This window comes from Equus asinus, chromosome 16 (assembly GCF_041296235.1).
Source record: "Equus asinus isolate D_3611 breed Donkey chromosome 16, EquAss-T2T_v2, whole genome shotgun sequence".
NCBI lineage: Eukaryota > Metazoa > Chordata > Mammalia > Perissodactyla > Equidae > Equus > Equus asinus.
In genome coordinates, this window is record NC_091805.1 from 22,524,626 (window position 1) to 22,596,714 (window position 72,089).

The 72,089-nt window shown below is 38.1% G+C and overlaps 1 protein-coding gene across 4 annotated transcripts; it reads left to right on the forward strand.

Annotated features, from left to right (window-relative positions):
* The first annotated feature begins 7,505 nt into the window (after positions 1-7,505).
* Positions 7,506-53,942, forward strand: SH3GLB1 (SH3 domain containing GRB2 like, endophilin B1). Of its 4 annotated transcripts, none has more exons than XM_014827555.3 (11): positions 7,506-12,147; positions 23,616-23,757; positions 26,432-26,560; positions 28,925-29,058; positions 30,972-31,064; positions 34,757-34,843; positions 36,491-36,514; positions 40,752-40,841; positions 41,241-41,341; positions 48,062-48,290; positions 48,675-53,942. In XM_014827555.3, exons 1-11 carry the CDS (start codon positions 12,076-12,078, stop codon positions 48,780-48,782), a joined length of 1,209 nt encoding a protein of 402 aa, XP_014683041.1. In that variant the 5' UTR covers positions 7,506-12,075; the 3' UTR covers positions 48,783-53,942. The 4 variants fall into 4 exon arrangements, with proteins under 4 accessions (XP_014683041.1, XP_014683044.1, XP_044605348.1 ...); XM_014827558.3 differs by having other exon boundaries at positions 34,757-34,795; XM_044749413.2 differs by lacking the exon at positions 34,757-34,843.
* Positions 53,943-72,089: the final 18,147 nt, after the last annotated feature.

Sequence of the window (72,089 nt, forward strand, 5' to 3'; positions counted from 1 at the left end):
TCTTAAACAGCTACTACTCCCAGGGCACAGCAAGGGGCAACAGACCCAGGAGCTCAGTCTCTCTGTGAAAGAAGCCTATTAGCTTATCATCACAGATGCAATCTGAGAGGCAGGCTTCTAATTAAACACATCTGAGGGCTGACTGAAAGCCTTTCCACAGACCTCAGAGGACAGGTGCTATCTTAGCACTCAGAGTGCCAGTATCTCCTGAAGGGGAACTCTTACACATGTCTGGGACCCTGGCATTTATGTCTGGTGCCTAGATTTTGCAGCTGCAGCCCAGGGGACACCCCTTGACCACCAGGCTCTAGTGGTTTGGGGGGCTTGCATTCCTGGATCCCATAGGACTCTAACTACCAGAGAAATAGTTCTTGGCGGGCTACCACCCCCACGGCACTGAACTGCACAGACCACAGCCTGAAATACACCCCCAGTCTCTCTATGAAAAAGGCCTATTTCCTTGTCCTAGACCTTCAGCCTGAGGGGCAGGCTGCAGGTTTGGCACACACATAAGGGCATATGGAGTTCCTCTCAGGGAACATAGGCCAGTGGGTGCCATCTTTATGCTCTCCCTCTGCCTCACTACAGCTCACAGGTATCTCCCAGAAAAGAGCTTATACATTCCTCTGGAGCCCGATTTCTGTGACTGCCACCCAGGGGACACCTCCAGATCACCTGGCTCTGGTGGCCAGCAGGACTGATGCTTGCAGTCTCACAGGACTGTATATATTTGCCTGCTTTAAACGTTGCTGCCTGAGGGTCTGGCTTCCAATCAGCCTGAATCTGGGTGCTGATAAGATCCTTCCCTTTGGGACACCAGCAGGTCTTGGCAAACCTTCAACTACTGGGAGGTATTAAAAATATAATACACTGTTTGGACAATCACAAAGGTTTGAGAGACCACCAAGAGCTAGAGCAGGGTTGAACAACAAGGTTTATCTCCTACATAAGGCCACTACTTCAAGACTGGGAGACATAGTTGTTTCAACAAATGCATAGAAACCAACAAAAAGAGTCAAGCAAAATGAAAAAACAAAGAAGTATGTTCCAAGTGAAAGAACAAGACAAAACCTCAAAAAAAAAAGTAATGAAACAGGAATAAGTAATTTACCTGATAAGAAGTTCAAAGTAATGGTCATAAAGATGCTTACCAAACTCAGAAGAAGAAAGGATGAAAACAGTGAGAACTTCAACAAAGACATAGAAAATATAAGAAAGTACCAAACAGATATCACAGAGCTGAAGAATACAATAACTAGGGGCTGGCCCCGTGGCTGAGCAGTTAAGTTCGCGCGCTCTGCTGCAGGCAGCCCAGTGTCTCGTTGGTTCAAATCCTGGGCGCGGACATGGCACTGCTCATCAAACCACGCTGAGGCGGCATCCCACATGCCACAACTAGAAGGACCCACAATGAAGAATATACAACTATGTACTGGGGGGCTTTGGGGAGAAAAAAAAAAAAAGAATACAATAACTAAACTGAAACAAATACACCAGAGGGATTCAACAGCAGACGAGATGAAGCAGAAGAAAGGATCAGTGAACTCAAAGACAAGGCAGTGGAACCCACCCACTCAGGGCAGCAAAAACAAAAAAAAATTTTAAAGTGAACACAGCTTAAAGGACTCATGGGACAAGATCAAGTGGACTAAATTTGCATTATAGGGGTTCCAAAAGGAGAATAGGGAGAGAGAAAGGCAGGAAAGTTATTTGAAGGAACATTGGCTGAAAATTTCCCTAACCTGGGGAAGAAAACAGACATCTAGATCCAGGAAGCCCAGAGAGTTCCAAAGAAGATGAACCCAAAGAGACCCATATCAAGATACATTATAATTAAAATGTTAAAAGTTAAAGATAAGGAGAGAATCTTAAAAGCAACAGGAAAAAAACAATTTGTTACATACAAGGAAATCCCCTCAAGACCATCAGCAGACTTTTCAGTAGAAACTTTGCAGGCCAGAAGAGAGTGGCATGATAATTTAAAGTGCTCAAAGAAAAAAACTTCCAACCAAGAACACTCTACGCAGCAAAGTTATCATTCAGAATTGACAGAGAGATAAAAGAGTTTTCCAGATAAGCAAAAGCTAAAGGAGTTCATCATCACTAAACCAGCCTCACATGAAATGTTAAAGGGACTTCTTTAAGCTGAAAAGAAAGGGCACTAATTAGTAACAAGAAAACATACAAAAGAATAAATCTCACTGGAAAGGTAAACATATAGTAAAGGTAGTGAATTAATCACTTATAAAACTAGTATGAAGGTTAAAGACAAAAGTAGTAAATATAACTATAACTACAATAATTAGTTAAGGGATACAGAAAACAAAAAGATGTAAAACCTGACATCAAAAATATAAAATGTGGGAGGGGTGGAGTAAAAATGTAAAGCTTTAGAATGTGATCAAAGTTAAGTTGTTATATGTAAGCCTCATGGTAAACACAAAGCAAAATCCTATAGTAGATACACAAAAGAGAAAGATAAAGGAATCTAAGCATACTACTAAAGAAAGTCATCAAACCACAAAGGAAGAGAGCAAGAGAAGAAGAAAGAAACAGATAGGAACTACAGAACAGCCAGAAAACAATTAACAAAATAGCAATAAGTATGTACATATCAATAATCACTTTTGTAAATGGACTAAATTCTCCATTCAAAAGACGTAGAATAGTGGAAGTGATGAAAAAACAAACAAGACCTATCCATATGCTGCCTAGAAGAGACTTATTTCAGATGTAAGGATACCCACAGACTAAAAGTGAAGATATGGAAAAAGATACTCTACACAAATGGAAACCAAAAGAAAGCTGGGATAGAAATACATATATCAGACAAAATAGACTTTAAAACAAAGACTGTAATACATGACAAAGAAGGACCTTACATGATGATAAAGGGGTCAATCCAACAAGAGGATATAACATTTGTAAATATTTATGCACCCAACATAGGAGCACCTGAATATATAAAGCAAATATTAATAAACTAACAAGGAAAAAGAAACACCAATACAATAATAGCAGGGGACTGTCATACCCTACTTACATCAATGGATAGATCATTTACACAGAAAATCAACAAGGAAACATTGGTCTTAAACAACACATTAAACCAGATGGACTTAGATATATACAGAACATTCCATTCAAAAGCAACAGAATACACATTCTTCTCAAGTACACATGCAACATTCTCCAGGATAGATCATATGATAGGCCACAAATCAAGTCTTAATAAATTTAAGAGGACTGATATCATACCAAGCATGATTTCCAACCACAATGATATGAAACTAGAAATCAATTACAAGAAGAAAACTGGAAAATTCACAAATATGTGGAGACTAAATAACATGCTACCAAAGGACCAATGGGTCAAAGAAGAAATGAAAAGAGAAATAAAAAATACCTTGAGACAAATGAAAACGGAAATACAACATGCCAAAATTTATGGGATGCAGCAAAAGCAGTTCTAAGACGGACTTTCATAGCAATAAATGAACACCTCAAGAAAGAAGAAATATCTCAAACAACCAACCTAACTTTATACCTCTAGGAACTAGAAACAGAAGAACAAATGAAGCCCAAAGTTAGTGGAAGGAAGGAAATAACAAAGATAAGAGCAGAAATAAATGAAACAGAAACTAAAAAGACAATAGAAAAGATCAATGAAACTAGCTGGTTCTTTCAAAAGATAAACAAAATTGACAAACCTTTAGCCAGATTCACCAAGAAAAAAAGAGAGAGCACTCAAATAACAAAAATCAGAAATGAAAGAGGACACATTACAACTGATACCACAGAAATACAAAAGATCATAAGACAATCTTGAACAATGATACACCAACAAATTGGACAAGTTAGAAGAAATGATAAGTTCCTAGAAACAAACAACCTACCAAGACAAACAACCTATCAAGACCTGAAACAAAAAATCTGAACAGATTGATTACTACTAAGGAGACTGAATCAGTAATTAAACACTTCCTGACAAACAAAAGTCCAGGACCAGATGGCTTCCCTAGTGAATTCTACCAAACATTCAAGAAATAATAAAATCTTTCTAAAACTCTTCAAAAAAACAGAAGAAGTAATACTTCCAAACTCATTTTACAAGGCCAGCATTACCCTGATACCAAAACCAGACAAGGATGTCAAAAGAACAGAAAATTACAGGCCAAAATCTCTAATGAACATAGATGCAAAAATCCTCAACAAAATATTAGCAAACTAAATTCAACAATATATTAAAAGGATCATATATCATGATCAAGTGGGATTCATTATAGGGATGCAAAGATGGTTCAACATCTGCAAATCAATCAACATGATACACCACACTAACAAAATGAAGGATAAAAATCATATGATCATCTCATCAGATGCAGAAAAAGCATTTGACAAAATTCAACATCCATTTATGATAAAAACTCTCAACAAAGTGGGTACAGAGAAAACATACATGATAAAGGCTATTATGACAAGCTCATAGCTAACGTCACACTCATTGGTGAAAAGCTGAAAACTTTTCCTTTAAGATCAAGAACAAGACAAGGATGCCCACTCTCACCACTTCTATTCAACATAGTATTTGAAGTCCTAGATAGAGCAATTAAGTAAGAAAAAGAAATAAGAATCATCCAAGTTGTAAAGAAAGAAGTAAAACTGTCACTATTTGCAGATGACACAATCGTATATATAGAAAACCCTGAAGACTCCACAAAAAAACTATTAGAACTAATAGAAGAATTCAGTAAAATTGCAGGATCTGAAATCAATATACAAAAATCTGTTGTGTTTCTATACACTAAAAATGAACAATCAGAAAGAGAAATTAAGGAAACAATCCCATTTACAATGGCAGCAAAAAGAATAAAACACCAGGGCTGGCCCAGTGGTGAAGCAGGTAAGTTTGCATGCTCCACTTTAGTGGCCCAGGGTTCACAGGTTTGGCTCCTGGGCACGGACCTACACACCACTCATCAAGCCATGCTGAGACAACATCTCACATACAAAATAGAGGAAGATTGGCATAGATGTCAGCTCAGCAACAGTCTTCCTCAAGTGAAAAAAAAAAGAGGAAGATTGCCAACAGATGTTAGCTCAGGGCCAGTCTTCCTCACCAAAACAAAAACAAAAACAAAAAAAAGAATAAAATATCTAGGAATAAATTTAACCAAGGAAGTAAAAGACTCATACACTGAAAACTACAAGACATCAATGAAAGAAATTGAAGAAGATACAAATATATGGAAAGATATTTCATGCTCATAGATTGAAAGAATTAATATTGTTAAAATATCCATACTACCCAAAGAAATCTACAAATTTAATGCAATCCCTATCAAAACTCCAATGGCATTTTTCACAGAAATAGAACAAACAATTCCAAAATCTGTATGGAACCACAAAAAAGCATGAATAGCCAAAGTAATCTTGAGAAAGAAGAACAAAGCTGGAGGCATCACCTTTGCTGATTTCAAACTATAGTAATGAAAACACTATGGTATTGGCATAAAAACAGACACATAGATTAACAGAACAAAATAGAGACCAGAAATAAATCGACACATATATTATCAACTACTTTATGGCAAAGAAGCCAAGAATATGCAATGGGGAAAGGACAATCTCTTCAATAAATGGTGTTTGGAAAACTGGACAGCCACATGCAAAAGAATGAACTGGATCACTATCTTACACCAAACACAAAAAATTAACTCAAAATGGATTAAAGACTTGAACATGAGACCTGAAACCATAAAACTCCTACAAGAAAGCACAGGCACTATGCTCCTTGACACAGGTCTTGGTGATGATTTTTTTAATCTGACACCAAGAACAAAAGCAACAAAAGCAAAAATAAGCAACTAGGACAACATCAAACTAAAAATCTTCTGCACAGGAAAAGGAAACCTACTGAATGGGAGACAATATTTGAAAATCATATATCTGATAAGCAGCAAATATCCAGAATATATAAAGAACTCATGTAACCCAATAGCAAAAAAATATATATATACATATGATTTTAAAAATGGGCAGATCTGAATAGACATTTTTTCCAAAGAAAACATACAGGTACATGAAAAGATGCTCAACAACACTAATCATCAGAGAAATACAAGTCAAACCCACAAGAGATATCACTTCACACCTGTTAGAACGACTATTGTCCAAAAGACAGGAAATAAGACAAGAAATAAGAAATAAGGATGTGGAAAAAAGGGAATCCTTGTGCACTGTTGGTGGGAATGTAAATTGGTGCAGCCACTATGGAAAACAGTATGGAGGTTCCTCAAAAAATTAAAAATAGAACTACCATATGATCCAGAAATTCCACTTTTGGCTATTTATCTGAAAAAATGAAAACTAACTCAAAAATATATCTGCACTCCCCCATGTTCATTGCAGCATTATTTACAATAGCCAAGATATGGAAACAACCTAAGTGTCTATTAGTAGATGAATGGATAAAGAAAATGTGATTTATATACAAATGGAATATTATTCAGCCATAAAAAGAATGAAATCTTGCTATTTGTGACAACATGGGTGGACCTTAAGGACATTATGTTAAGTGAAATAAATCGGACAGAGAAAGACAAATGCCATACAATCTCACTTATATGTGGAATCTAATAAAAACAAAAACAAACCAACATCACAGATAGAGAGAACCAACTGGTGATTGCCAGAGATGAGGGGGGATAATAAAAGAAATGATGAAAGCGGTCAAAAGGTATAAATTTCTACTTATAAAATAAATGTCATGGGGATGTAATGTACAACATGCTGACTATAGTTAATAATGCTGTATTGCATATTTGAAAGTTGCTAAGAGAGTAGATCTTAAAATCCTCATCACAACAAAAAAACATATTTTGTAACTATGTAGGGTGATGGATGTTAACCAGACTTATTGTGGTGACCATTTAACAATGTATACAAATAGTGAATCACTATGTTGTACACTTAAAACTAATATAATGTTACATGTCAATTATACCTCAATTTTTTAAAACAGAAGATAAACGTGAGAAACAGTTTAGAGAAAAAAAAAATTGCCAGGACCTGATCAATTGGACATGAGAAAGAAGAAATAATCAAAGGACTCATATTTCTAGCTTAGGCAACTTGTTGCATATAATTCAATTAACCATTATAGGAAACCCAAGAAAAGCAACTTTAAGGAAAAGCAAACTACAACAGGCTCACCACTGAAAATACTGACTCTGTAGTTGGAAATTTAGATTGGGAGAAAGAGTCACAACAAAAGTGTATACAGCTTAATTTGATTATTTTATTAATTTAGCAAATTATTTGAGGATCCACTATGTTGCCAGGAATGTAGACCAAAAAAATATAAAAATGGATAAGAAATGGTTGCTGCCCTTGAGGGTCTCAATCCAGTATGATAAATGGAATCTATCTGTAGGCAAAGGGTAGAGACTGGTAAAGCAAGTTCTCAGAGGATGATGGGTTCATTCTTTTTTTTTTTTTCTCCCCAAATCCCCCCAGTATATAGTTGTATATTTTTTTTAGTTGTGGATCCTTCTAGTTGTGGCATGTGGGACACCACCTCAACATGGCCTAATGAGTGGTGCCACACCCGCGCCCAGGATCCGAACCCTGAGCCGCCAAAAGGGAGCACGTGAACTTCACCACTCAGCCACAGGGCCGGCCCCTGATGGGTTCATTCTCAACCATGGCCACATGTTAGAATCATCTGGGGTAACTTCTAAACATCCCAATGCCCAGTCCACACTCTGGGGGTGAGGTCTAGGCACCAGTGGTTGCTTAAACTCTCCAGGTGATGCCAATGTGCAGCCAAGATTAAGAAAGCAGGAGCTCAACTCAGAAAAGAACACCTGGGACATCTCTTCCTTTAAAACACTTGGCAATAATGGGGGGACGAGTGTGGATAAAGATAAGAGGTAGAAATAAGGGAACTTCGTTGAAGGTGTTCCTGCTTGATGATTTACAGATTATCTGTAAAGAAAAAGTATCAAACGCTAAGAATAAGGGTGTATGAGAATAAGTAGGCATCTTAAGGTTAGTAGCAAATTTTTGCAGAAGGTTCTGGAGAGAGTGTGCAAAAGAGTTGATTAGGAAGAAGTAAAAGTATTTCTAGGCAGTTATAAAGGTCTAATGGAAGTAGGCAATCATGCATTGATAGAAGCATCTATTTACAAGGTTGTTCAATTTTCCCTAACAATGCTTGGCAGTCTGAGAGCTTGAACAGAGAAAACATTCACCCGAGAATGCAGATTGATGGGTCAGAAGGATGGAGGGAACTGAGAGTGCTGGTGAGAGTTAAAAATAGAATAAGAGTGAGGCGTGGGATTGCAGGCGTTGATGACGATTACACACTAAATGCATAAAGGAGTCAGAGAGATCAAAGGAGAGAGAATTTTGGTCAAAATGAGATTTCCAAATTTAAGATTTCAAGATAGCAGAATATACGGTGAGTTATGGCAAAAGACTCCTAACTGGTCTTCCTAATCTGTCTTTGCCCTTCTCCAATCCATTATCCACACTGCCCAAAACGCAGTCTTTCTAAATTAAAAAGTCTGATCATCTCTCCCCACCCTCAAACCTCAATCGGCCAGATGAATTCAATCAAAAGCCAGCTCAAGAAGTCCTAATTATCACCTCCCCTATCCTGATAGTTAATACCCCATTCCTCTACACTCTCTCACTCTCGCCCAACCTTACACAAACTTTTCTACTTATAGTTCTCATACGAGACAGTATTTACAAGTCTGTTCCCTCCACTAGATTCTGAGTTCCTTGAAGGCTGGAACCAAGTTCTAATCATCTTTTAACCCATATTTAAACAGTCTTCCTGAAAATTCAACAAGTAAATGTATCAGCTCTGGCATTTCTTGCTTGCTTATGCTTGTATCATTACCTTTAATAATGGTTTCTTTGGAGAAAACTCTTTAGGCTACTTGTCCACTTTTGTGAAGGCGTATTTAGTTAAAACTAGACAGATAATATAACCTACAAATACACTCAACCAGTCACACTGTATTATGCGACCATATGCTGAAGCAAATAATCAAAGGAAAGTACTAATTTCAACTCTTCCAAGTGGTGCAATTCCCATTCTTCCCCTAGGACACTTCATTTACTGTCTGTGACATATGTCTATCTGATAAATGCAAAGTGAGGACATCAGTGTCCATTTTTTTAAATTAACGAAACAAAATTTCTTTTATATTTATTAGATAAAAATTAATACAAACCAAACTTCTAATATTTCTTTCTGCACCCCAGTGGATCATCTTGCACACGCCATGATGTATATATAGCTCCATTTTAGACATCGTTGGTCTAGATATGAGGTTACGACCACCTTGTCAGTCACTACCAAAAAAAAATTAATTAAAATACATATCACACTACCTAAAATGCCATTTTTATAAAGGTTTTTTTTAAGCTAAAAACTTTTCAGAGGACTTCAGATATTCAGCACTTTGTATGAGCTTAAAAAGATTGCTTTCCCAATACCTTGTACTATTGGAATAAGAAGGTAGTATAGGGGACGGAAAAAGAAAGCATTAAAAGGTAATTTGAAACCTTACAGAAATACTGAGCCTTCAAATCAGAATTCAGGTGACTAGGTGCAGGCTGTAAGTGAACATTGCATAGTTCTCTGGACTCCTCCTTGGCATTTCATCACACTTTACTTATTCAATTTCTGTCTTACAGACTAGTTATGAGCTCCCATGTGAGGCTGTCTGTCTTGTTGCCTGCTGTATTCCTAGCCACAAGAACAATGTACAGTGTGCCACATGTGGATGCTCACTGTAGAGGTACACTGTATATGCTCAAAAAATATTTACTAAACAAACGAATTAAAGAATGAAGTGGTTTAACTGAAGTCGTGATTAAGAAACTAACCAAAGAAAAGAGAACAAAAAAAGTGCTAAACATTGAGCTTTGAGGATTACCTATAGCAAAGCCATCAGAAGTGCCAGCAAAATAGAATGGGAAAGTCAAGGAGGCAGCAGGAAAACCAGGAAACAATAAGGCCCTGGAAAGGGGTGAGCTGTTGGGAAGGGGCTGAGTAGAGTTGCTGTGGAAGTCTGAGAAAAGGCCATTCGATTTACCAAGAAGATAATTGGCAACCTCAAAAATGCTATTTAAGCATAGTTACAGAAGTGAAAGTCAACTGCATGGAAGCAGGCAGAAAACCAGTGCTAAAGAAATAGAGGCAATACACTAGTCTTATGAATTCAGCAGTGAAACAAGAAAAACAGTATTACAGCTATAGAGGCTCAACAGGAAGAAGTGAAGTTTTTTCAAATCAGGAAGATCTACACGTTTGAGGAAGAGGATCCAGAGTTTTTTCTTCTAACGGTGGACACAGTGTTGTGATCCTTCTGCAGAAATGGACATAAATTATGGCAAGTATACTTATTTGCTTTTCCACATAAAAATCTAAAAAGGACAATAAATGAAAAACAAGATTACTGATTATCTATTTCCTTTTCCATATTTCTGGGAAAAATAGGTTGAGATGAAAGATACATGGACTATTTTTGGTCTGGCAGACTCATTCTACTGGAGTTACCTTTGAAAGAAGTGGTTATTTCTGTCACCACCACAAAGAACAAAAGAACACAAATATTTACGTTATCTGCTGTTACTTATAATGCTTTTATTAACTAATTTTTCAGCCTTTAACAACTGCCACTGCTTTTGTGACTGCTGTTTCAGTAAAACACGGAAGCCTGAATGTGAGCTCATTTCATTGCCTGCTGGGCCTGCATTTTCCCAGCCCTAATGTAACAAAAGGGCACGGCGACACAAAAAAATACATAGGGCGTTTTCTTATTCTTGAAATAATAATGTCTTTCCATCCGTGTTTGCACCTGTTTTAACTTAGTTCAAGCACAGTGTGTCATGAGACTGCTAAGAAGTTACTAGGAATTACCGTATAGGTTTTTGAACAGATTTCACATCATACAATCATTTGTCCTTAAAATTCGCCACGCTGAATCTTAAGGGTTATTCTGTCTCACTCACCATCTTAAACTTCTTTGTGTCCTCCATCGGGCACTTTGTGTCCCCGGCACCATGCTTTGCACCCAATAAGCACCTAGTGTTGATCCTGTAATCCAGTGTGTGCATGCTGCCAATCACAAAGTCCTTGCGGCAGCAAATAGTTACAGAGCTTTTGGTGGGGGTGGCTAAGTCCCCAAGAGATGTCAAGTAATCGAACTGAGAGCTTCTTGAGGGCAGGGACAGGGTCTTGTTCAGCATGTTATCTCCAGCGCCTAATTCAGTCCTCGTACACAGTCGATACTCAAAAATGCTGAATGAATGAACAACAGACTCGGTGGGGACATTAAATTCAACTCTATTCTGCAAACTTACGCCGAGCGCCATCCAGGCGTCAGGGACCACCCCGGCGCGGGTGCTACAAGATGCCTGGGAGCTGCTGGTTCTAATTTCACAGATGTTGTAATTCTATGCTATAACTTCCATATTTTCTCTTAAAACACAAAGGACATTTGAGTTGTCTCTGCTCTTGGTTTTCAGGGGCTTAACGGCAAACACGCCACGTCCCCGCGGCGGGCAGCTCTCCGCGAACGCGACCCTCCCTCGGGTGGGGTAGGCCGAGCTCCCGGCGCCCCCCGCGGCTGAGCCGCCGCGATCCTGAAGGGGTCGCTGTTCCCGCGATAACCTCTTTCAGGTTCCGCCCCGCGACCGGCGCTCGCTTCCTCCGTTGGGGACCCAGCCCCAGACGGCCTGAACGCCCGGCCGTTTGCGTCGTGCTCGCCCACCGCGGCCAGAGCCGCCGTTAGCGGCCGCAGTCCCAGCGGACAGGCGCTGCTCTCGGCCTCCGCCGCCGCCTGGGCACGCGGCCCGCTCCGAGTCGCTCGTTCTCGCCCCACCCTCTCTCTTCCCCTTCACGGAAACGACAGCTGCGGCGGCGGGGCTGGCGCCGCCTCCCTCCACCTACCACGTCTGCCCCCGCCACTGTCGCCCGGCGCCCCAGCCCGGCCGCGGCGCCCCTGCCTCCCCGCTAGGTCAGCCGGCAGCTCGGCCCGGCTGCAGCCCAGGATGAACATCATGGACTTCAACGTGAAGAAGCTGGCGGCCGACGCGGGCACCTTCCTCAGTCGTGCCGTGCAGGTACCGCGGTGGGGGAAGGGGTGGCGGCGCCGGGCAGGACCAGGGAGGGGCCGCCGCAGCGCCCGGCCTGAGGCGGCTGAGCCCTCCGCACCTGGCCTCGCCTGCCGCCCGGCGGGCCTGTGGCGGCCGGCGGCCCTGGTGATGGGCGCGGCCTGGTGCTCCTCTGCACCCGGCGGCCGTTTTCCTGCCCAGCCGCCACTCCACGGGAAGCGAGGCGGGATAGGGACGGGGCCCGGAGCCTACTCCCGCCCCTGGAGGACACCTTGAGTTCGGCCTCCGGTTTCTGACCTCACGGCGCCGGTGCTTGGGTGACCTCCACCCACCCCTACCCCGGCGGGCGGAGGCCTTGCGAGTCCCGCGCGGAGACAGACCATTCTTGCACCGCCCCCACCCTTGCCTTTCGTTTCTCTCACCCTCCTCGCCAAGTCCAAGAAGGAAGTTTCCTTTTCCTGCCCCTCAACCCAGAGAGCTGCCAACTCAGTTCCCTCCAGCCCTCCCTCTCCCTGAAAGGACCGTCCCTGGGCTTGGCAGTCCGTGGGAGAAATGGAGATCGCCAGTTGGCGTCCAAACTTTGCCAAGGCCATGAGAAACCTAGAGTTTGGGGGTTCCCACCCATTCTCAGAATGGGAAGCGCCGGCAGTAGGGTGAATCTCTCCTGGTTCATGCGTGCCTATAGTCGGTGGTATGTTTCAAATACACTTTAAGGGGAGAAGTTAACTATCTCGTAGTATTCCGCAGTCAGGGAAGCGTCAGTACGAGGCAACTGGGACGGTTTCCTACAGTCATCACCCACATTATGCCAGCTCAGTTAAATCTATGAACAGATGTAAATTTTGCCACAACATGGGTTATAAACAATCTGGTGTCTGAGTTAATGACATAGTCACGGTAGCAACAACATTCTCTTATGTAAAGTGAAAACAAAAATAGTTTTCCAGTATGCATACCAAATTGATACAGAAATGTAAATCAGTTGTTTTGCTTTACTACTTTCCTTGTCTCTTTCACCCCAATTTCATTGGCATAGTCCATCTTACATTGCACTATTCCTGGGAAAAGTGTGGTAGAACTAGAGCAAGGTAATAGCTGCCCATTGTGAAAAAACTGTGTCAAACATTTTGCTAGGCATTTGACGGATTATCTCCAGTCCTTTCTGTAACTTTGCCAGATCAATGTTATTAACCCCTTTGATGTATAAGGAAGCAGCCTCAGAGAGGTAAAGTAACTTGCTTAACTTGCAGTCTAGTAAATAGCCAAGTGCTGTTTGACCTACTACTGCAAGTTGCTTTTCTCTTCCTGGATAAGCATTGCGGGTTTAGGGCACACTGTAGAATAATAGAATGTTACAGCCTGGAGAGACCTTCTAGTACAATGTGAGCATTTCAGTAACACTTAAGCAAATAATACTTAAGAGATGGGAAATTCCTTCTAGGTTTTGATTTCCAAATTACAAAATCTACATGATGATTAATAAGCTAGCTGCCTTAACCCTCTTCTCCCCCTCCTCCACTAAAATATAGGGTATATTGTAAAGACATTAAACTGTATAGTTAAAATAATTTCTTGATTTAAATTTAGCCTACTTCTAATACTTCAAAGACAAGGTGCAAGAAGAATGAGTGATTGAGGGTCTGAAATAAATTATGATTTGTGAGACTTAATGTTGACTGCAAAGGAGGCAGAACCTTTGGTATTATTTTTTTTAGGACTGATTTCCTGTGATTCTAAATGCTGAATGCAGATTTGACACTATATAATGCCACTCTTTTAAATACGGTTAGATTTGTTTTCAGGTGCATAATCCACAGTGCTTACTTAGGACACGTGTACTAGAATTTGATTTAAATTGTCTACAGACTGGATTTAAAAAATAAATGTGGCAAAACTCTCAAAACATGTACAGGTACTTCCCAAATGAATTTTAATTACTAATTGTTTCAGATTCTTTAGGAAAATGTTCTTAAGTTCTGTCCTAATCTGTTATCTATCAAATAATTTTCAGTCTTTAATACTTAAATGCCTACTCCATGTCTGCCTGTCACTACTACAGGCATCCCTCATTATAAGCAGGGTGTTGGTTCCAGACTCTTCGGTGGATGTGGATACCAAAATCTGCAGATAAAATGGCATAATATTTGCATATAACCTACACACATCTTCCCATATACTTTAAATCATCTCTAGATTATTTGTAATACCTAGTGAGATGTAAATGCTGTGGAAATAGTTATCATACTTGTATTGTTCAGGGAATAATGACAAGAAAAAAAGTCTGTACATGTTCGGTACAGATGAAACCATCATAGACTTTTTGATCTGCACTTGGTTGAGTGTACAGATTCAGAACCTGCGGATATGGACGGCCCACTGTATTTTGGATACTGGTGATAGAGCAACGAATAAAATCAAGAAAACCAGTGAATTAAATCAACTCCAAAATGTCTGCCCACCCAGACCTTACAGTCTAGCAAGAGACGACGAACTAGTAAATACATCAGATGGTGATGGAGAAAAAGACCATAGGGGATAGCTTAATGGCAGAGGTGGCAGGTGTTGCCATGTTGTCTAGATATGATGGTCAGGGCCAGCCTTTCTAATAGGATCAGATTTGAAGAGACCTCAAGGAAGTGACCGATTCCCAGTTTTTTGAAGGAAAAGCATTTCAGGCAGAGGGAACAAGTGCAAAGACTGTGGTTGCAGGGGTACTAGGGAGACCAGTTAGGGAGCTGTGGCCATAGGACAGGCAAAAGGTGATGTGACTGAGATAAGAGTTACAGCAGGGGAGGTTCAAAACCTGTCCAGTATTGCTTGTCAGATTGTCTGGGGTTCAAGAGAAAGGTGAGTCAAGGATGACTCTGAGGTTTTGCCTTGAGTCATTTACTAAGTGAAAAATTTCAGGAGGAATAGGCTCCTTTAATGTGTCTTTTTATATTGTCTGTTAGAGATATGTTCTGAAATACTTATGTATAAACTGTATCATATCTGAGAATTGCTTAAAAATATTTCAGAAGAAAAAAGGGATAGTTGAAACAACGTTGGCAGAATGTTGATAGTTATTGAACCTGGGTTATGGGTTCATGAGATTTCATTATACTATTATGGTTTTGTGTTTGTCATTGCCACAATACTTTTTTAAAAATAAAATATGTGAGAAAGGAAAGATGGTTCCAAAATGTAACATATGAAATTTGGAATACATTATGGTAATTTTCAACAAAACACTACATCCTCATGTCAGTAACTGAGTTCCAACTCTAAATTGAGTTGACATCCGTATAGTGCCAAGTGTCGTCCTAAGAAGAGCATTAAGACCTATGCCAGGGCTGGCCCCGTGGCCGAGTGGTTAAGTTCGTGCGCTCCGCTGCAGGCGGCCCAGTGTTTCGACGGTTCGAATCCTGGGCGCGGACATGGCACTGCTCGTCAGACCACGCTGAGGCAGCGTCCCACATGCCACAACTAGAGGAACCCACAACGAAGAATACACAACTATGTACCGGGGGGCTTTGGGGAGAAAAAGGAAAAAAAATAAAATCTTTCAAAAAAAAAAAAAAAAAAAAGACCTATGCCAGTTATTCATTATAAGCAATAAGAACAGTAGGAATGGAGTTCATCTTCCACATTTCTAAATAATTTCTATTCAAATTATACCTTAAGGAAGGCCCTTCTCTGGCTGGCCAACTGCCATACATTTTTTCCATTTTACTTAAAAATTTTTAAGTTAGTGGCTGGCCCCTTAGCCAAATGATTAAGTTCGTGCGCTCAGCTTTGGCGGCCCAGGGTTTGGCCAATTTGGATCCTGGGCGCAGACATGGCACCCCTCATCAGGCCATGCTGATGTGATGTCCCACATAGCACAACCAGAAGGACCTACAACTAGAATACAACTAGGTACTGGGGGGCTTTGAAGAGAAGAAGAAGAAGAAGAAAAAAAAAAAGATTGGCAACAGATGTTAGCTCAGGTGCCAATCTTTAAAAAAAAAAAATTTTAAGTTAAAAATTAAACATATTCTCTGTTTTAAAAAGTAAAATCAAACTATTAAAGCATATAAATGAGTCTCATCACTCCACTTTCACCCTTCAAAAATTTGTTTATATACCTTGGTACTTAAAAAGAATGTTAAGGTGAAATGTATAAGTGAAAATGAATATTCCTTTTCACATTGATTCATTAACAGTCCATTTGGGTGCTTTGTTCTTAATCCCTCAAAACAGAATACAGAAGCATCAGGTAATTTATCCTTGATAAATCGTTACTTTATTAGCGTCTTAAAAAGACATTTATTAGTTCTTAGAATCTGTCTTTTCCATCTAAACTCCTTAGTAGAAGTACTCCCTTCTGGGCTTGTCTTTTCTCTCATTCATATATAAACTCTGTATTCTTACCAAATTATTTTTTTAATTTCCGAAGTACCTTGTACTTTTCTAGCTCTAGGCTTTTCTTCATACAGTTAAACTCATCTTGAATGCCCTCCACCCCATCTTGGTATAGTCTTTCCTTGCCTCAAGATACAACTTCAAGTCCCATCTCAGAACACAGGAGCTTGATATGAAATCCTGTGTCATTTTTCAGTTCTGTATGATCATGTGGCATTTTTCTTCTAATGAACTGTTATGTAAGGTCCCTTGGAGCTCTAAAATTCTTGTTACTCCATAGCTTTCACATCTTCAATAAGATTGTCTGTCCTAAGGAATCAGCTCTGTTTCTTTTTTATTCTTCTCTCACAACGCCCAACTTGGTTCTTTTTAATTTTTTATATCATTTTAGGAAAGCAAGGTAGTATACATATGGAAAGTTTGCTCTTTGAATCATTTAGCCTATTGAATAATTTTGTTTTTATTAATACTTTTCTAGCATTGTATCTGCTGACCTTGAAGTTGATTAATGCCAGTCTAAAATATTAAACTATTTAGTTCAACCTATATTTATTGAGTAGCTCCTAGGTCTTTACATTGAAGGATACCGAGATGAATGAGACCCAGTTGCTACCCTCAAGGACTTCATAGTCTAGTTGCAATTTGTCATAATTTAGATATTTTATTCTTTGTGGTAAATACCCATTTTGTGAATTACTGTTCTCTTACTTTACTTGATAAATCTTTCAAGTGAGCACATTTTTAATTCAGAATTGATATTAAAGCAAAGTTTTGCTCACAATCTTTGAAATAAGAGCCTATACTTCCTTAAAAAAGTATTTTCAAACTAAATTAATTAGGGAAGGGGTTCATTTTAGCTTTCTGACATTTTCTTTGAACTGACTTCTAAAGTTACACCATGAACTTCATGAATGCCAGCTATTCTCTGAGGGACAAAAGGTCTTTAAAATTTAGTTGCAAGCTTGGCCTTGATCTGCTGTTTAATTCAGCAAGCATAGTAGTGTGTCTAAGCTGGAGATGTAAAGATGAATATGTTGCTGCCCTCAACTAGCTCGTGTCAAGAGTGGCAGATCCTGTCTGGATGGAATTCTAACTTGGCCAAACATTCTCTCTTAAGCCCTTCTCAAATCCCATTTCTTTTATAGAATTTAAACTGCAATAACTTCACTAGGTCTCTAAAATTCTAATAAACATAGCGTGTTCAAAGTCCCTATGTTTTTCTCATTATGTAAAAACTCTGCCTATTTAGTGTTTCCCAAAACTATGTTGGCATGCTTTGGTGCTCTTGGCATTAATTTAGTAAACTACTAGATAGAAGGTGGTTTGTTAACCTGATGTTGAAATAATTATGTATAAGCCTAGAACAGTGATGCTCAGTCTTAGCTGCACTTAAAATTACCTGAGGAATCTTTACAGGCTGCAGCCCAGTCCAGTTGAATTAGAATCCTTGGGGTTGGATTTGGCATCAGTGTTTTTGAAACCTCCCCCAAGTAATTGCAGAGAACAGCCAAAATTGGGAACCAGTTGAGAAGGATCTGCTTTACAGTTTACTAAAGAATATTCAGAATTTGTGTTTTACATTTTCCCCCAAGAAGTTTAGACTACTTTTGAAATATTACTCTTACCCAGTCGGAGAACTGATGGTTTGAGTTTTTATTAAATAGATGTCTTTGATCACCCACCCTTTTCACTTAGAGTTCTTTTTTCTTTCTAGTAAAGCAGGGTATGGAATCCAGGCTACTATTTCTTACTGTAGGCTACATTCCTCTCTTGTAGTAAAGGAAGGATTACAGTGCCTGGCATAATGTGGCTGACTCAAAGACAATCCTTCCCTTAAAGGAGTGTTTAGAGAAAATATACAAGGAGGGGGATTAAGCTTTCTATTCTCATGTTGTTTTACTGTATTACTAATGAAATATTGTGAAAGAATTATACATCATATTACAGTTTACAGAACACTGGGTTTGGGTTTCTATGACTTATTTACATTCTGACTTTTATAGTACGTTGTTTTCACAAAAATTTTAATTATTAAATGCTACTGCTATACTTTCATTAAAATACATGCTTAAAATCAACTGTAGTTTCTCATTAACAGCTATTATCATCAAGAAACTACACAGTTAAAAACTAAAACTTTTTAAGGGTAAAATATAAAATTTTTGGTTATTAGGAAAGGGATCTTTTTTAAAAGAAAATTAATATGTCTTTTTGTCCTTCTGAAAATGGTACCATTATTATAATTTTATGTTTGTGTTTAGGCAGTATTATTAAGATCATAAAATCTTTGAAGGCAAGAACCATGTCATATGCTGATTATACATCTTACATACAGTAGATGAAAATATATATACTCCATAAATATTTTTTATTAATAATTTAAACTTCCTTAATTTAGTTGCTATAATGCATCATTTTCAGTAGTAGATGCATTCTTAAAAGTGTTTTAGAGAAAAATGTTACGTATTACATATTGTACTATTGTAATATGTTGTACCTCCTGAATAACAATGGAAAAAATCCTTAAGCCCCCACAATGATAAAATATGGGAAATAGTATATCTTTTACAATTGTACATTTAAGTAATAAAATTTAACTTTATAATTTTAACTTAAATATATATAACATTAGCAAAGTTCTTATGTCCCCCCCGCCCCCTCCCCCCCGCTTTTTTTGGTTCGTTCTAGATAGGATTAAGGTTGCCCTTAATTTGATGATTATTGAATATTTTGTAAGAAGCAGAGGTGGACTATAGGATAAAGCTGACCAGAGTGCTATGAACAAAGACACAGAGACAGGGAAGCACAGCATATGTTTGGATAATGGCAGTAGAAAATATTAATTTACTGGAAGGGTAGTGTAGTGTACTAATACTGATTCAAACAGATGTGAGATTGAATCACAATGCCGACACCTTGGGCAAAATGTTTAACCACTGTGAGCCTCAACTTCTTCATCACTAAAATTATGATTCTTACCTATATAAGAAGATTTTTTTGAGTATTTTAGATAAAATGCACAACTGAGTGTATGGCACTTTCTAATGTATACTAAGCCCTAACACTGTTAAGGATACAGAAGTATAAAAAAGGTCTTATAAATGATCTTAATTGAGAAAAGAAAACACTAAAAAAGAAATTACAAGATAAAACAAGACCATATATAACATACTGAGATGTGAAACACAATGTAGTTACAGTGAAAAAAAATAGTAACTCTTTTCACTCTCAGAGAATTCAAGTAAACGTCAGATAGAATTTATTATTGGTACTTCAGAACATTGTTCATGTGGGCCTTATTGCAGAACTGCTATTTTCTAAACAGGTTTTCTATAATCAGACTCTCTATCTCACTTATGCTTAGTGTTCCTTATATTGCTTTTTGTGTTTTTTTTTATCCTTCTGAACTAAGAGTAAAAAACCTACTCATTGTGTTTGTAGAATCTTACTTTGTAAGTCAGTTTACATATTTTCTTTGTTTCTTGCTCAGACTTATACAAAAAAAATGACGTTGCAAATACTCATCTTTGGTCTATTACACTTTCACACACTGTCTTTTTCACTAAAAAATGTTTATTTAGGGGCCAGCCCGGTGGCACAGCAGTTAAGTTCACACGTTTCACTTTGGCGGCCTGGGGTTCACTGGTTTGGATCCCAGATGCGGACCTATGCACCACTTGTCAAGCCATGCTGTGGCAGGCATCCCACATATAAAGTGAGGAAGATGGGCATGGATGTTAGCTCAGGGCCAGTCTTCCTCAGCAAAAAGAGGAGGACTAGTGGCAGATGTTAGCTCAGGGCTAATCTTCCTCAAAAAAAAAAAATGTTTATTTAGTGAGATACCTATAAGGAAGTGTCATGACAATCAGAAAATATTAGTTAATTAAGTGAGCAGGACTTTTGACCGGAACATTGAAGTGTTTTATTTTCCTAATAATTGCCTTTTTAATTGTTGGTTCTCTGAAATATTATTGGGAGAAACTTAGTCTAAAACATAATTTGTATCAGATAAACTCAGTGACTTTTTATTTAATTGCTATGTATAAACATTTTTTAGTAATTTCTAGCCTGTACCTTTAATTCCAGTGTGTTTCTAAAACATCTAAATCATTAACATGATTTTATGTACTGAAAAAAATAAGCATATAGGTTTATATCGTTTAGGTAATATTTGTCATTTAGCTCTTGTATAACCGAGAACTATGTCTTTAGTTCTTAGCAGAGTGCCTTGCACAAAGACTGACCTAATAAATACTGATTTTTAAATGTGGATCTGTTGATTGTTGTACTAATCTGTTCTTGGACGTTAAATATAAATTAAGGATTTATACCAAAAAATAATATTTAATATGCATGAAGGTAGTGCTAGTGATTGTGTAGTGTAGAGGAGGAAGAACATTTCCTCCACCCACTGGGTCTTTCTGGCTGGGCTGCAAATTAAATTGACATGAGACAGAATAACAGGAGAAAATCAAACAAAGCTCTATAACATTTATACATGGGAGAGACCCCCGAAAACTAAGTAACTCACCAAAATGGCAGAGGCTCTCATCTTAAATACCATCTTCAGCTAAAGACAAAGGAGGATGTTGGGGGGGAGTGTTTGGGGCCTCAAAGGGGAGGAACACAGTTCACATGGAAATGGAAAAGCAAATGTTTGTAAATAGAACTTTGATAAGAGTGGGCTTAGCAAGGGTCCTCCCAGTCCGCAGTTCTGTGGTGTTGGCCTGTCCTGGGGGCAGGCCTTTATTTTGAATTTCTTTTAGGCAGTTGGGGGGAGTTTCTTTCAGAGTGTTTTGTTCTTAAAAATAATCAAGGCAAGGCAAGAGACACATTTTGTGGTGGCCAATTCTGATCCCCCACACTAGCAATGCAATTGGAAGATAAATCTCTATACCCTCTCCCTAGATCTTTACATAGCTCATTTCTTACTGTTCAGTATCAGGTTGTTACCTGCTCAGAGAGGCTATTTCTCTAACCACCCCCATCTCACACTCCTCAAACTCCTACACCCCCTTCCAGTCCCTGATTGCATATCCCTCTCCCTTTGAAGCCTTCCCTGATTTTCCTGCTCCCCCAAGCCCCTGTGGAATGAATTCTTCCTTCCTCTGTGCTTGAATTCTGTAATTCGCTCAGTTAATCATTCACTCGCTCAAGAAACAATAGGACCACCTGTATTGGTCCTCTCTCCACCATCTTTTTTATCTATGTATCCTTATTATCAAATTATTTATTTACTTGTTTATTGTCTGTCTTCCCTATTAAAATATAAGCTTCCTAAGAGCAGAAAGCTTGTCTGTTTTTTGGCTGCTGAAACCCATGTGCTTAGAATGGTGCCTGGCACATATGTAGGTGCTTAATAAATATTTGTTGAAGTAATGAATAGAATGAACAAATAGATGTACTTGCTTATTAAGGTACTAAGTGAGTAATTTTTCTCTACTGGTAGATCATCCCCTGTGGATGATGTTCACCTGGGTGTGTTCCCTTTCTTTCCCTCCTATTGGTTGTTTTATCTGGGAAATAATCTATTTAACTGTTGGAGATAGGGCTTCGAACATGTAAAATTCTAATCTGTACCTCTGTAGGAGGTCTGTTGCTTAGAATCTTCAAGGATCTGTAGAGAATACCAGAATTCTCCCTTAAGAATGAGATTATGTAGTTACCAAACTGACCTTGGGATTAGGATTTTGATTTTTTGCCCAGTGCCTCTCCTATCCTCGGTTACAGTACACTGCAAGTTTATGGGCTTAGGCAATAGCTTTGGAACTGCTCTTCTCAGTTCCACCCATTGGGTCAGGGCTTGGCTACAGACCAGTCTCAAAAAGACCTAAGTTTTTACAGAAGCTCGAGCTGTTATTTCTAGCCTCTGAACAAGACTTTCAGTGGGGGTTGTAACCAGAAGTCTAAGAATAACATTCTGGAGAACCTTTCAGCTAAAAGTACTAATTGATAATCAGTTGAAAGTATTAGGCCAAAAAGAAGGATGTTGAAACATACATAATAAAAGTAAGAAAAATGGAGCAGCAGAAGATATTTTAAGAAATGAAAGGGGGAAAAAGCAAGGTGAACATTATATTTTGGTAGGCAGAAATGAGTTATGACTAATAAGCATAGAATTAGTACTAGTGATATACGTGTGTTTTGATGGGAGAAAGCCACATGTTCTAGAGGAAAATTATATATAATAAATAGTCTGAGTCATCACCTTTAATATTTAATTGAAAGTATCCACAAGTCTCCATAAAATCTACATGAAAATCTTTTACCTCTTTGTTACTATATGGGCAGTGCTGCCTTTCTTCAAAAACCAACACACTCAAGATAATAAAAATTGATACGTTGAGTATATTTAACTACATTTTGTGATCTTTAAAACACACCTCCATATTGTGAATAGGATATATTCCAAAAGTTAGAGTATAAATCAATTGCTGGAACATAATCTGAAGAAGCAACTTAAATGATAGTTTCCCAGAGCATCCCATAAAAGTCTAACTCAGTGTGATTAAAGTGCTGATAATACAAAGCCACATTAAACATAAACAGCCCTTTTTAAATTCAAAATAATAATTACCAGGCACTGAAAAAAGTGATTTACATACATACTCTTACTTAATTCTCAAAGCACTGTGAGGTGTGTATTGTCTCTCTCTTACAATAGAGGATACCTAAGAAAAAAATATTCAAAAGCTCGCTCAGGTCACACAGTTAGCAGTGCAGCCAGGATTTGAATTCAGATCCAACTGACTCAAAGCTCTTACTCCTTACCACTATATTATCCTACCTTTCCATGTAAGAAACATTTGTATACTTTATATAACAGGCAATATGTTAGATTGTAGAATTCACACCATACATTTTAGCAGAACTAAGGATACGTGTTACATGTAAGATACAGTCATGGTAAGTGCCAAAAGAGGTATGAATAAACTACCACAGTGGCAAAACAAGTAGCATTCACATGCAGTGGTTTGCAAACAGTTATTTTGTATGTTCGGGATTATTTGGATTTGAGTTTTCTTCTTAAATATTGATGAAGGTTTCTAAAATGTATTTCAGATATGTTTAATTTTTTTTATAATCAATAACAGTTCACAGAAGAAAAGCTTGGCCAGGCAGAGAAGACAGAATTGGATGCTCACTTAGAGAACCTACTTAGTAAAGCTGAATGTACCAAAATATGGACAGAAAAAATAATGAAACAGACTGAAGTGTTATTGCAGCCAAATCCAAGTAAGAAACTTTTTACCTTTTGTCTACCTTACTGACTAATCTTATTAAAAGGTCCTGCTGGTAGGTGTTTTAAGTTTAAAAAAAAAAAGTTTTAGTGGCTGTTGGAAAACAGAATTTTTTCATTTCTGACTTTGAGGGTCAGTGGTTATTTTTTGTATGTGCTTTTGGTGAAGAGGGTGATAAAACTTCTTCGTGTGCCCTCTAACAAGTTGACAGATAACGTTTCTCAGACCTTTGTAGAATCCTCATGAAAACTCAATTTCAGGCAATGACTTTGAATTTTAAGTTATGGAAGGCTGTGAAAATAAATTAATCTTCCTTTTTCATCCAGGGGACAGTTGTCCCTAAATAAGGGGAAATTATATAGAAACTTAGTTACCAATTCTTTATGTTAAGTTTTACATTTCTACATAAATTATTCTATTTGATTTTCAGACAACTCTGTGAGGTTTTTCAGGTCACCCAACTCAATAACCTTGCAAATAAGGTGCACAGTAATTGTTTCTTAATTCACACTCACAAGTTAGCATTTTGTCCAATGTAGCATAGCTAATTAGAAGTGAAACCTGAGTTAGAGCCAGGTGTATTGGCGCCTTGTATTCCCTACGAGCTTTACATATCAAAACTTGAAGGACAAAGGCAGCAACGCATGCTTTCCTTCCCCTTTTCCCCAGTGTTATTGTGACCATGTTGGGAAATGGCGTAAACTTATTTTTAAATACTAACTTAAAGTTCCAAGCTTTAAATTTTGTTGCTATTACATAAACCTCAAGCACTATACAAAATATTAGTAATTCTGTGCCATTTTAAAATGCAGTGACCTTTTAAAATAGGCCTTTTACACTTTGAGCAAGGTCCACTGTCTTTGACACCATGTGATATTTCTTACTTGTTTAGGTTACTGAAATTGTATACCATGGCACTTAAAAAAAAAAGTAGTGGACATTTTTCCTCTTATTCTTTACTCTTTCCAGAGTTCCTCACGTATATAGTCTGTTACACGACATGTTTTTCTGAATGGCAAATAAGCTCATATACAACTGGTAAACAAGGGAATGGTGTCAGTGTAAAGAAGTTACAGTGGCTCATGTAATACAATTTTAGTTTAGTGTTTTAAGTTGGAAGTAGTAACAGAATTGTTCTTGTTTTTTTTTTGTGCTCTTGTTATAAAGTCACATAGATTTTGAGTGGTTAGACCCAACCCTCTTTTCCCTGTAAGCCCTGTTATTTTTAGTGTATGATTTTCCAGAACCCAGGGTTTTTCAGAAATATATATTGCATTATAGCAGAATTTCCTGCATATTTTGTTAAGATTTTATGACCTATTGATGCCTTACTGAAATGAAACATTTATTTATTAACATACCAAATATTTTATTAACTGAATGAAATCAACATAGGATTCAACTTTAAACTTTTGACCAAATAGGTAGAAAAACAACAATGCTAAGAATCACTCTCACAGTCAGAAAATGAAATTCTGAAATTTGGTTAACATCTTCTAAATACTTAGTATGTTTCTAACTGACTCATTTTGGTTTTAACTAATTTAAAGCTTTCAAAATTCCTGCTTAAAAACTTTTCTAATGTTATAACAGAGTCTACCACAAAAGTGAGTATTATTGCAACAGCCTATTTTGCTTATTGTAATTAATGCTTTTGCCAATTCCTGAAGTGTTTCTGTTACTGTTTCAGCTCATTTTTGAAATTTTCAGTGCACTGTGTGAAACTTCCACTTGTGGAGGAATTATGTGAGATGCTTAGAAGGAACCTATTTTACTTAGCTTCTTTTTGGATTGTAATTTTAATTTATATCTAGTCATTATTTCTGGAAACTTTGACTTTTTTCTCATTTGTCTGTGAAATACCTTGCTGTTAGGCGGCAATGTAAATGTGAATTTCTTAAATGTTGTGTTAACCAAATGTTTATTCAGATTTTACTGGTGTTTTTTCCTTTCCATGTATCCTAATGTTATTGTTTTAACCTTTTGTATTTTAAACTTATTTTTAGTCATGAAATATTTTGAGTGAATGCATGCTCAGAGATATCTATATATCTCTATGCTTTAAACATAATTAAGTAAAATTAAACCAAGGCATCATATTGTTGATCTCTGTCAGTAGACTATTCCAAACCTGGATTGTTCTATGCCTTAAACTGCTGTGCCTAGATTTAGACTCTAGGAAAGAGAGAGGGTGTGTGAGCAAGCAAAAGCATGTTAAAGATGTCAGAAGCATGTAACTCTGGTTCTTCTAGGTACGTTATATCTATATTTTCATAGCTAGAAATCCCTGATTTTGAAATTATGAACATATATTCAAAGTTAAAAGTTAGACACCATATGAATGGGGCAAAGGCAGCTTCTTCACTAGGTATTAAGTGAATACCAACCCATTTCTGGAACTTAAAATCCTGTAAAATACTCATAAAATAGTTTATTTTAAAATATTTTTGTGCCAAACTGTCTTATCAAATTTCTTAGATATAGGTTTCTCAGAGCTATATAGTACTCTAACGTATAAATTAAAAACTATATATTAAGATATGTACTTCAAAGCATGCTGATTTCATATTTATTTTAAAGGATGATAAATGGCTAGTAGAGGAACAAAACAATCTTTTAGATAGTTTTTCTTTTTTGAAACCATTGGTAATTTTAAACCTTTCTCCTAGATGCCAGGATAGAAGAATTTGTTTATGAGAAATTGGATAGAAAAGCTCCAAGTCGTATAAACAACCCAGAACTTTTGGGACAATATATGATTGATGCAGGGACTGAGTTTGGCCCAGGAACAGCTTATGGTAAGCAAAAGGCAAAAAGGTCTCATAAGAAATATCTTTACTTCTAGACTTTTACTACTGAGAGAGGTCATTAACATTTATGTAATATTAGTAAAATCAATTTTAACTTCAAATTTTTTATGTTAAAATTTTAGATGAAGTGAGAAATATAGGTGACCAGTAAATATGTACAGTTCAGTTTAGTATTTTAAGCATCTATTCTGAAAACTCACATTCTTTTTAGTTTTAAAAAGTTATGGAGGGGCTGGCCTGGTGGCGCAGCGGTTAAGTTCACATGTTCCACTTCTCGGCGTCCCAGGGTTCTCTGGTTTGGATCCCAGGTGCAGACGTAGCACCACCACTTGGCAAAAAGCCATGCTGTGGTGGGCATCCCAGATATAAAGTAGAGGAAGATGGGCATAGATGTTAGCTCAGGGCCAGTCTTCCTCAGCAAAAAGAGGAGGATTGGCAGTAGTTAGCTCAGGGCTAATCTTCCTCAAAAAAAAAAAATGTTAAATGAATTCTTTGCTTGTACTCCCATTGGATCTTGCAATTCCTCTGTTGTAATACTTCTTGTGATATATTGTAATTTTTGTTTACATGTGTCTCCTGTACTTGATTTTTTTTTTTAAGCTTTATTGAGAGCTTGTTTATTTCTATGTTAAAGTACTTGGCACATAGTATGTATTTGAACAAATCACTAGTTCTTTCATTACACAATAATGTTAGTACCAAAAAATTGTTAACAATAAATTATCTCTGGATGTTTGCATTACATTTCATTTCTGTTTTCCTCTTATATAATTCAAATTTTCTATAATCATGTTTTACAATTATGCCAGCTTTGTTAGTTGCTATACCAACTTTTATAATGGATAACTTTAAAGCTCAAAATTATGCATCTTTATTATCCCTCAAATCTAATCTCCTCCAAACATGATACTAATTCAGATTTCTATAGCTTCTTTTCCTATTGTTATGGCTGATAATTCTCTTTATTAAGACTTCTGCAAGAAATTGGTCCTTATTTGGATTTGAAATGGTAGGTAAATTAAATGATTTTCTACAGATAGTCCTGATTTATGAAATAGCTCATAAATTCTGGGACTAAATGAACTTAAAGTTTTGGTAGTTATCTTTATGTCGGACAGAATAGCCTAAACACTGTAATGAATGCCATTAATCCATTTACTGGCTTTTAGATGTACAACTTTGAAACTTTTACGTTGTGTTCTTCAAAATATAATTCTTTCAGAAATCTGAAAATGCTTAAAATTTCTCTAGGTTTATTTCTAAATTTTAACTATTAATTTTAGAAAAACTTTATACGTTGAACAGATTTTTTATTACCTGCTTATGACAGACGCAGTTAGATGCTGAGGTCATAAAGATGCATGAAGGAGACTCAGCCCTTTCCTTCACCAAGCTGTAGGCCTAGTGGAGCATGAATACTGGAAAGGCTTCTAAATTTTTTCCTTTTTTAATCTGCACCTCTAGTAATTCCAGTGAATGTACCCTGATTATTGGAGTTGGGCTTTGTGAATCTACTTATTAGTAATTCATAATACTTAACAATTGAGTATTCCAGGCCTTGAGCTAAGTACTATACAATGCATATATTATTTCAGTAGATCCTCACTTATATCCTACTTATAATGTAAATTCTGCTGTCTCCATTTTAAAGACATGGAAACTGGGTCTTAGGTTACTAATTCATCCATGATCACACAGTTAGTAATTCAAACATAGATCTGTATCCAGAAACTGAGCTCTTAAATACTATGTCATATTATTACCTTCCTTACTGATCAGATCTCATCCTAACATGAAGGGATTAAGACCCACAGAACTAAAGCTTATTAGAGGTACAACTAGGAATAGAACCTTGGTCTTGTGGTTCCCTTTCTTTCATTCTGTTTTCCACTGTACTTGTTCTATTTAAATATTAGGGGTTGTATGTTGCAAAACATGCATTTTTTTTTAGCTTAAGATATAAATATTTATAGGTACTTGAGATAAGTGCATCAATATAGAAACAGAAGACAAATTTTGCCTTGATCTACTTATTAAACTGTTTTAAGCATTATATCTACACTATTTTGAGCTGTGACCATAAATACTTTTTAGTATCTCTGTCCTCTCTTTTCCCATTGATAGAATTGGTACAATTAGGACATGGTAAAAAGTTCATTTTTGTCATTTTCATTTAGATATTTATAATTTTAAATTTATTCTTAAAATAAAACTACCTTAATTTCAATTAATTCTATTTGATTTTTACTTAAGTAAACAAGCGACAGCTAACTTTAAAGCAGGTTAAATTGCTGATTTAACATGATTTTCTGACAGTACCAGACAATGGTAAAAAGCTTTTTTCCTTTGCAGGCAATGCACTTATTAAATGTGGAGAAACACAAAAACGAATTGGAACAGCAGACAGAGAGCTGATTCAAACATCAGCCTTAAATTTTCTCACTCCATTAAGAAACTTTATAGAAGGAGATTACAAAACAATTTCTGTGAGTTGGAAAGTGTTTCATTTTCTTAGAAAAATAATTTAGATATATACTTAGAGGAGTTTTTTTGTTTTGCTTATAACGTGTAAATTTCAGGTGTACATCACTATGCTTCACTTTCTGTGTAGACTGCATTGTGTTCACCACCAACAGTCCAATATACTTTCAGTTTTAATGAATAACTTGCCCTCTTAATGACTGTGTAACATAGCAGATTAGAATATTTAAATAATTTGGCTACATACATATTTAACAGAACACAAAACTAAACCAAAATAAAGGACTGTTGATGACACTGCCTCCATTTTTGTGTCCCTGTAGTATTATGGAGATGACTTGACATCCATCTTGTTCATTACCGGCACATTTAAAATCTGTAGAGAGGTTCCTGGAATGATTATAAAATTATGGTACAAAATATCACATAGTATAGCCATGTGACTGTTTATTTAAACTGGGAGGCCGAAACCTCATTACTAGAAGCTGTATTTCTGGCTACTGTACTTCCTGTGGTTTTGCATCCCTAGATGTCTGTTACCTTCTTTTCACACGGCTATGTTTGATTGATGAAGTATGAGATAAACATTACATCTTTTTCTCTAACCTGATCTGTCTATTGTTTTTGAGTTTAATTTGTTTTATAAGTGAGGCAGAGTGGAGATCTAGGTGTATTTTTTCCCTAAGATTTTTGCAAGACTGCCCTTTATTGTAAATACTACTCCAAACTTTAATTTACAGGTTTCTTATTACAAAATATTTTAGAAACTTGATATGTTTACAATGAATTTGTCTCTTGGTAAACAAGTATCTGGGCTGACACAGAGGAAAAGCCACCAAGTTCAAATATTATTTAAAAGATATTAGATTATCAATAGGATGAAATTTGGTATATGAAATTTAAGAATAAAGCAAACATCTGAACTTACCTGTTATAGAAGCTTGAAGTTCCCATGAGGAATTCTAAGATACCATTTAATGCATATTCGTTATTCATTCTATAATTTAAAATTCCATTTTGGAGTAGTACAGTTGCTTTCAGTGCCATGGCACATTAATAGCAGCCTGCCCAATCCTTGAGGTAGATCACATAGGATATGAAGGAGCTTTGCCCTGAGCCCATACCTCCTTCACCACAGACACTTCATAGGTAATCTGTGATAGTTTGAAACAGTTGCTCAGCCTGGGCACTACTGACATTCTGGGACGAATGATTCTTTGTTGTGGGAGATATACTGCATTGTAAGATGTTTAGCAGCATCCTTGGCTTCTATTCAGTAGATGCCAGTAACATCCATCTCCAAATTCGGACAACCAAGAAGACATTTCTGAATCTTTCCTGGGGAACAAAATGGCAAAATATTAAAACGAATATTTCTTTGAGCCAGCCCTGATAGCCTAGTGGTTAAAGTTCTGCACTCTCACTGCTTCAGTGGCCTGGGTTTGTTTCCCGGTTGCAGAACCACACCACCATTCTGTCAGTTGCCATGCTGTGGCAGCAGCTCACGTAGAAGGGGAATGACTTACAACTAAGATATACAACCATGTACTGGGGCTTTGGGGAGGGGGAGAAAAAGAACAAAGAGGAAGATTGACAACAGACGTTAGCTCCGGGCAAATCTTTCCCTGCAAAAAAAAAAAAAAACAAGATAAAACCTATCAGTTTAAAAAATAACAATAATAATAATAACAATATTTGTTTCTATCATCACCTGATTTTTCCCAGATTTTTCAGACATCTAGAATGGCTTGATCTTTTTAAAGTTGAAAAGTTACAAAAGGGGGTCGGATTTTGTCATCATAGATCTTTGTTTTTCAGATGATACGTATAGTCAATGGAGAGTAATATTTTAAATGTGTATGCTCTTAGTGGATTTTAGCATAATTAGCTTTTATTTTTTTCTTTCCTGTATTTATAGAAAGAAAGGAAACTATTACAAAATAAGAGACTGGATTTGGATGCTGCGAAAACCAGACTAAAAAAGGCAAAAGCTGCAGAAACTAGAGCTTCAGTAAGTAGTGTTTTTTAATAGAAAAACATTTTAAGTTAATAATTTTTTGTAAAATATTTTATTCATATGCCATGCAAGCTACAGTCTATCATTAAGACTGAAATAGGACTTTTGGGTACATTTTTGTGTTTTTTAAACAAACTTATCAGAACTTAATACATCCAAATCAGTGAAAAGTAGTCATATCGAGGCAATATTATTTTAGTAATACACTTTTGCTAAAAAAACAAAAATTATAAGAGCTCCGAAAGCTATGTTGTGTTCTTCAAATATCCTCAGTGGTGGTGGCAAATATGTCTTTTGGAGATAGATTTACTATATTTGAAGTAGAAAAATAGTAATTAAGAGGAGAATGAATCAAGTTTGAGAATGCTTGTGTGTGGCTTAAAAATTAGATATGACTCTCTTTCCGCATGTGACTCAAACTGACTAAACGAGTTGTCACCAAGAATAGTTCCAAAATCATTCATCAGTGACAGCATGGACTCCCACGTGGCTATTTTGAAGAGGAGGAAACCCATTTAATAAATAAGTACTCGTATGTTTTTCATAAACTCACCCTCAGAGTAGTCATCTAAAACTGAGTGGTTATATATTAAATATAATAAGTTAATGATTTTATATATATTTATATAACTTTCTTAAAAGATTTTATTTATAATATTTAATCTAATGTTTATACTGTTTATATCATCATTTCAAAGTTTGAAGAGATTAATCACATTTGAATTGGAACACCTTTAAGATAGTACAATATAAACAAATCTTAATTTATTAGAGGACACTAACAAGTTAATTCTTATTTTGAGCTAGGGATATGTTTTGTTAAGAGGCATAATATTCGCACTGCCTTCTGTTTTCAACTCACTATCACTACCACCATCAAGAATTCATTGCCTTACTGAGCATATTACCGCAGTGCTGGTAGAAGTCTTGTTGCTCTCTTGTTTGGGGAAAGAAAGGGTTGAGACTTGGTTTAGAGTGAAATTTAAAACTACTAACTTGGTGTTGGACAGTGATGTCTTATGAGATTATCCCGACACCTTATATGAGCAGAATAAATTATTTTCTTCTAGATGATTCCACTGTTGGAGAATCTGTATTAGCTACTGCTGGAGAAAAACTATCTTTAACAAAACATTAATTCCAAATTCATTGGCATTTTCACATCAGAGTGTATCATTACATCATCATCAAGACAGCCTAACTTCTCTAAGCAGGCTTTTGGCAGAATCAGAACTTTAAAATGAACACTATAGATGGCAAGAGACTCTAAATTAGCATATTAGTTTCTAGTTGCTAATAATAAATTTATATAGTAAAATATAAACTGGTTTTTAAGATACTAATTGCATAATCAGGAAAAATATTAAGATAAATAGGATCATTTAGAAATAAAAGTTTGAACTGGAACAGAATCTCTATTCAAAATGCCTGCGTGTGCTCAGTGATGATTTTGGGATAAGAATATTGTTGTCAACTGTCAGGACAAGACTTTCTTTAACGAGCACTATTAGAAGATAATAGTAGCCTACTTTTTTACCTGGAAAAGTGCCAGAAAGCTCATAGATTTAACAGTATACAAGGTCCTTTGATTATTCTGAATTATTTTACCACTGCTATTAAAATGTATAAGCACTAAATATAATAGTAGACAAATTTTGAGAGGTGTTTCCTTTTACTATATCCAGAAAAGATCTTGACAATTTTTCTGTGCCCTGTATTTTTAAGGACAAAATTTTTTCCATGAGAATTCATGTTTAAAATAAAAATGAAAGATTATACAAATGACTTTCTTCAACACTTTCATTTATACACAGTTTTTCTAGAATTTATATGTTGCATAAAACAAAATTTAACCATAGCCAAATATTTAAAATATTAATCTAAGCAAAAATTCACATTTCCTGTTTTTAGGGGTGTCTTACCCCTAGATAACCAACTCGTTTTTCTTCGAACTTTATAGCAGTAAGTCTGAAATACTTCAGAAAGGAAAAGTCCTCTTAGTTTATTACATAAAGCCTTGAGGCATGCCTATATTTTGTGATCTTTTTTTGTTTCTATTTTTTTCCTCTATCTTTTGTTTACCTGAAAAATAGAAACTAGTAGGAGTTTGGTTTTGCTTTTTTTTCTTCCTTGACACATTTCCTGGTTCCTAGTTGGCAGCTGAAGAGGTTACTCTAATCTCAAGAGTTTCTTTGGTTTCACTTCTTTATAAATTTCTATGGATTAATTGTTTGTGACTAGTTATTCTTCTGCAAGTAAGGTTTGGGACCTGTACATGTTACCGCTTTTTTTTTTTTTAATTCATTTACTGGTTTCTTGTGACCTCTTTTTAAATTCTGTATTTATTGAATGCTCATTTTGTGCAGAGTTCATAGATAAATAATGCAAAAGCTCTGCTGCCCTCACTTCACAATCTAGTACAGCAAATTGAACTCTTTTATGATTTGGCCCTATCAGTAAAAAATTTATGCCTGTATCTAATATTGATACATTACTAACTTGTATTTTATTAGTTAGCATTTTGAAGAATGGTAAGGCGACCTCAAAGGCATTTCTCAAAAATAAACCAATTGAGCAGAAAAGAGAAAACCTACTTTAGTGTTTCACAGTGAACTTTTGTGAACAGTTTTTAAAATAATATAAAATTTATGTCAGAGAAGCAAAAACAAATAGAACTTCTGCATTTAGATTATAAGGCACTGACTTTTACTGACCCTAGTCTTATGTAAACTTTAAAAAAAAAAATTTTAGAGTTAATGGGAAGGAAAAAGCGTGGTTTCAAAGCTCTGTAGGGGCCGGCCCAGTGCCACAACGGTTGAGTTCGCATGTTCCGCTTCAGCATCCTGGGGTTCGCCAGTTCAGATTCCTGGTGCAGACATGACACCACTTGGCAAGTCATTGCTGTGGCAGGTGTCTCACATAGAAAGTAGAGGAAGATGGGCATGGATGTGCGCTCAGGGCCAGTCTTCCTCAGCAAAAAGAGGAAGATTGGCAGCAGATGGTAGCTCAGGGCTAATCTTCCTCAAAAAAAAAAAAAAAGCTCTGTAATATTTAGATGTTTAGACCTCTGTTACTTTAGTGATTAAGTCCCTCTGTCCACTTAAACATCTTCGCAGTGGTCTAAATCTTTAATTTGTAAACTGAATGAATTTATAGCACCATCATATAACCTTAACTTTAATGTACACATATTAGAATTTAAAGTTTATTAAAAGTACAAGGGTTGGCATGCCTTTCGTATTTCTTCAGGGTATGCCAAGACCTGTCTGAGGCTGATTGAAAGAGAACGTGGTTGAAGGCAGCATACATTCATAAAGTAGAAATAATCTTTGAATAGGACAGTTGTGGGTAGGCAGAAGGTGAAAATATAATAAAAATTATGAGTAACTGTGGCAGTTACTACAGTTCTGAATGCTTCTGATTTAAAGCAAATGCTTTAAATTCTTCTAATTTAAAATCAATCATCAACCATGTTTTTTGTCTTTGAAAATTTGAGTCTTTTGGAAAAATTGAATAGGCACCACTATATGAAATTCTGTAGAACAATATAATTTTTTTTTCAAGTAGAAAACCATTTTATCAGCTCTTTTAATACTTGTTTGTGTGTTCTTTATTGTGCAGAAGCAACTTGTTTCACTGTGTTCATTGGTATAATGTGTTCTTTGTCTCTTACCTATGCACTTAAGCAACTAAACTCAGCTCGCCTTGAAGGAGATAACATTATGGTAAATTTCTCTTACATGCTCAACTTCCTGCATGTAAAATGGCTGAAGGTTTGTTGGCCTACTGTGTTTTCTACATCTTAAATAAAGTGCCTTCTCTTGCTATTATCTTCATGTAAAAGTCTAAAGTAGTTGAAGCCATGCATTCGTATTATGTCGAACAAGAAATATAGGGAATACTAGCTGTAGTCATACTGGAACCTGAAGAAAGAAATTGTGTGTTCTAATTACCAAATATATTAGCTATGCCAAATTCAGACTTTAGAATCTGAATTTGTGCATAAATATATAATGCCTTTTATACTCAGTAAAAGGTGTTAATTTAGGTGGCACTTCATATTTTCACTTTTGCCAAAGAAAATTAACAAAATTTACCCAACTTAGAGAAAGGATTAAGGTACACAAATTGACTTTGCTTCTCCGTACCTTCACTGTTTACCTTATTTTCACCTGAACTCAACATAGAATTAATTTCTTCTGCAATTCCAGGCCAAGACAAACCCCAGTAGTTTAGGTATTTCTGTAGCAGTGAGGCCCATTCCCCACACAGTACTAATTCACTTTAGAAAGTTGCAGAACAGTCATAGCCTTGGGCAAGAATTGGGAATGAGAATTGTTCTATAGTATCTAGTGTATATATTGAGCTCTAATTGAGGAAATTTTTGCAATATTAGGAATTTTTTTTAAGAAAATAGAAATTCATAAATCTGAACATAGCCCCAGAATTCATAAATGTTAGCCAATAAAGATTTATAGAGATAGTGTTTGGTATTATACTCCTAGATACAGTACTTCCAGAGAAGTGGCGTAGAATCTTCAGTATAGTTAATAGTTGGCAATTAATTGACTGCTTTTATTCCATTAGCATTAACTTGAAAGCAGGGGGAAGCAGGGGCACGGAGGGGGAACATCCATGTAATAGGAAAGATTATAGTATAGAATATGTAAAGTGCATTTTTGGTTTTTTAAACTACGGTTATTATTGAAGCCCTGGCTAAATTAGGGCCTTCCTTAGATAGCAAGAGAATGCATTCATTTCCATTGTCCTATTTGTAGGTAAATGAAAAGTGTGAGACTATTTCACTCATTGGTAATTTAGTATATAAATCATAGATTTTCTTTTATCTTAGGTGAAAATATCCTTCCAAACAGTTACTTTGTTTCATTTATTAGGCATTTGTTTTACTACTACTATCATCTACTTATAGTAACATGTATTTAACTCTAGTAATTTTAAAGTCATTATATCTCAAGTTTATTGTGCCCCCTCAAATAGCTATATCAACAGTGTCCATTTATCCTTGCCTTATTTTAATTTCCTAAAATTCTAGAATTTTAGAACTAAATGAAAAATTAGAAATCATTTAGTCCAAACCTTTGATTTTACAAATGAGTAAACTGGAACTAAGATGAGTTAAATATTCCCAATGTGGGAAAACTGTTATTCTTATTAATTTTATACAATTAGTATAAGATTCAAAAATTGATAGTATTGATACATGTAAAGGCATACTTTCACTCTATATTAAGCTGTGCTGATTTAGTTACTGGTGTGTTTAATCTGTCGTGATTCTAGAAAAGGAGAGTATGCCATTTAAATTAAAATATTTACATTTTTCTATACTAAGTTGTAGAAAATGTTAAATTCCAACTTTCTTTCATGCTCTGTATTTTTCTCTAATTTCTAATGCTGGCTAGATTTGGGCAGAGGAAGTGACAAAAGTAAGTAAATTCTTAAACTACAGAATTATGAAACAAGAATATAATTGCCATTCATTCAGTAAAATATTTATTGAACAACAACTATGGGGCCAGTCACAGTCTTTGTACTGAATCTTGTAAAATCTGAAAATTATTACAGAAAGCTCCGATCTGTTTGGCTAGTTGGAGCTTCACAGAGCAGTAGAACAATGCTGCAGAGATGTTGTTTGCACACCCTCTGATAAATACTAGATACCTGTTATATTAAGTGGTAATCTTTACAGTGCCTTGCCAGAAAACAGTTTAAATATTTGGTTTATTCATATGACAATTATGTAAAATATAGTTAACACCATGTTGTATATCTTTAGAGAATTGGATATATCATGTCACACAAATGGATCTTCTAAAGAACTGAAGCTTGTTCTCTTCAGCACCAAAGCTAATTTTTGGCAGTCACTTTAGTTGAAAATATTTGTTAAAAAGCACTTTGCTGCTGCATTAAATTCAGGATGCAAATATTTAATTTCACTTAAAGTTAGGGTTATTCTTATGAATATCCATTATTGTACTGTGTAACAGTTGGATCGTTGTTTGTGTTTGAAGTGTGTGGTCTCCTCCCTCGTTGTCAGACTGTCACTTTTAGAGGCTCTCCATAGGACTGCTACTAGCAGTCCCTCTGCCTGTGTTGCCATTTCTAATCTTCTCTAGGCTGGGAAATCAAGTAACTAAGCAAGAATTTAAGGAAGAAAATTATGACTTTAATGCAGATTTGTTTCAAATGCTACTTGAGGTCTTCCAAAGCATTTTTCATTTACTCCTCATGTTCAGGCCCACCAAAATCTGACCTCCAGCTGAAAACAGTGCTGGGAATTGAGGGCAGGTAGTAATTGTGGCCCCTGACTGTTAATGGTTTTATAAATGTTAACTTTTTATTTTCTGGTTTCATAGGATTGCTGACTGTATAGCCTGTTCTCAGGCATGGGTTACAGAGCTATTGATTCTGTAACTTGGAAATCCAATGTGGAATTCTTGACTTAGTGCTCTCCCCCCGCCCTTCGTGGAATCTGTTCATCAACTTAGTTATGGTTCCACCCTGGCCTCTGATTCTTCCTGAACCTCTAGCATGAAAAGGGGGCAGAGTAACACAGAAGAGAATATAGATTGAACAAAAAAACCAGAGTTTCTGCCCTTTGGTTGGCATACAAGTACACCAAAAAATTTCTGATTTGGTTCTGCAGTCTCTACAAGTTTGGGAAATATTTGATATAATAAATGGAAAGAAACTCATGAAACAAATATTTACATTATTTATGTATATGTGAAAAAGACTTAAATATATCAGTGGATTTGGGGAGGTTTTTTTCTTCTGTACTTCTCATGTCTATCGTTTTTAGAATTTAAAATGTGTAATTTTAAAACTTCATGTTCCTAGAATATTTTAAGATTTAAGCCCATAGAAAAATTAGGTAACACTGACCAAGATTATCACAGCAAATGCCTCATAAGCATGGCCAAAATATCTGGTTTATAGTTATCCAGTCCTGATATCACAGAGCAATAAATTCTTGCCCTTTTTCCAAGTTACATCCTAAAAGAACTCTTCTTCCTTCCCTGACACAAGTTATGCTTATTATATACTCTAGATCAGTTAGCCCAGTAACAGTAAGTCTAAGCAATAGAAAGTCTTTTCCCGGGCTGGCCCCGTGGCCAAGTGGTTAAGTTCGCGCACTCCGCTGCAGGCGGCCCAGTGTTTCGTTGGTTCAAATCCTGGGCGCGGACATGGCACTGCTCATCAAAGCACGCTGAGGCAGCGTCCCACATGCCACAACTAGAAGGACCCACAGCAAAGAATATACAACTATGCACCGGGGGGCTTTGGGGAGAAAAAGGAAAAAATAAAATCTTTAAAAAAATAAAAACGAAAGAAAGAAAGTCTTTTCCCTAGAACTCTACGTCTTAATTGTAAAATTGTCAGGGAATGAGATCTTCTGGAGGACAGAATAAAAACCCTTTAAATTCATTGTCTTTCTTTAAACCTGTTGTCTCTGTCTTTCTAATATGGCTCATTTTCTTCTTAGGTACATTGATTATGCTGACCCTAATTTCAGTAACTTTAGCCTCTCAGATTAATTATTATGATCGGTTTTACATGTCAGAAGTATAGATTGTTTGGGACATTTGACTGTTTGCAGTCACCCCAGACATACACTGAGAAATTTGTTCAAGAAATGAGATTTCTTTCCTTCCTGTCATTTACCTTTTCTAAATATAAAGTCTAGATTGTGCAGAAGAATGACTTCTTAGTCTTTGTAACATGGTAACTTTCTTCACAATTAAATAATATTTTGTTCAAACATAGACTGATCCCTTGTCCTTAATGAGATCGTTTTACATTTTTTTATTCAGTGTTCTTAGCTTTAAAACATTATTTCCACTTCACATTCAGGTTTCCTGGTCACTTTTAATCTGCTACTTAGCTTACTTGCTTATACCTTGTACAGAAATATTGCCATTTAGTAGGTTTTTCTATCATTTCTACTAAAGGCTATTAAATCAAATTGTACTTTTATAATCAAAGACCTACATGGAACTACTCTTGTTTACTTCCAAGGTTCATTTTTTGGGGGTTTGCTGTGTTTACTTCTATTAATAAAACATTTTTGTATTTAACCAAGCAGAATAGTAAATAGTGCAGATGTAGCACTGAAGTGTTGGGCTTTCCTTATCACTTTCCTTAGGGTGAACCTTGGTTCATTTCTTCTCCTGAGACTTTTTCTGCTTCATACTAGCTTCCAGATGAAGCTTACTTCAGCCCCGTTATCAAAGCACCATCTGTTCTGGTTTTAGTCAAGTAAATTTAATTTTAACCCTTGACTTCTTGAGTAATTCAAGCTTATTTCCATAAATCCAGTCCCATGGTCCATTCTTAGCCCCCTCTGCCATGTCTGTTGCCAATGGGATGAGAATGACGATAGCAACTGGTTATCTATTTTGCTGCTGCTTCCTTATTGACTGGTTCACTAGTTTGTTGCCACCAAAGGATGAAGGATAGGGAGATGAGGTGTGAAAGGAAAAAGTTCAGACCTTGTTTTTATACTTACCACAGTCTCAGAAATATTGTAATTATTTGGATGGGGAGAAAGCTATTTTTCCTGGGAGAGATGGTAGAAAATATCATTATAATGAAATTATCACTAATAGAGATTCCCAATTTGGGATAAGCTATTTTCAGTGAGCTGTGAGATTTTATGTTCTCCTCTTCACTTATTACCAACCAACTCTGGCTAAAAGTTTGAGAGGATTTTTTTTTTTGTCAGTATTTACTATTTTTAGATAATGCTGATTATTTAGTGAACTATTTTGTCCCAGCACTAAACCTATATCAAATAGTTGAAGCCAGTAATGGTATGCTATTATACATACCTCTTCCCAACTCCAAGGTCAGTGACTTTACTTTGGTAGCTTGAAATCAGCTGTACTGGAAGTATTTGTACCATGAAAATCAGCACATTAGAGCTTTTTTTTCCTCGAGAGCCAGTTTACCAGCAAACCACTGATTGAAGGTCACCCATAAACTTGCAGAAAAATCCTAGCATATCTTGCAGAAAAATCCTAGATAATATTTCTGCTTGAGGCATATTTTATGCAAAGTTTGGAAGGAAAACTAAAAGGAAAGAAGACACTTTTGTAGGACAAAGAATCCTTGGAAGGAACCTAACAACTCTGTTTCTAGAAACCACTATATATTTGGTAACCAAACATAAGAGGTTAAAATGCTATGGCTTCACAAATCTGAAGTTTTTTCATTTGAGATTGAAGGCTATCTTTAACTTCAACGTAAAGTAACTATAGTAATAATAGAGAATTTTTTGCAATATTATTTTATACATGTAAACTAGTAATCTTAAGATTTTGTAAAATGTTAAAGTTTAGCAATATTGATCCTATAAAATGTATGAAAATATATTGACTGTCTCAGTAGTTTTCTAGACTTTTATGTGTATGTTGTTAAGCTTTGGGATTAATAGATTCTTTTGAGTCAAGTACTGATAATGAGTTAGTTCTGTGTAGATTGAGTAATATAGAAAAGCCAAGGTCTAGAAACTTAGGACCAGTTTAGATACAAAGCAGAGAAAGGGAATTGCCAAATTATCATTTGGGGTTGGTTTGGGGGATTTTTTTAACTGTCTAAAAGAATGTACATAAAATGGACTAAGTCCTCTAATGAGATTCTAAAACTATGTTCCAATTTAAGTCTGAACAGGAATTAAGAATAACTCAGAGTGAATTTGATCGTCAAGCAGAGATTACCAGACTTCTGCTAGAGGGAATCAGCAGTACACATGTGAGTGTTCATTCATTGGAGATTCATTTGGAACAAAAGACTTTGATAGTCCTAAGGCAATTTTGAGAGGAAAAACTGAACTTCCTTTCCACTCACTTGTGAAGGAAATTTAAATTGTGGCCCTTTCCAAGATACATGAAATATTTTAAATTTTTGCTTACACCTCATCACCTAGTTCTCCCACCATCCTCACATCCAGTTGATGATTTTTGTTGACTGAACATTTTGTTACTATACTGTTGACCAAGGTCAGTAAGCCTTGGTCTTAATAAGCCTTGTAGTAAAATACTAGATACTGGTAATTCTCTCTGAATACAATGTTGTGCTCTGTGTCCCCTTAGCATTTGCCGCTTTAAGTAGATTCTAGATCTAAGAAGTGACTGTAGCTTTCCTTTACAGGCCCATCACCTCCGCTGTCTGAATGACTTTGTGGAAGCCCAGATGACTTACTATGCACAGTGTTACCAGTACATGTTAGACCTCCAGAAACAACTGGGAAGGTGGTAATTTCCTTTTCACACTTGAAACTCCTGATAAGGGAAGAAACTCATATTTTTGCATATGAACTAATGATTAGAGGTGAAGATTAAAAGAATTAAAGGCTTTTTTAGCCTGCTTAAAATCAGATTTTTTTTTTCTTTAAGGAAAACAATCAGACTTCTGCAGTAACAAATATTTTGAGCTCTTCTGGCACAGAAGACTGTTAACAGGAATAAGAAGATAATTTAAGTGAATACCTTTTTAGTACTATATAAAGAAAGTTTAAAAGTGAAGTTCACTTTTCTCTTGAATATCTTTGCAGTTGGTTGAGGAATATATAATTACGTTAACACTAGTTTCCCTTACAGATAAACTAATTTATATTATTCATTACTCACTTGTTCACTGTTTTTTTTTTTTAAATGGTTTTAGAATAGTCTGTAAGACCTCAAGCCCATTGTTGTTGTTGTTTTGAGTGTGGTAATATACTTTAAAGCAAAACAATAGGATGTAAAGCACATAGCTCAATCATTCATTCATCGGATATTTATTGAACACCTGCCAAATGTTAAGCACTCTTCTGTACTCTGGGATTACATCAGTGAACAGACTAGGCAAAAATGCTTACCCCTGTGGAACTCACATTGTAAGGTAACACTGGAAAGAAAATGATGCACAGGACAAACATGGTCTCCTTTCTCGCTACACGTAAGGTCTAGGTTAAAGTACAGGCCATAGGTGGACAGGCCATGTGATATGTAGAAAGGAAGAAGAAGTGCAGGTTACTGTGAGGGACATCTGTGACTCAGGTGGGTCTAGCAAAGTTTCACAGATGAAACTATTTTAGTAGGAATCATCTAGATGAAGAAAAGGGCAGGGACAAGTATTCTAGGCAGAGGAAGAACATGTATATTAAAGGGCCAGAAGAAAAAGAGTGAGAGTTTCAGGAAACTGACAGTAGTTCATTCTGGTTTGAGCATAGTGTTCAAGTTAAGAGTAGGATGGTAGGTGAGACTAGAAGAGTGAAGCAGGGTCACGTCACAAATGCCCTTTAAAGTAAGTAATGGAAAGGAATTTGGGGTTTATATAGTGAGTAACCATTAAAGCAGGGGAGTGATATGTGATGTTTGAAGGAGGAATATCAAGAGAAGTTATTTCAAGGAATAAAGTGGGGGAAAAAAATCATCACTTCAGCATTTCTTTGTGTTAATCCTTCAAAACTAGACCTAGAACAAAAATAGGCATATCTACAAAACCAATTGTAGATCTTAAAAATGAGATGTAGCTTAATACCACTGGTTATCCTAATAGGATTTACAGAAGGATTTATGCTTCCACATATTTGATGTTTTGTTAGTGGTATTAATATCTGAAAGCAGATCCCCACATCATTACAACCATTTTAAGCCCAAAAAGCCTTAGTACTTCCTTTTCGCCTTGGACTGGTACTCTGGGAGTGCAGCAGAGTGGTTGCTGTTGTTACCATTCATACTTGCATTCTGCTTAAAACCACACAAATGTTTGGAACTCAGCCATTCAAACAAAATCTACTATTGCTGCACTTAAGGATAAGCTTAAATATTACAAAGGGAAACCAGTGCTATTGTTTTAGGGAAGAGGGTCTAGCTTGTCTCTCTGCCCTCAAAGAATTATATTACTGGTAAGGACCAATGATAGAGAGTGGAGAAAATTTTAGGCCTTTAATTTGCTGCAGGTTATGCTTTTTAAGACAGCATAAAGAAATAGTCACATGTAGAACTTGAAAAATCATCCAGACGCACACTTAAATTCAAAAGCTCTTTCTGAAGAGTAGAACGAGGAGATAATGTTAATGGTTGCAGCAGCAGTGTTGGCAGCAGTAGTAACTAACTCATAGCAATCAGTCAGGGCTTCAGTTGCCACCTGCCACTCTTCTAGACAGACACCTCATATGTAATAATATTATAATACTCACACCAAGTGAGTCAGGTACTATTATTATCCACATTTTACAGGAAACAGAAGCACTAGTCACAAGATTAGTAAATGTATTTTATTTTTAAATAATTGGGAGGCTTTAACATATATCAAGCTACAGTAGCAGGAAGTCTACAGTTTTTTAACTGTGTCAGAAGTTTTTAGAAGGTGAAAATGGTCTTTCAGTTTTGGAGGTTTTTGGTTTTTGTTTTTTGTTGTTGTTTTGACCATTATTTTTTGTTTGTTTTTGAGAAACATTAGCCCTGGGCTAACATCTGCTGGCAATCCTCCTCTTTTTTGCTGAAGAAGACTGGCCCTGAGCTGACATCCGTGCCCATCTTCGTCCACTTTATATGTGGGACGCCTACCACAGCATGGCTTGCCAAGTGGTGCCATGTCCGTACCCGGGATCTGAACCAGCGAACCCCGGGCTACCAAAGCAGAATGTGCGCACTTAACCACTGCGCCACTGGGCCAGCCCCTGTTTTGACCATTATTAATTCCCCAAAATTGTCATAAATAAACCTGAGTGGCTAAACTAAGGCTAATTATAGTGGTAAATTTTAAAGTAAAATCCCGTGGTTAGAGACTTAAAAAACCACGTATGTGTGTATATACACACACATATGTTGGGGGAGAGGGCTTGTTTTTTTTTTATCTTCAGAAGTGTGTACATTTAATCACTGCTGAGGAGCTGAGTTTACTGAGGAAGGGACGCTAGGAAACATGTTCTTAACTTTAGAGTGAAACCTGTAGTAAGAATTAGTTCTTTTTATTATTAGGATCCTTCCTATCTATCAGAGAAACATTTACTTTTAATTTTTAAAAACGCACTATTGTAGGCACACAGGATACAGCGTAAGCAAAACAGACCAAATCCCTGCCTTCATGGAACCTACGTTCTGTTTGGGGGTAGAGGGGAATAGAAAATCAATATGTATGTGAATTATATATTAGAAGGTAATAAATAATATGGAGAAAAATACAGCAGGGCAGTTAGGGGTAGAGGTTTGCAGTAGTCAGGGAAGACAGAGACTTGAAAGATGTGAGAAAGCAAAGCCTGCAGGTGTCTGAGAGAAGATGCTCCAGGAGAAGGTACACAAGTACCAAAACCCTGAAGCAAGTACATAGCTGTTAAATTCAAGCAACAGCAAGGAGGGCTTGGCTGGAGAGGCATCAAGGAACAGGGAGCTGGAACATGTAGAGCTTTGGAAGCTACTGTTCAGACTTTGGCCTTTACTCAGAGATGAAGACCCTTTGGAGGGTTTTGAGCTGAGGAGTGACATGATTTGATTCGAGGCTTTAACAGGATCATTCTTGCTGCTCAGTTCAGGATGGATGTTAGGGTGGAAGCTGACAGACCTGTTTGGAACCTATTGCAAAATTTAGTTAATAATCCAGTCAGGGGAGGATGGTAGCTTAGATCAGGGTGACTGTGGTAGATGTGATTGAAGTGGTCAAACCCTGGGCATATTTTAAAAGTAGAGCCAGCAGGATTTGCTGACAGACTTTATGTGTATGAGGCTTAGAGGAGTCAAGAAGTACTACAAGTTTTTGGCCTGAGCGACTGAAGGAATAGAGTGGAGTTAATTAAAATGGGGAATGCCTCAGGAGGAGCAAGTTGGGGTGGGGAGGGCATGTCAGGTATATTAGAAGCCCAGTTTTAGACATATTAAGTTTGAAGTGTCAATTAAACATCTAAGCGGAGATATCCAGTTTTAGGATATGCAAATCTAGAGTTTGGGGGATGAATTAGAGATATAAATTAGAGTCATCAGCATATCAAGATGAAGTCACCAAGGGAGTAAGTATAGGTAGAGAGCAAGAAGACTAAAGGCTCAGCCCTGAAGCCCTGCAGCCCTGCAACACCGAGAGCTGAGGAACCGCTAAGGAGGATGGGTAAGGAATGAGCAGTGAGGTAAGATGTAAACTGTGTGGCCTGGAAGTCAAATGAAGATGATGTAGGAAGGTGGAGGGGAGTGATCCACTGTGATCACTAGATAAAGTGAAATGAGAACTGTTAATGGACCACCAGATTTAGAACATTGAAGTCATTGCTGACCTTAACAAGAGTAGTTTTGATGGAACAGTAGGGGCAAAAGTTTGTTTGGAACGTAGAATGAAAGGAGAGGAACTGTGGTAATGAGTGTTTCAAGGAGCTCGAGTCTAAAGAGGAACAGAGAAATGAAGCAGTAGCCAGAGGACAAAATGGGGTCTAGTAGATTTTGGTTTGTTTCTTAAGATAGGAGAAATAAGAGAATGTTCATGAGCTGATGGGAATGATACAGTAAATGGAGAAAATATGATAACGTGGGAAAGAAAGGGAAGAATTGCTAGTGTGATATTCTTGGAAGGAGAAAGAAGATGAGATTTTGTGCACATGTGAAGAAATTAGCCTTAGGAGCATAGATGGCTTATCTGTAGTAAGAGGAGAGATGACCAAAAGCATGGAAATTTGCTGATTATTCTTTTTTCCTCTCAGTTAAAAAGGAAGTGACTCATCAGCTGAGAGTGAGTGTTAGGAGAGAATTGCTGGAATTTTGAGGATTGATGAAAGGGTATAAAAATAGTCATCAGGAGAATGAAAAGTGAATGAACTAGAGAAATGTAATGTAATTGCCAGGCAGCACTGTGGACCCATTTGAAGTTCCTGTTGAATGTAAGACAAGACAACATGTTTTTTTTATTTTTCTCCTGTCACAGTAGACACATGGATACTGAGTAGGTAAATAGGGAGATTTTTACCAAATGAGTACAATGAAGTGAGGGGCAGAGGAGATGAAGGCATATGCAAGGGGGTGATTATAATAATTAACCGTGGATATGAAGGGAATGTTGGTAGGATCATAAAGGGTAGATCTGTGGTAGGACCATAGATCCAAGATAGGATTGTTGAAGTGAGAGTACCAGAAAGAAGAAAAATGATGGTCAGAGAATGGGATATTGGAAATTGTGCTTATTAGAAGGGTTATAGCTATTGGAATTGATAAGGTCTAGATGAGACAGTGGGAATGGTTGGTTGAACTAGGGTCCACAGAATCACTAGAAGAGAAGAGTTCATGGATCTGAGAGGCCAAAGTCTTGGAAAAATGATCTCTATGGATATTAAAATCACCAAGAATTAAGATACAATGTCAGTAAGCCAGGAGCTAAAATCTTCTAGAAATGAAAGGAAGGAAATGAGGCATCTGTAGGTGATTACAGCAAGAGATAGTGGGTAGTGTATAGTTGAACATCATGAAATACAAAGATTGGGTAGGAGGCCAGCCCAGTGGCCTAGTGGTTACGTTCAGCATGCTCCACTTTGGCAGCCCGGGGTTCACAGGTTCAGATTCTGGGGGCATACCTACACTCATCAGCCATGTTGTGTCAGGCAACCTACATACAAATAGAGGAAGACTGGCACAGATGACAGCTCAGCAACAGTCTTCCTCAAGCAAAAAGAGGAGGATTGGCAACAAACGTTGGCTCAGAGCCAGTCTTCCTCACCAAAATAATAAATAAATAAAAATAAAGTAGATTTGAAAAAAAAGATTGGGTACAACGGGTTAGGGAGAAGAGTCTAGAGATGGTAATGAGGAATATAGAACTTCTATTCCATCCACCTGTAGGCTCAATGATAAAAGGAGTGTGGGAGATAAACACAAGCATGAGGGAGTGAAGGAAAGGTTTAAAGAAAAAGTTAAAGATAAAGGGAATTTTGCCGCTGGCTATGATTTCCAGATGGTCATAAACAGAAGAAGGAAATTGTATTTTATGGAGGGATGAATTTCACCTACCCTACCAGATGGGGCCTTTATGTTTTAACTAATAGATTTATTAAAATTTAAATATGACTTTTCGTAGATAGTTTTCAACTTTAGAAATGGTTGGATTAGAATGATTATAGGCCAGCCATTTTATACTATTTTCCATTTAGTAGTAGTATTAGATAAACAGTAGCCTTGCAATAAACTGAAAATTCTAATTATCTTTAAATTATTTATAAATTATAAATTTATTATAAATTATTAATCACAATTATTATTCACTGATTTCTAATAAAAATTTTATTTTTTTCCCCTAAAAAATAGAAGATAAGATAAACTTGTGACATCTGCCCTTTTCTCCCGTTAGGTCTACATCATGATAATCAGATTCATAGCATATTATTTGGATGTCAGTCTCTTCACTTGTCTATGTGTCCATAAAGGAATGGCATCATCTCATCTTTGTCTTCAGCTTGTGGTAGTGATGCTGGACATGTAGATACTCAATAAATATTTGTCATTTGAATGAATAGGAAAATGGGATTAGATCAGTTTTATAAAAAAGCTCAGTTATTCAACTATTTCTCAAAGAATTAACTTCAGAAAGTTTCACTCTTGTGGTATATCCAATATTTAAGTAGTTTTTCGTTGACATTTTTATTTAACAATTCACATAGGGAGGAAAATATTAATAAAACACGCTAATAGAAGTTTTTGTAAATGTTTTAAGGATAAACTCATTTTTTTCTGGGGAAAAAATAGCTATTGCCTTTTTTGAAAATTTTTTATAATTGTAACAACAGCTTTAAAACAAACTTTCAAGGATTTGTATTTGAAAGCCACCTGAATTTTCTCTAGTATAATTGGCCCAAGAGGGACAAAAGCTAGACAGCACACGGTGTCATTAAAATATTAACAGCTTTAAGTCTTTATCTAAAGTGGAGTTTGGTAGAAAGTAAACACTGCCACCAAGTGGTGGTATTCAGGAGCTTTGGTCACTTGGAAATAGATAATTGGCCGTTTTCTTTTCAACAGTTTTCCATCCAATTATCATTGTAACAACAATCAGACTTCTGTGGCACCTATGCCATCTGCTTCGTCAAATGTGATTGGTTCTTCTGCCTTGACTTCCACAAGTGGCCTAGTAATCGCGTCTCCTTCCAACCTTGTTGACCTTAAGGAGTGTAGTGGCAGCAGGAAGGCCAGGGTGCTCTATGATTATGATGCTGCAAACAGTAGTGAATTATCACTTCTGGCAGATGAGGTGGGTATAAGAAGAAGATTATATCATATATTGACATACCTTCTAGTATTATAACAAGATGCAAAATTCCTCGTTACTTATCTGGAAATTGTTTATCATGAAAGCTTTCACAGATTTCAAATTGTTACATTAACATTTTATAAAATTTTAACTACTATTCTTTAACAAAATAGTATATCACAGAAATATTTGAAACTTTTAACTGTTAAATAACTGGAAGATTTCTAAAGCTACTTCTACTAAAATTCTTTATCTTTCAGCAAAATTGGTAATAATGTTTAAAGTCCTTTGATAGTGAATAATTTAAACAAATACAAATCTGATTAGTTTTCTATGTGTTTATTTTTTAATACATTTAATAACTGGAAATGTTTTATTTTGTAGGTGATCACTGTGTTCAGTGTCGTTGGAATGGATTCAGACTGGCTAATGGGGGAGAGGGGAAATCAGAAGGGCAGGGTGCCAATTACCTACTTAGAACTGCTCAATTAAATAGGTGGACTGTGGAAAGATTGCCCAACATGACACCGTATTTATATACAATTAACTCTAAATATAGCAGGTTTAAGTATCTTCCATGTTAATGTCTTAAGAGACTAAAGAGAAAATACCAACCATCAGAAACTCGCCTTTCTGCCAATAAAGTTGCATGGTAAATATTTCATTACAAAATTTATGTTAGAGCTTTCATGCCAAGAATGTTTTCTTATAAAATTCTCTTTCTACTGAGGTTTCACTAATAAGCAGCTTCTACTTTTGAGCCCCAACTTAAAGCAGAAGAACTGTTTTCTACTGAATTTTTCATTAATGGCAAGCTTTTTCTTTTATGTACAATAAATTTATTGTGACTTGATATCAGTGACTCATTTATTAGGTATAATTAATAGCCAAAGAATAAAATTAAAATTTGTTTTAAACTTTTGGTTTAAAAAAGAGCTCTAGGATCTAAATCTCTTTTGTGAAGAATATAATGTTTCCGAATGTTCCCATAAACAGAAATGCAATTATACCATGTTTACCTTGTTTTCCAACAGAAATTGAATGATTTCAATACAGTCATGCATCACTTAATGATGGATACAATCTGAAAAATGCGTCGTTAGGCAGTTTCCTCATGCCAATGTCAGTGTACTTACACAAACCTAGATGGTATAGCCTACTGCACATGTAGGCTATATGGTACTAATCTTATGGGACCGCTGTCATATATGCAATCCATCATTGACCAAAACATCGTTATGTGGCATATGACTGTACTATATTTTGATGGATTATTTTGGGGTTTTTTGTATTATTAAACACTACTGGTTTCTTTTAAATTTAAAAACACCTAGTCCTTGAAAAGTATTACCATATTTCTCTGGTATATTTGCAGTTAAGGTTCTGAAAAAATCTGGGATGAGTTCAATTCACTAAATGATATTTTTAAGATTATTGAATTGGCACAATTTAATGCGTAATCAGAATTGGATCTGTTAACATACTGTAGTGTAGTAAAGAGAATTTGTTCTTATTGAACAACAAATTCTTAGAAAAATATGGATTAGTGCAACTAACTACATTCATCAGAGAGTAGATTGTGAAGAAACAAACTTTTGGTTACTCTGAGCCTTCTAAGAAAATTTTGAAAATTTATTAATGAATTTAAGTTATCTTGATCAGGGTCTCTATGAAAAACAGACTATAGAAATGATTAGTGACACTCTTGAGTCAGATAATTGCTATTTGGACCATTGCTATGACTTAGCTGATTATTTCCATGTTAGGATTAATGCTGTCATTCTCATTCATTCATTCATCAAACATTTGTTGAGGGCCAGGCATTAATTATGCTAATCAGCTGAGGATACTACCCTGAACAAGGTGTCCACAGTCCTTCCCCCTGTAGACTTAAATACTAACGAAGGATACAGGAAAATAAGCAGTTGTCAGGTAGCAGAATCAGTGTCATGATGGAAGAAATATAGGGTGCTGTGTTTGGGAGCTTTGGGGGTCACCTAAGTCAGATCTGGGGGAATGGGAGATAGTTTGGAGAGGAAGTGCTCCAGGCAAAGAGAAAAAAATGTGCCAGGCCTGGAGAGTGTTAGCACATTCTGATAACTAAAAGTAGTTCAGTCTGGCTTAAGCATGAAGTGCAAAGATGTAGTTTATTTCTTTAGGGAATGTTAATGTATCAAAATGATATTGGTACTTTAAAAAATGATGAATACTTAAACACCATTTCAAAATATCCTTTTATGTTAAGAGCTCCTGATCAGAGCTTGGTAAACGTGGATAATTTAGTTCACAGTCCAAACTTTAACAGCAGTTGTTACCCTTTTATTTCTGTGCTATGAGACAAATTCCTCTGCAATTTTATAATTGTACAAGATGCTTTTATTCACACTATGAATTGCCATACTCCCAAAAGCTGCTCAAGCTGATTAGTTAGCTATAGAACCAAGAGAGTGAAGCTTTTTTCCCCCAGAAAGGAAGTTCTGCATCCAGCCTAGAGTACCATCTATTGTGTTACGTAGGTCCAGATTTAGGCTTTAAAAGAGCATACGAAAATTCAGGTTAAGTTAAACAGCAGCTATAAATTAGGTTTATATGAAGTAGAAGAGTTAAGTAGAAAGATTGTGGGTAATGGAGTGGAATAGTCCTGGGTTCAAATCCGGTCTTCCTCACATACTGTGCTCTTGGAACTTCGACTCAGATGTTATGTAAACTGCCGTTTCCTTATTAGTAAAATGGGGATGATAATTATGCCACCTTTGGGTTATTTCGAGGATTACATAGCAAATGTTATCTTGTATTTAGGTAAGTTTTAGGGAAAGTCTTGGCACATAGTAGAAATGTTCTGTAATTAGCAGTTTCCCCTTGTCAGCCCTGTAGCTTCCTGACCCATGCAGACTGTAGGTCTTGTTTATGACTGTACCAGAGATACCTCTTTTGTATCCATGCTCCATTCTACTCCTTATCAATCCTATCCTCTACCCTCTTTAAATCAGACCCAGATCTAGGTTTAACCTCACCAGAGTCAGTGTAAATTTTTATCAGAACCTTCTGTTTTCCATCAAATGAATGTTGATTACTGTAACCCAATAATGTACAGAAGCCTTCAATAATGTTAAAGTTCAAAGGCTTCTTGTACCTTTGTCTACCAAGATCCACCACAACATGTGGGCTTGTTTATATGTTTATTGCTTTTCTTTTTTTTTGAGGAAGAGCAGCCCTGAGCTAACATCAGCTGCCAGTCCTCCTCTTTTTGCTAAAGAAGACTGGCCCTGAGCTAACATCCGTGCCCAGCTTCCTCTACTTTCTATGTGGGACACCTACCACAGCATGGCTTGCCAAGCGGTGCCATGTCCGCACCCGGGATCCGAACCAGCGAACCCTGGGGCCGCCAAAGCGGAACGTGGGAACTTAACCGCTGCACCACCGGGCCGGCCCCTGTTGCTTTTTATTTTAATGGGGTTTTGGTTGGTTGCTTGGTTGGGGGTTTTTTGGTTTGTTTTATTTTGGTTTTGGCTTGTTTTATAAAGTCATAGGTTTAATTTTTACTCAGGTAAAGGCCTATAAAGCTTCTTAGGCATGGAAGAAAAGCTTGAGAAGCCTACTAATCTATGGTGCAATTTAGAGTGATTTAAAGAAGCCCCATGATCTTAATCTAAAGGCGTAGTAACGTGAAGAATGTACATATAAATGAAATAATAAACTTGGAAATAATTGTAGGCTCTTTTACAAACAGAAAACAGTGATTGGATTTTATATACATTTGTCCTCAAAGTAATGCAACCTAAAAGGTCATAGCGTTAAATCTTTTTTTATGGTGCTAATCAGAAAAAGTCCTACTGTAGGAGATTAGGTCCCCTGCCTCACTCTAACATGAGAAAGAAGAAACCTGAGGCCAGGGTCCCCAGTGGGTTAGAGTCCATCTTCATAGTCTTCTGTTATCCTCTACCAGAACAAAGGAACAGAACGTGAATGGAGGAGCTGGTGTGGGGAGGACATTTCTGAGATAAACTGTGGGGAAGATGATAGAGTGCAAGACAAGAAGCAGCAGCTTGCTTTACCCAGAGAAGCCCAGCTTACCTCCACCCTTTGTTGACAGGATTCCTCAAAAATCTCTTCTGTACCTCCCAAATGCCTGAAATTTTGAAATAGATTGCCCTAGTATGTAGCATTTCAAGCCTGGGTGAGGAGCCGTGATAGATAAGATGGCTTTGCAATTTGACCTACAGCCAACTTTGCCTCAGTCCCTTCTCCACGTAATTAAGTGGCTCTTACCTCATGATGAAACTCAAAAGGGGAGGAGGGAGTTCCATGAGCACACCTGCCCTTTCTCCTCCATTATCCTAATTAGAAAGTCTGGTCAGAGGGCGAGACCTCAAGGTGGGCAATATCAGCATCACGTGGGAACTTGTTAAAAATGCTAATTCATAGTTCCAAGTACTTTCTACCTTTATTTGTACTTATTTTTTGCCTTCAAGGGGCTATAGAACTGGTCTTAGTTCTTCCATGTAACATTTTTAAAAATATTTTAAGACAAAAACTATCTTCTCATCTTATTTACTGTGTTCTAGAACTAATCATATAATTTTGTGTAACTTTTATGATTTTTTTATTTTATAATTTATTTGTTTTGTTTCATATTTATCTGTCACTCCAGAAAGTGGGCTCCCTGAGATAAAGACTAATTCTTTTGATCACAAATTCCGAACTCTTAACATGAGACCTAGCACATAGCATGTACTCAATAAATATTTGTCAAATGGAAGAAAAAAATGTAATTCCTAAGCCTTCCCCAAGGCCTACTGAATCAAACTCTGGGGTGGGCCCAGCAATCTGTTTTTACAAGCCATTTGAGTGATTCTGTTATGCTCTAAAGTTTGGGAACCACTTTAGTAGAACAAAGAAAACTTGCCTTACACCTTCAGGCCTACTATCTGACATCACTTGAGAAATTCTTCCTGCCTTCTATATGGTCACCAACACTGCTCTCTTAAGTTGGGCTTACTGGGCTGTATTACAAGTGGGTGTGAAGGTATAAGGATATGCTTAGTGTAAGTAAGGGAAATATTGCGTGGAATGCCAGTACATGTCTGCGGTGAAGGGTCCCTTAGTCTGAAGAAGGGTAGCACTACCACTACCCACATTTCCGCTCAGCACAATGACCCTTTGACATCAAAGCACCCTGACAAACCATTAACGTGATATCAGACAAACGTGTACATCCCTCTGCCTCAGGTCGCTAAACTCCGTCTCATTCCTACTTCAAAGGAGACTTTTTAAGAATTTCTAATGCTTTTTTTACAGTACAAATCATCGATGTGTTAGTAAAAAGGAAAAAAATGGAAATATAGCTTAAAAGATAAAAATCACTTAATAATCCCACCATCCAGGAGACCTACTGTTCACTTCAATAGGTGTATAGCCTTCCAGACTCTTCTGTGCATTTATAGATTTTTTTAAATGGAATCAAGCTGTACATACTGTGTTGTAACTTTTTTTCACTTTGATAATACCATGATTATCCTGCCGTGTCAAATATATTTCTACATCTTTTTAAATGACTGCATGGTATTTCTTCATATGTGCCACACTTTATTAAACTACTGTTGGTATTTAGGTTGTTTTCAATTTTTCACTAATAAACTGCTTTAAAGAACATTGTATCGCTGAATCTTTTATGCCTTCATAATATTTCCTTAAGATGAATACTTGGAAGTGGAATTACTAGTGGAGAGAGTATGCCACTTTTTAAAAGCTTTTGTTACTGCCACTTTGCCCCCTAGAAAACTTATCAGTTTATGCTTTTATCAGCAGTATGTGAAAGAATACTGTTTCTTTTTGGAAGACTTCCAGTGGAATGTTCTTAGAGCCTTCAGTTTAAAAATAAAGGGTGAGAGGAAGACAAAAAGACCCTGCAAAATTAAGACCAAGATTAGTGTTAAATTATTCTGACGTGACAGCAGTCACTTTCTTCTGTTGTGTATTTTGTGGCACTCGGGAAACATTTGTAGCACTAGCTTGCCCCTTTTATTCAGTCTCCTGGAAGCACCGTCACTTTTCTGACTTTTGCTGAAATGGTAGGAGAACAGTCTTAAGTGGACTGGAATCTTGTGGTCATTTTGCTGCAGGCTTACTGGTGATCATTTTAGGGAGCATGGCCATAATAGGGAAAGTAGAAACTTTGGAAAGTAAGCAGAACATGAGCTCTTCCACTTGGTGGCCTGGCTTTGTTTCCGTCGACACACATCTCTAAAATGAGAGTAATATAAACCTACCTTGTAGGGTTGAAAGGATTAACCATATTATGAACAAAGTGCCCAGTACCTAGTAGATAATAATTTCCTAGGTTTTCCAGCTGAGTATATTAGAGCAGTTGCTGTTATCAACCTCTGGAGTAAATATCACTGCCGCGGTCAAATAAAATCTTCCTTGAAAGCTATCACAATAAATGGACATTGCCTCAAACATCCTACTCCACCTACAAAATCTAGTTCTTAAAGAATCTGTCTCATTTTTCCACAGGTATTCAAGTACCTAACCAGTTAAAGTTCCCAGACAAGCTGCCTAACGGAAGATTTCAAATACTATGCTTTTATGGCAGTGTATCAAAGTGGTAATTGTAGTATTCTAAAATGGTGATCTGAACATGTCAGCTGTGCCAAACGTCCCATTCTAACTGAAACCGCCCTCCCCTTGGCCCACAGCTGATCTTTGTGCATTGGAGTGTTGGTCCTCCACCTGTGAGAGACTGACACAGCTCAGCTCCATATAGGGCATGGTAATTAGCTAAGTCCCAATAGCATCTCCAGGAGTAGAGAACACAGAATTGATTCATCCAAAATGAAAGAAATTCATTTAGAGAAGTGTCTGAATTCTAAAAATTGCTTAGCAATATTTCCAAAAGATGGATGTCCCAGGGTTAACAGCTACAGTAGTCAGAGCAAAGTCCCAGAGACCAACCCATTTTCACATTTGGATAAACCCTAGTAGGTTTAAATTAGCGTCCAGTCTGTTGGTATAACTGAAACTACTCAGCCAATAGGAAGTGAATAGTAAGAGAATTTGAGAGAGATGTAAGGAAGGAAGGCTATACAGGAACCCTCAGCTTTGTGAGAACAAAACAAATTAAATGACTGAGGTGAAAAGAAAATGGGCTACTATAAGAAGCTGCCTTTCTGGAAGCCTGAGGCACCAGCGGGTACGGCACATGCCTAGTCCCATGTTCAGGGTGGTTGTCTGAAATGAGCTCTGGTAGGTCCCCTACAACTGCAGACTTTGATGGCTGCTTGCCTTGCATGTAGAGTTTCTTCTGTTCAACTCCACCTGAAGACCCTCGTTTGCTAAGAGTAAGCTCAAAGACTCCCTCCTCTGTGAAGATATTCTGGATCCCCTTAGGATTCCAGAATTAATTATTCATATATATATATGTAACTCAGCTATGGTGTTTAGCCTGGAGTGCAATTACTTGCAACCTAGCTGAGCTCAAGGACAGGGACTTTGTGTCCCCTAACACCTAGCACGCCCACAGCTCAGTTTCAGCAACCTCCATAGCTGCTTGCAGCATTCTAATTTCCACAAAGGATCTATTAATGATTCAGACTTGGTGCTATTATGTATGTTTGCCCTAAGAAACACTGCCCCTTTTGGACATGAATATCATAGAAAACACGGGTCTACCTTTCTTTGCGAGAAACCGAGAATCTATCTCTATTACTTCCCCTTGACTCCGGTTCGTTTTACACCGTGCTCATCACTGACTTGTATTTTGCAAAACAGTAATTTATTAGGGAATGGACTGTTTTTGATGGTTACATCTATTACTTCAAGTTAATTTAGGATCAGTCACCTCACATAAGTCAGGATTGGGCTATTTACCTCATTAAAATTTTCTATGTAAATATCCTCTGTAAAATGGGTTAAATTTCCTTCCTTTCTCCTCTCCACCTTTCCTTTTTTCCATTTCTGTACGAACTCCCTCTCCCTTCTTTCAAAAAGGTTACATGGTTAGAAAAATGTATACCACATAACAGGAGAAAGGTAAATGTACAAAGGAAAAATTATAAAATAGTCAAAAAATGTATCTTGCTCAATTGTTATTCAAGAGTGGCAAATCTGACTCAGATTCTAGCTGCCAAAGCAAGAAGGAAGCATGATCAAACTACACACTGAGGGTTCACAGAGAGAATCGCGCCGGTTGCTCAGGAGAAGGCCACTCCTACAGGGGGCCTGGAAGACGACATCAAACACCAAAGCAGAGGAAACATGGGGGCCAGAGCTCCTGCTCTGATGCAGGGATTCAACGTGACATGGCTGCTGTATGGCAGTTTTCATCAACCTGGGAATATAAATGAGTACAAAATGATGCACTTTAACACCCTGAAATACAAGGACTGCAAGCCTTCACCTGTCAAATCATCAGGAAGTGGAGGATCCTCCTTCCTATGTGTTTCTGAGAATCTCCAGGGACACTTGTAACTGCAAATCAATTTTCTTCTCCTTCCTATCTTCTGGTGGTGAGGGGACTCAGGGGCCACTCTCCTGCCTCAGTCCAGAACACCTTTGGCCCTCCACTCCGTCTCACACTTCTAGGCCTCTTGATGTTTCTGTGGCCACTGCCAACGAAGCTGGGGTTTGGCAGGCTGAAAACTGGTAAAATTGGAAGGTCACCACTGGCCTCTGAGGTGGCATTCTACAGAAGTGGGCGTGGAATGCTGTTTTAATTAATACAGTTTAATTTTAGGCAATAAAGTTGCTCATCAGGACACAAAGTCTTAGAGCAGTTATGTGATCGAGTGCTTTTCCTCACCTATACAATGCACCAGGCCCACTGCCTCGGCAATCTCATGGTGACAAGGACCTTACTCAGACACCTGTGCTTCTGGCTAGCCCGTAACCTACCCTCTTCTTCAGTGCTGTCTACAGTTGCCCGCACCTGGCTCACCGCTCCCTCAGACTGAGATGCAAGTCAGAGCTCTACAGCATGAGGAGCAGCATCTCTTCCTTCCCTATCGTGCTCAACTCCTCAGGCACAGAGCCAATTCTTTCAGAAACAAGCCCCCACCAAGATGGCTGGTGAAGACAAATGCCATCATTGGACACTTTGCAGACCTGGAACCAAGACTCCCTTTTGTCCACAGCCTTTGGTGTGGGGGAGCTCCTCACCAGTCTAGTCTATTTCTACCCTCATGATAAATTCCTTCTTCGGAGCTATATCACTCTATCCAAACAGTCTGGCTTTGATTAGAACATTGTCACAACATCTCCACATGTTTCAATATATTTGAACCTCAGTGTTGGGAGCAATAGAGACCTATGCTATTGATAGGCTATAAAATGTTACCAATACTATTCTTCCCATACAGAATGTCTTACTGCATGCCACCTAGCACAGAAATTAGAACTGTAGACTTAAGCAAATTTCCAGTCCAACCTTTGCCAATTATTAGCTGTGTGTTGAGCAAGTTATATAATTTCAATTTCTGTTTCTTCATCTGTAAAATACAGATTGTAATATTTACCTCCTAGGTTTGTGGCAAGCAGTAGTTCTCAAAACATGATCCTCAGGGGCTGGCCCCGTGGCCGAGTGGTTAAGTTCACGCGCTCCACTGCAGGCGGCCCAGTGTTTCGTTGGTTCGAATCCTGGGCGCGGACATGGCACTGCTCATCAGACCACGCTGAGGCGGCATCCCACGTGCCACAACTAGAAGGACCCACAACAAAGACTATACAACTATGTACCGGGGGGCCTTTGGGGAGAAAAAGGAAAAAAATAAAATCTTTAAAAAAAATTAAAAAAATAAATAAAAAATAAATAAAAAAAAACATGATCCTCAAACCAGCAGCAGCACCACCTAGGAATTTATTAGAAATGCAAATCTCAGACCCCTACTGAGTCAGAAACAATTTGTGTTTTAACAAGCCCTCAGGTGATTTGATGGATGTGACATTGGAGAGCCACAGGTTGTGAGCATTAAATGAAACGGCATGAAAGAGCTGGACTCAGTAACTGTACATAGTAAATACCTAACAATTTCTATTATTATTATTATAGCTATCAGAATTTCTAAAGTAATGAATGAACTACACACCCTTCAGACAAAGTTCTGTATATATATATTTCTCATTACCCAGCTTTTCATAAGAGTTTGGCAGCTGAAGGTTTGAAGTTCTCTGATGAGAGTACAGAGTACAAATCCCTATAATTTAATCAATCATGTGGAAAATGAATAGAAATTCTTTTTTACCAGAAATTAGCAAACTGAAATCTACAGGAAGTCAACCTACCACTGCAAAAAGGAGTACTTGGAGAAAGGGTCAAGATTTTTCTCAGAAAACAGTCCAGGGCATCCTTATTCACATGGAAAAATGAGACCTTGAAGCTCGAATGTTCTCTACCACAGAATACACTCATGATCATTGTGACCTGAACTTTTTCAAGGCATAGTTACCAATTGCATGTTGTGGTTATGAAACAATGTCAATTATACACTCATAAATTCACTAACTTTATTCCATGTAACTTCCTGATGAATGCCTCAAGATAAATTTGTTTCATAATGTACCCTAGGAAACTAAATCAATTTGCCTTCTACATAAGGGTGTTTGGATATAAACCAATTACATGTTGCAAGAAACTAAAACAATTGTGGTTTTAGAATAGTTCATCACAAGCCATTCTTTCTGAGAGCATTTAGATACCAAGTCCAGTAGAAATTAAATTTGTGGTTATGTGCCCCCACGCAAATTACTCACTTAACCTCGCAGGCCCACACATTTCTCATCTGTAAAATAAAAGGGTTAAAGCAGATGATCTTGAAGGTTTTTCTAGCTCTTGCATCCTAAGGTGGGCTAAACAAAGTAGTTGTTCATGTTTTAATAGTAACTATGGCTAAACCCCAAATTATTAATTAACTTAAATGGCATGCATGATCTATTGGCAGGTAGTTGATGGAGTTGTTTTCTTTATATTTAATTTTAGAGTACAAAGCTCTTTGGTTTGAATTTTCTAGAAAAGAGTAAACGATAGCTTGTGAGAGATTCCTTTGGAAATCCCTCTCTACCCAAACTGACAAAGCCTAACTGACCTAGACCTCAGAGGGAAAGGATCCACTTTGTGCTTAGACTTTCTAAAGGGTTCTGTGAGCAAATGAGAACAGTGGCACTCATAGTCTTAGGCATTATTGAGTTTTTACAGCCTCTTGAAAAAAACTGCTAACATTTATGAGCACTTTATGTGCATTACCTTCTTTAAACCTAATGAGAAGGTAGGCATTCTTGACCTCATTTTACAGATGAGGAAACAGAATTTAGAGAGCCACAGAGCCAGAAAGTGGCAGAGCTAGGTCTCATTCCTTGTCTTCCCAGCTCCAAAGCCCAAGCTCTTAATCAGCATCTAACGTGGGCATCAGTTTTTTATACGTGCCCCCAAATACGGTCTATGGCCCATTGTTTCCTGCACTCCTTCTGCGCTAGTAACTTTTCTTGGGGCAGAAAAAAATCTTGTTCTTAACAGTTTATAGCAGCAGCTATAAACTATTGCTTAGCCAACTAAAAAAAATCTACCAAAGTCATCAAGCCAAGTAGGGATATTCAGCCCCACTACCATTGCAGCTGAAAGTGTAGAGAAATCAGTCTTGGCTTAGATCAAGCCTTCTCAAAGTGCAGCCTCCAGAGTCTCTGGGGTGGGATCCAGCCATCTTGTGTTTCAACAAGCTCTCCAGGTGCTTCTGAAGCACATGTTTGAGAAGCACTTGTTTAAACAAAGCAGAGAGACAAGTACCTTTTTGTCCTTCGCTTTAAAGCTGACTTACCTGCAGAAACAATAAAAGAGAATAATGACAGGCCCCAATCTATTACTCCAAGCTACTAAATTAAGCTGAAACGTAATATCATTTTGTGGACTCTCTGTTAAATAGGCCATTACTAATGCACAATTTGGGGAGCAAGTGAAAATGCTTAGAATATAATTTTGCCAGGAAAAGGGAAAGAGCCGATGGATTGGAAGAGTTTATTCCAAAATTCAGCCGTAAGGGAATATGCTCTATAAATGGTGTCTTATCAGGGTAATAAATCTGTATAATCTTTATTGTTCTTTCTAGCCCAAGTCTTAGTTTCCATGGAGGAGCTTATATGCCCTGTTTGGCAGGACAAGAGCACATCATTAAAAAAAATAGGTGCCACCCATCAGCAGTTACAATGTGCCAGTCACTGTTTGGAGTGCTCTACATGCATTGTCTAAGTTCGTTCTTGCAACCACACTTATGAGGTAGAGATTGTTGTCTTCACTCCACAGATGAGAAAACCGAAGCTTAGGTAGAGATATTAAGTGTGAACCTGCTATGTTCATTTCAAGGTTCCAGAGTCTCTAGAAACAATAAATTCCCTAAACTGTATCTCCCTTTTCCCGTCCCTTCTCTTAACACTGATCCCTCCCATTCCTTTACTCCCAAGACCATCAGACAGAGGAAGCCATGCTCTGGGTCTTCCTTCACAGCCCATTCCCACTTTCCCTTTAACTCCCACATGATGCCCATTGTGGCTCATTTTAAGCCCAATTTCTCTTCTGTCTCCAGTCTACTCAACTCCGCTCAGTCACTGAGCTTCCCAAAGCATCTTTTGAAAGTCAGCTGCTTGAAGCTCAGAGCATATTTATATGTTATAAAGGGTGACGAGGCTCCCAGGTGAATGCACCAGAATCCATTTCATTTATAACATGGCTAAAATAGTATTAATAGTTAGAGCAGCCCAGAACAATATAAGGTTGATGAAGACCCCTAAATTTCTCTGAGCCCAGGCTTTTTCATGCCTCTCTAGTCCCAGGACAGTGACAAGTATGTAGAAGGAAATAAGAATAGCTAGTATTTATTGAGAATTTACTAAGTGCTTGACAGTGCTCTACATACATTGACCTTCATAGCAGCTCTAGTCAGTGGGCATGATTATTAGCCTCAAGAAACTGAGGCACAGGGAAGTTAAGTGACTTCTCAAGGTCACAGAGGGGACAAGCAATAGAGACAGGAATGGAGCCCAGGCCATCTGGATCCCAAAGCAATGTGACTACCCGGTGTGCTGTATTAACTCAGGGGGCCTTTGCTGTCTGAGGATTGGGAGAGACACAGGGAAATCGCTCAAGCAAGCAGGTGGGGAGGGGCTGCAAGGGAGCCCTGGTGAATCTCTCCACAGGGTGAGACAGAGTGGGACATCCACACAGGCTTCTGTGCCTCGGGGAGAGGAGGGCGTGAGTGGGGCAGCCCCAAGAGATGATGGAGCTGCTGGAGAACAAACAGGTAGCTCTTCTCTTCACAGTTTCTACTGCTGCTCTGAGCCATGACCTTGGGCAAGTTAGTTACTGTAAAATAAGCCCCGTAACAGTTCTCACCTGTAGGGTCTTCATGGGGATTAAGTGAAATAGTTCACCTAAAGTACTCTGCACGGTGCCTGGCACCCACTCACTGAACGTGTCCTTACAATTATGACCATCATCATTACAGAATGATGTTATTTGACTCTGAAAAAAACCAAAACCCACTGGGAAGCCGTTCTCAATAGATGTTGCTAAGGCAAGCTTGAGAGGATGGAGAGTTTGCCCCTGAACTGTGATACTGAACCGCAGCGGCAGGGCCCTCCCTCCCTGCCTCAGCTAATGAGGCCATAATTCCAGTCTCCCTTCCCAGCAAAGCTCTTACCAGCACCACCAACAAGCATAATGAATTGGCTTGATTCCCTCCTCTTCATTTCTGCTTCTGTGCTCTCAGAGGTTAGAGCTGAGAAGCTGTGGGATGGAGGAACACTGGCTGGCAGGAGGAAGAAGCCAAGAAGTCCCAGAATGATCGGGCTGGAGAACAGGCCATAATTTACTCCGAAATGTTCTCTAATTGTGACTGATGTGGGGTAGGGGCATGGGGTGGGCAGAGACACAAGAATAGAGAAGGCAAAACAGATGTCCCTTGAAGTTTTTCATCAAAAATCTAATGAACCATACTTTATGAATGCAGTGGTGTTTTACCATCAACTCTGCAATTTCTTACAATGTCAAGGGCCAGCTTTCTCTGCTTGTTTCCATTCTGCTGTCGAGAGAAACATCGCTATCTTTGCATCCACTGCTGTTATTCTTTGATTGACAAAAAAAAAGGTAAAGCCAGGGTGGATGGATACTAAACCTTTGTTTTTGCCATCCCTTGTTATGTATTAGCTGATGAGGTTTTGGAAGACGCAACAGAGACACTATATGTAAATCAATAACAATTTGTCTTTTGTGTTCAAACCATGAATACCGACTAGCTAATTTTCATGGCATCTCTATAAGATAAGTGAGTTTTATTAGCCCATTCCAATTCAATTCTTCTTCAGCATTTTAATCAGCTTAGGCGATTTTGTTTTAATTTATCTCCACAAAATGATTTTTGCCAGCACCCTACATTTTCATCACATTTTCTTGTCATAGCCGGATACAGCTGGCACAGGCAGTTAAGCACTGCAGAATGGGGCAGACTGATGAGGATGGAGAATCAAGCAAAGCGTTGGTGTAGGCCACCGTGGATGATTGGAGGGGCCAGGTGAGGGGACACGACTCAGCTGTAAGCGTCAGGAAGAACAGTCTAGTTGGTGTCAGTACGATCTACAAAGGTATTAGCATAGATTAAAAGGGGGAACCCAGGCAATAGACATAACAGTTGAGGATACAGGGCATTGAGAGATGTAGACGGTTGTCCCAAAGTGTGGTTGTACCCCTTTTCCTCATTTCCCTGGGAGCAGTATACTCCTCTGCCCCATTGATGTTGAGATTAGCCATGTGACCTGCTTTCTCCAATGGCATGCTAGCAGGTGCATAAGCAGAGGCTTGTAAAGTGTTTACAACAGTTGGGCTTGCCTTCTTGGGCTTCTGCCAGCACCATGAGAAGAGCCTGCCTTGGTAGCACTAGTTCAAACAGGATGAGAGATCAGTGGAGCCGACCTAGACCACACCTAGAGCTCAGAGCAAGCCCAGTCAAACACACATGTGTTGAGTATATTACACATAGCAAGTTCTTTGAGCTTTCAAGGCCTTCACAAGTGCTATCTCCTACGCCTGCATTTCTCTAACCTCTGTTCTTCCTAAGGCTAATGCCTTCCCATCCTTCTGGTCTCAACTTAAATGGCACTATCTCAGAAACCCCTACCCTGACTCTCTTCCAGTCTAAATTATGCTCCTTGGTTAATTCTATCTAAACATACCTAATTCTTTTCCTTTATAGAACTTACCACAATTTGTTTGTTTAATATTTGTTTCTTCTGTTAGATTACATTCCTTGAGAGGAAGGCGCATACGTTAGACATCATTTAGTGCTAGCACAGTCCCTAGCATGTGGTCGCTACTTAGTAAATATGTGTAGAATGAAATATACCAAGCGCTCTGCTTGAGGATGGAGCTGTAACTTCTACAGTAAGGAACACAGAATTCTTGTCTCAAGAAGCTTCGAATCTACAGGGCCAGAGCATCAGCCATGGCACAGTGGTAGACCAGGGCTATTTAACCGCTTTCGCCTATGGTCAGGATTGACCTGAGAGATTGAAGCAAGATGTCTGGTTAGCTATTGCTGTATAACAAATTGTGCGAAAATTTAGTGGCTTAAAAGGACAATTATTTTATTATCTCTTAAGGTTCCTGTGGCTCAGGAATTTAAGAAGAGCCTGGCTAGCAGTTCTGGTTCAGAGTTTCTCACGTGATTGTGGTCAGATGGTGGTGGCTGGAGAAGCCGGGGTTGGCCAAGTATCTCTCTTCACTCATGGAATCTCAGAGCTGCTTCATCTCTACATAGGCAGGTTTGGGCTCGCTCACAGCATGGTGGCCTCGGTAGCTGGACCATTTCTATAGTGGCTCAGGACTCTAGTGCAAGTTTTCCAGCAAGCAAGGCACAAGCTGCGTCATTCTTTTTTTCCAACTGTGGTTAAAAATAAAAAACCATATAAAATTTTCCCTCTTAGCCATTTTTGAGCACACAATTTCATAATGTTAAGTACGTTCACATTGTTAGACAACCAGTCTCCAGAACATTTTCATCTTGCAAAAGTGAAACTCTACATTCACTACACAACTGCTCATTTCCCTTCCCCCCAGCCCCGGCAACCACCATTCTACTTTCTGTCCCTGTGAATTTGACTACTCTAGGTACCTCATGTAAGTGGAATCATAAATATTTGTCCTTTTGTCACTGGCTTATTTCACTTAGCATAATGTCCCCTCAAGATTCATTCATCTTGTAGCAAGTGTCAGAATTTCCTTTCTTTTTAAGGCTGAATAATATTCCATCGTATGTATATGCCACATTTTATTTATCCATTCATTAGTTGATGGTCACTTGGGTTGCTTCCACCTCTTGGCTGTTGCGAATAGTGCCAGTATGAACGTGGGTATGCAAAGATCTTTTTGAGTTCCTGCTTGCTGCACCACCTTCTATGACTAAGCCTCAGAAGTCGAATAGCATCACTTTTTCCAATGTCATAAACCCACCCAGATTCAAAGGGAGGAGTATGGTCTCCATCTCTTTACGGGAGGAGTGTTAAAGTTGTGTTATAAGAAGAGCACGTGTAATGAAGATCTTGTTATAGCCATCTTTGGAAAATACAACCTGCCATACAAGGCTCCAGCTAGAAATAGAGGGTAAGTGTAGGAAGGATTGGGGAAGGGTCTTCAACTGTGGAAAGAGAAAAGTTACCAAAGTTGACAAGCAGACATCTCCTGCACTAATAAAGGTCATCAATGAAGACTCTACTGGCAACTAGCCTTCATCCTACAGAAAATAGTACCCCATTTTCTATCTCATTAGTCTGTTTTACTCTTCTTCACAGCATTTACCTCCCTCTCAGTACTGAATTGTTTAATTGTTTATTATATGTCCTTCTCCACTAGAACGTAAATTCCAAAAGGACAGGGACTTTGTCTTTTTGCTTGCTGCCAGTATCAGAGTCTAGCATGGTGCCTGACACACAGTAGGCACTCAATAAAATTTTATTGAATGAATGAATGGATTAAAGAAAGAGGGAAATATAACTTGAGTTCTATATTTTCAAGTGGAGTCATGAACAATTCTGGAAGCTGCTCTCGAGGCTTCAAAGGTCCCTGCAGAATCGATCCCCTGTAGCTTAAAGTAATAACTTCAGTCACGTACACTTTATTGTCCTTTTCCCTCGCCTATGTACTCTCTCTGTTCCCTCAGGGGATTATTTGGAATCACTTTCCAAATAACTACATTTCTCTCTAAATGCTTGACTTGGGCTGTGCTTTTGGAAAATTTTAAATTAAGAGATCAAGCTATTAGTGAGCAAAAAAAATTGAATATATCTGAGTTACACAGAGATAGATCCTTCTGGGTAGGTGCTGAAGGTAGGGATTAAATGAGATAACATATAAATAGTGCCTGGCCCAAGCCCTAACCAGGACAGATGCTTACTCAATGTTCCTATATTTTATCTATTCTAAGACACACCTTTAACATTTTAACATTTCTAAAGACAAGATGTGTCTTAAAATCAATGATATCTTAAACTATAATTGGGAGCACATCTTTCTTAGAGATACATAAATCTTGGGCGCACCTTGCAATCGTCATGTTAGAGCCTTTGTAATTTGGTGGTGCTCTCTCAGATTCTGCCTGTGGAATCTAGAAATGAATTGCCAAAAATACAAAGAAAACATGTGGAGCAGAGCTAGTCAAGAGACCCATACTCGTCTAAAGCCTGATGAACCTAAATATCTCCTAGCCAAAAGGGAAAGAGACAGGGAGAATCTGAAGGTCTTCCAGGTGGATGTTGGAACTCCAAGCTCATGAAAGTAGAGAGTGTGTTTCAGCCATCCACAGCTCGCAGGCACCTGCTCAAGGTAGAGGCCTGGTAAATGCTCATTTATAGAAACAAAGTGAGCAGCATGCTAAGGTGATCTCTCCTACCTGTCCTGGAAGCACAAATAAGAGTGGAGCAGGTAGGACCAACAGGGGCGTCTTTGGAACTTCAGGCTCACTGAAGTGCTGGTCCGACTAAAGAGGGTGAGCCAGCCCTTCAGTGTGAGCTCTCACTCCTGGGAGAGGCTCTCACTTGCTTGGGTATACACTGGGGGCTGCAGATCCTTCAGGAGTAGACCACTTGTATCCACTTCATCGCCTACCTCCTTGCCTTCACTTCCTGTGGCTCTGAGGGCTCCCCGTGCAGGGCTCTCAGTGCCTTCTCTTTCTCCTCCCAGCAGGCAGCTGTTTCCCCTCATAGGTCTATCTGACTCCCATAGCACTTCATAACATCGTCTTTACCGCCTTTTCCCTCCATCCAAACTGAACCACCTGCTGTCCCATCTCTGGGATCAGATCACTCTTCAACAAGCCAGACAGATACACTCGGCTTTCAGGGTTGATAATGAGTTACTCCATTTAAGGACCAATTATATCTTAACAGGGACTTTCTATGCCTTATACCCACAATGATAAACATATGCCCCGTGTTCCCTGGTGAACTCACAGGGGCACTGTGGGATATTTTAAATTGCAGGGGGGGTGGGGGGTAGTGAAATAGAGAATTCTGTCAGACTCTGCATGAACTCCTACAAATTAAGTTATTTGGACTTAACTGCTTAAAAAACAAAACAGTTAGATGTTACTTTAGACCTAGGGGAGCCATGAAAAAAAATAAATGTGCCATGGACTGAAAAATTTTGGGAATTTCTGCCTTAAACCAAAGGAGTAGGTAAGGGTGGCATTTGGAGCTCCTTAGCAAGCTCTGGGAAGAAGTATTTGCGGGGAGAAACATCCCTTTAGGAGCCCTAAACCACACCACCTAGGTGGGTGTCCACTCTTCCAGTGGCTCAGGATGCCCAACTTTGTCACCAAATTTCTGGTCTCATTGTAAGTGGCATCTGACTGCAGGACCAACTGTCCTTAATGGTATAGCCTGACCATGGCCCCATGGACAAAGAAGCATGTGCTTAGGCATTATGAGGTTCAGTAATCAGAGATGGGGAGAGCCTGCCCTTTTAGCCTTTCTGGTTGGGAGAAATGAGCAGAAAACAGCCAGGTCTGCATTCCATTTCCAGATAGCCTGGCCTTCCCACGTGATATTAAATGGCCTCTTCTCCCCTTCTAGTATCCAGATCCCATCCCTTTCTTCAAGATGCAGGTATATAGTATACATATCTTATCTGTCTATCTATCTATCTATCTATCTATCTATCCATCCTGAATCTGAATCCTCCACTAGAGTGTAAGCTTCATAAGAGCAGAGATCTTGTTTGGTTCACTACTGTCTAACCAGTACCTATAAGAGTGCCTGGCACATAGTAGGAACCCAATAAATATATTGAATAAGTGAACCATGATTCCATGAAAGAATTAGGTGCTAATGCCCCGTCATCCACTGCATGAATTAACTTACCTCCCATGCATCAAGAAAGGCACTAGCTATGTAACATTCTTGGAATGAGAAAATAGTGGAGGAAACAGACACACAAATCACTTTCTGTGTGCTGTGATTCAAAAGAGAAACTCTGGTGGAGAAAGGCTGAGTTCATGAGTGAATGAATGATGAAAAGTCCCGCTTCCTCCACATTGCCTCCTCTGACCATCCCATTTCAGGATCTGTAAATGATATGTTAACAGAATTAACAGAACTTTTTATTTCCACACAGTTTTTGTAACTCTCTCTTCATCCATTAAGCATGTCTTGGGTTGGCAATGGTTAAGAGTGAAAGGCTCCTGCTTAATGACTGCTGAGCACTTAGGAGAGGAATGCTCAGCCATCCCTGTGAGGTGACTTTTGGAACCCTGTGGTTAATGGCTCTGTAAGCAGATCCAGCCTTTTAAAGGTCTCACAAAAGGGCACACACGCAATTGAGGCTGCAGTTCTGAGTATTGTCTGGTCCTGATAAGGCTGGCTGGGAATGGCCTGTTCTAGCCTTTCCCCAAATCAAATGCTCTTTGAGAGCCGGCCAAGCATTTGAGACCAACCAAGCAGTACTAAGTGCATTATCTTGTCTAAGCAAAGCATGAGAAATAAATTAAGATCCTTGCTGACCTCACTGGCTCAAAAAAAGAAAGTCTGCTTTTACCTAATGTCTAGTCAATGCCCTAAACAGAATCTTCTTCCTTCACTTAAAATTGTATTTAGGCGAAAGAGATTCGGTCCTCTCTGCAGCAAGTCTCACTCTACGAGGACACTTCTGTTTCAACTTTCTCCAGTCATTTCTAAACCAGTTACTAGCAAGAGGAGGGGGATTATCATAATTAGCTTAGACCTATAGGATCCATCCTAGGTGCTGGGGTGCAGGTCCCTAAGTCATACAGGGGAAGAGGAGAAGCCTGAAAAAAAATCAGGGTTCTCTGAGCAAGGAAGCAAGGGATGGATACAGGGTATGCAACCAGAACTGTCCGTTGTGAAGGATTTCCTAGATAGGACGGACCTTCAGGGTGAAGACAATTTAAGAACTAGTACAAAAAGAAAGAAACAAATTGTTATTTCTAAGGTTACACTTTCAGAAATTCTCTGTTAGCTGCAGTGACCCAGTGGTTAAAACAAAATAAATTTTTTTCTAAACCTAGTTGTTTCCTTGAAGTGTTGCTTTTTAACAACTGCATGCCATCTATGTGTGAGTTACATATTAGATTCCATATACCTAACAATACAGTGGAAATTAGTGGCAAATTGATTATACACCAAGTTGAAAGTGTAAAGCTATAGACAAAGTACAACAGCTGGTCAAAGGAGAAGGTGTTTGTTTCCAGCTGTTGATCTTGGGAGGACTAGCAAGGTCCCTGGTACCTAGGACCACACAGCTATTAGTCCTCTTTTCTTTCTTTCTTTCTTTTCTTTTCTTTTTTTTTTTTTTTTGGTGAGGAAGATTGGCCCTGAGCTACCATCTGTTACCAATCTTCCTCTTTTTTTTTTTCCTCTCCAAAGCCCCAGTACATAGTTGTATATCCTAGTTGTTGGTCACTCTAGTTCTCCTATGTGGGATGCCACCATAGCATGGCTTGATGAGTGGTGTGTAGGTCCGCGCCCAGGATCCAAACTGGCAAACCCCAGGCCACCAAAGCAAAGTGCATGAACTTAACCACTCAGCCATGGGGCCAGCCCCCTCCTCTTTTCTATGTCATCTTCCTTCATCTTCCTTTTGGATTTCTTTTGTTTATTATTTCATTTATTTTTTTTTAAAGTTTATTAAGATCCTATCACTTGAAGGAAGATGTGCTAGGCACTAGGGTTAGAAAGATAAGTAAAATATAATCTGTGTTATTAATGAGTTCACAGACCAACAAGCAAGGAGGCCAACACGTACCTAAATCATTGCCTTAACAGGAGGGACATCTATGATAGAAGAATTGAAATAATTTTATAGGAATTCAGAAGAGCAACATACCCTGCTTAGAAAGGGTGAGAGATTAACATTGATTAAATCCTGCTTTGTTCACGTGGCTTAAAATCTGGATTCCTTCATGGGGCTTTCAAAGTCTTTCCCAGACTGCCCTACTGCCTGTCCACCTGTTTGGTCTCCCCTCTTTCTATTCCCCAGCAAGAAAGATATTAAATCTTTTCAGGCTGAGACAGTTGGGCAAAGTTATTGTCCCCACCACTCCGTTGGTTTCTGTCATGAGGTGGAGGCTGGTCCCATTACCACGTTGACACTGGACGTATTAGGTACAACCTCAAAGTCCGTGCACGTGCTGTCAACATTGAACAAATGACCAGATAACCTTTCTCTGCCTTTTCGCTTAGAGCATGCTCTAACACCCAGCCCAGTCCCACTTCAACAAACCTCCGCGAATTGCTCCGGCCCAGCCTCGCTCCCGATGCATCCCCAGAGCACTTATCTTCAAATTTTCTTGCACATTGCCTTACAATTTTTTAAAAAATCTATGTGCACTCTACATAATTTTAAACTGACATAGAAAAATCTTCATCATATGGTTAATTTCCAACATATTCCATGAAGCCTGTGGGCTCTGAATATTTTTCTTGTCAAAATCTTGGAGATGCAAACTTAGTTCATCAACTTATAGACGATATCCACAACATAACTTGGCAAACCCAGTTATTGTCAAGCCAATCATCCCAATCAGAATCACTTGCTGTCAGAAAAAGCCTTACTTCACTTTTCAATTCAAATAAGCATGTTAATGCCACCCCTGTGACAAATATCTCACTTTTGAATTCTAACTAGAAGATGGATGGATGGATGGATGGGTGGATGGATGGATAGATGAATGGATACATGGATGGATAGATAAGCCCTCAGAGCCTTGCCAAGAGTTTGTCTCTCGATGAAATGAGGGGCTGCTCCCTTCAGTATTTCCTGCTGGGCTCATAGGACCTTCCTCAGGAGCAAGGCATCCTGGAATTTTCCCCCGTTTGATATCCTGGGGCAATGCACACTCAGAAGACTTAGGATGGGTGAGAGGTTTCTCTTTCATTTGTAAGGAAGGGGATTTAAAAGAAGAGGTGGGAAGAATCAGCAGACCACAGACTTGGCAGGTCAGTTTTAAGAAAGAGTACGATTGGAAATTGGGGATCTAAAATTTGACTCCCTTAAAATTAATTTAAGGGCCCTGTGGAAAGTCACTTATTCTCCTCCAATGGGTAGGCATTCCCTGGGTTGTACACTGCCGCCAAGGTCCCACGAGGTGGCCCGAAATCTAACTCCACGCATGGACTTAATGCTCATGGTGTATTAGAGCATTAGAGCTTGCCAGCCTTCCAATCCACATCTTGGTTTCAGGAAACTCTCTCATGGTTATACAGTGAATTCCTCTCAGTTTTCTGTTGCCCGTTAACTGTGACTTATTTTTATTTTGTTTCCTGAACAGAGGTCTATACTTTTTGAGTGAAGAGACTATGAAAACTTATTTTAGCTTCTACTCTCCTTCTCTCTGAAAAGAAAATCTTGCCCGGGCATCTCCTCCTTGGTTGAAAGTTTTCTGGGAAACCACCTTGGTAATTTAAGGGTGGGTTGGTGAATGTAGAAACTGAATTTGGAGTTGGATGGTCTTACTCAAGTTTTGAGGCAGCTGTGGAAAAGCCTGAGCTGCTTCCCCGGCCCCAACACAGATCACACACCCCTCAGTAGAGCTGGGAATATTTGTGTGGAAATATGCTTCTTGTTCCAGGGTGATTTTTGGCCTTCTATTTCATGAATGCTTCCTACTGGACTTGCTAGCTGAGTAGAAAATGTTGTATTTGCTATAGTCTACAGTAGTGGGTCGTGTCAAGCCCTCCACGGGGTTCGATTGAGTTCAGCCACTTTTATTATACTCTGTGCACCTACTAAATAAAAGACACGGGATTTGTGCCCTCAAGGAGCTCACAGATTACAGGTGAGGTTCATACATAAAATAGCAGTTATGATGGCTGCTACTCTAACCACCTGCCCAATGACTGTCACATTGCCTAAAATTTAAAAGTGGTTTTCAAGAGGCATTGAGAGTTGACCAGTTGGCTCCGCTCTCTGGGTCTCGCCCAGTTCCACCCACCCTGACAAGCATCTGAGTGGACTTCTCCCTTGAAAAGCTACTGACTCCTTGAGGAACTTCTCAGTTGCCTTAGTGCTACTTCATGGCACATTCCTGGTAAGTTAAACTCTATACTAATCTATCTTGATAACAAGATATTTCTTTAAATTCCATAAAGAATTTTGGGAGAATTTTAAAGAGTCCAGATTTTTTATCCTGTTCAAGTATATATGCTGAATAAAGTATTCTAAGTGATTTGTGAAGCGTTTTCTCTTTTCTGAGGCCGTGAGAGAGGCAGCTTTGGAACCCAGCTCCAGGTCTCCTGGGACAGGCAGGTGCTCCCAGA

What these genes read in the sequence shown, in the direction of transcription:
- SH3GLB1 (XM_014827555.3), top strand. Translation starts at nt 12,076, where the DNA reads ATGAACATCATGGACTTCAACGTGAAGAAGCTGGCGGCCGACGCGGGC. An exon ending in CTGCAGAAACTAGAGCTTCA is followed by an intron (nt 31,065 to 34,756) that starts GTAAGTAGTGTT and finishes TATGCACTTAAG; the next exon opens with CAACTAAACTCAGCTCGCCT. An exon ending in TGCATGTAAAATGGCTGAAG is followed by an intron (nt 34,844 to 36,490) that starts GTTTGTTGGCCT and finishes AATGCTGGCTAG; the next exon opens with ATTTGGGCAGAGGAAGTGAC.